Raw genomic sequence first — 71,779 nt, forward strand, 5'->3', positions numbered from 1 at the left:
AATTAATTGTATGAACATTTTAATCTAAAAAATTTAAATTCCGATAAATATTGGGTAGAGTCCACTTCGATTTCTGGGCTAAATTTTGGAGGAAATTTGGCATTGGTTTAGCATTTAGCATTTAACACAAAATTTCCTCTTGGGTTGGAGTGGGTTTGGGGGGTAATTTTAGAAGGTAATTTGGTTTTTAGCCCACCATTGAAGTTGGTCTAATGGGATTTAACCATACTCGTCCAAATAATATGGAAGAAAAAGAGAAGACTAAGAGAGGATGAAAAAAAATGAACAAGAGAGCATTGACTTGGCTTAATAACCTTTGAATTCCTATATACCCCTACTTTATTACCCTCTCTCTCTCTCTCTCTCTCTCTCTCTCTCTCTCCAGCTTTCCCTTTAAATAGGTTATCATAAACCCACGCTCACATTCACCCAACGGCAAAAGAAGAGGAGAAAGAAAGAAATCACGTTTAGCAACCCTTTGAGTTTTTGAGGTCAAAATCTCTCCTCTTCTGCTTCTTCAAAGCTCAGAACTTTCACACTCAATGGATCAAGTAAACCTGGTCTTTAATACCCTTTTGGAGTTTGATCTTGAAGATGATAAATTTCTTTTTTCTGATTTGGTTGTGTGGGTTTTGTGTAAAAACAGGATTTTAGGATGATGAGGAGCCAAGTTCCAGCGTTTGGAAGCTGGGATTGGAACCAAGACCTTCCATTTACTCAGTGTTTTGAGTCGGCAGGGCAGGCAGGGCTTCTGCGCTACACTACTTACTCTGATGAACACGATGAGGATCGTGATCTGTATGTTGCTGATGATTTGTACGAGAATCATGTTGTCACACCTACCATGATTGTTGTTCCTCGCAGAAGGGTAACTTATAAACTCTATCCATTCTTTTTATGTACAGCTTGTTTAATTTCTAAGTCCCAATTTTGCTTCAAATTCCACATTGATCATTCATGACCCTTACGATTTAATACTAACTATAAAATCGTATTTTATCGAAAAAAAGTTAGGGAAATACAGACACAAATAGAACCGGTCATAAACGTCGTAAAAATATAAACAAACATAGAATTGTAGGGACACTAAACAGATTATAAGCCGTTTACAAACCACAATTTAGCGCACTGTATTGACGTCTTACTGACTCGTGTTTTATTTTTTATTAACTTTTCTCTTAACATGTTTGCTGTGTGTATAATTTCCAAAACCAAAATAATTACATTGTTTCATGGATGGATGATGAATGATTGATTGTTTTTCTATTGGTGGCAAATTCTGCAGAACAAAATGCGGCAGTCGCATGTGAAAGAAGCAAAGGAGCAAAGTTGGGTGGTGAGTGATGTGAAGGAGCCACCAAGCCCTCCACCAAGCCGCAGGCCTATACCAAAGCCAGTGGATGAAGACTTGTACAAAATCTCACCATACCTCTTTGCAAAATCCAAAAAGGTAAAAGGCAGTTCTCCAAAGTCTCTCCTTCTCCGTTTGATAAATTATTATTATCATTATTGCTTGTCTAAATAAATTTGCACCTGCAAATACCTCTTCCTTTTAACCTCTTTGTTGACCTTAATGCATAAAGTCCTTATAATAATTTTGGTTTTCAATTTTTGTGAACTTTTTGGTTGCAGAAGAGAGGATTTGGGTTCTTTTCAAGCTGCTTGCTGCCAACTTGTATTGCTTGATGCAGTAAAGAGGAGAATTTGGGCTCGTTGAAAAACTCTTTTTAAGACTGAAAGTGTTTTGTGAGAAAATATTTTTGAATTCAAAAGTAATTTAACGGAAGCCTGCAAGAAATATTTTTAGGCTTCTGGTAGGAAATACTTCGAGTGTTTTCTCAAAGTTTTATTTGTATTTTAATGAGTATTAATTTTAAAAATATTTTTATCAAAATCACTTTCAGTCATTATAAAAATACTTTCAATCGAGCCCATATAAGAGTTAGTTAGTAAATATATGGGAAAATTAAAGAGCAAAGTGGTTTAGTGTTTTTATTTAGTGTTCCACTTTAATATTATGAACATATTCAGCGACTGAAGGATTATTTTGTCTTTCTAGGCAGAGAGGATTTGGGGAGTTTGTAACTTTGTTTTTACTGAAACTTTATATATATTTATTTCATTGTTGGATAATATTGTTGGAACTTGGAATTTTAATTTTATAAGATATTGTAAAAGGAAAAGAAGGGCTTTCTTTTTGTGGGGTTTATTTTTTGTCAGATTAAGATATGTGGGGTTTAATATTTGAATATTCCAATGCCTCGTGAAAACAGGGGAATAGGGTTGTTTGGATGAAAAGATTTTACCAAGGAAAAATGAGTAATGTTATTTATACTATATTTTTATATCATATTAAGTGACGTTTGATGTGAACAGCCACATTATTTGAAAAATTTACATAACCCAAAGAAAGAAAGAAAAAAGACTTCTTGTATACTACAATTATCATTTAATTAACTAATTTTTCTTAATTATTAATTTATTAAATAAAGAACTAAATTTAAAATTTTAATTAATTCAAAAGATGCAATCGTTCACATCAAATACTACTTAAGATAATATGAAAATATGGTACAAAAATATGGTATGATTGATTTTATGGCATCACATGTGGAGGTATTGGGATATTTCCTTTTCATGATAAAAGGAAAAGAAAAGGGATAGGGACACACACTGTATATAACACCCACTCAGAACAGTGATTGATACAAAAGGCAGTCAACACACGTAAATTATGGAGTAGGATTCTTTCCTCTCTTAATTTTTCCCTCCTTCTCTCATCTTCTATTTGAACCGTCACAGTTAAGCCACGTCATCTTATGTTAATATTTTTTTTTTTATAGAAAGAGAAAAACAAAATAGAGCATGGGAGAGGAGGAGATGGAAAGAGGAGATGAGAGAATAAATTATAACTTCAAGTTTTGGGAAATTGAACAAATATTAAAATTATAATTTAATTTGGACTAATGTTTTTTCCAGGGAGCATCAGTTAGGTGTTTGCAATAAGCATTTTAAGTGTTTTTCAATATTCACTAGCATTTCTCTTAAAGACTGGTACAAAAAACAAGTTCACTAAAAATGTTATCAGTCATTTTAATAACACTTTTAAGCAAATTATATATTTATTCAGTTTTTCATATTCTTTGTAATAAACATTTTCTCTTGTATTTTCGTCGTTGTTTCGTTTGAATTGAATTTTTCATCTATTTTTTTTTTTTTTTTTTAAAAAGTTTTATCATTTGAAAAATTTAACTTGAAAGAAATTTTGGTGTATTTGCCGGATGGATGGCGCTAACAAAACAAATTTCAAAGAAAAAAAATGCAATAAACCACAAACGCGAAAGTGAATATCAAAATTATATGATGAGGAGATTATAGATGTGTTGTTTTGTATGGTCAATGGAAATCGACAGATTAGATAGGCATCATGATATCTTTCTCATTATGGTTGCTTTATAATTCTCCACTTTCTCTCTTTCTTTCTGAAGTAGGATGCAGGTGGGGTTAGGGAACTAAAGGGGATTTGAGGTGTTCAAATTCTAAAAGCATCCATCCCTTGTACTCAAATATATGACTTCAAAATACAGAAAAAAAAAATTAGGTAACATATGTAAAGGCTTGTTTGGAAGTGTTTTTAAAATAGTTAGAAATATTTTTTGTAAAAATATTTTTGTAACCAATCTTTAGTAAAAATACAAGTAAATCTTGAAAAAATACTTAAAATGCTTCATTCCTAGAAGAAGCACATAACTGATATTTCTTGTATGAAGTACTTCAAGAATTTTTGAAATCCAAAAATATTTTTTTTAAAAAAAATTTCGATCATTTTACAAGCACTTCTAAATAAGTTCCAATATATTCACCAGTCACTCAACATAATACAGGTTTCATTTCCCTGTCATCAAAAAGCAAAATTTTTGGGAGGTGGATTGTCTGTCCTTCCATTTCCATACTCTCTCTATGCCCTCATGTGATGTGTGGTCATTGTTAAGCTACGTCAACACGTTATATTAATTTTTTATAGAAATAATAAAACAAAAAGTAATAAGAATATAAAATGTTGACGTGGCTTAACCGTGACCACACAAACAGGAATGTATAAGGAGAGTATGAAAATGGAAAGGCAGACAATCTACCTCCAAATTTTTGTTCGGTTACGTTTGAACACCCTTTAACTTTTTAGAAAATAGTCTTATTTGCTCAAACCTGTAGTAAACTAACCACTTGGTATAAATTTAGCACTCCATTTGTGGAAAAACTAATCATTCTTTAGCAACCTCTTTATTTAGACTTTCTCCTTCTAATTTTTTTTACTCTCTTTTAATCTTGTACCGTTACTTGATATCCCAAATATCTACTTTTAGGTTACTCTTAATCATTTAAAAAAAAAAATTAAACTAAATTAAAAACTGTTTAGTCATGGAGCGGTTGTTTGCAGGCTGCATTTATACATTTCATGACGTGGAAAAACTCAAAAATTGTAAAAGTTCATAAAGAAATGCTTAAAGGTTCATCTCAAGACTAATATTTCACGTTCCATGCATCTAGGAGCTAGCGATCTATTAGTTTTATAGAGAGGATTGACTTAGATTAAAAGTAGAGAACTTTAACGAAAAACTTCTAATACTGTTCATTTTAACGAAAAATCATATTTTTACATTAAAAAGTCAATTTTGGTGCTATTCACTTTATTCTTTATTTTATCTTTATCGTTAAAACTCAAAATTTTAAAACCATTTTTATTAGTTTTCCTTTAAAAGTATGGTTGTCTCCTTTAATCCTACTATTTTTATGAGGATTAGTAGGTATATCTTTTCTTCATAAGCAACCTTCAACTTGAGCAAAATAAAGAATTTATCATCCATTTTTTTCGTTAAAATATCTTCAATATGATGAATAGTCTTATCCAAATCAATTCTTTCTATCAAACGTGTGATATTTGTGAGATCCTACATCGTCCAGGGGTGAGGATCCTGCAAGCCTTATATGTATATTTTCATCTCTACTTAGAATGAGGTCTTTTGGAAGCTTACTGGCTTCGGGTTCCGTAGGAACTCTGAAGTTAAGCGTGTTCACGTGAGAGCAATCCCAGTATGGGTGACCTATTGGGAAGTTCTCATGCGAGTTCCCAGAAACAACTGTGAGGGCGTGGTCGGGGGCCTAAAGTGGACAATATCGTGCTACGGTGGAGTTGAGCCTGGGATGTGGTGGGGGCCCGGGTCGGAATGTGACAATTTGAATTTGGTATCAGAGCCAATCCCTGGCCGGAAGTGTGCCGACGAGGACGTCAGGCCCCTAAGGGGGGTGGATTGTGAGATCCCACATTGCCCAGGGGTGAGGATCCTGGAAGCCTTATATGTATATTCCAATCTCTAGCTAGCATGAGGCCTTTTGGGAGCTCACTGGCTTCGGGTTCCTTAGGAACTCCGAAGTTAAGCGAGTTCGCGCAAGAGCAATCTCAAGATGGGTGACCCATTGGGAAGTTTTCGTGTGAGTTCCCAAAAATAAAACCGTGAGGGCGTGGTCGGGACGCAAAACGGACAATATTGTGCTATAGTGGAGTCGAGCCCGAAATGCAGTAGGGGCACGGGCTAGGATGTGACAATATCAATCTTGTTAACTACTTTTTATTTACAGTAACCTAGCTATGAAGTTTAAGTTTTAAGCATATATATGTATATGTATGTGTATATATATATATGTGTGTGTGTGTGTGTGTGTAAACAAATATGTGACACCACTTTTTATACACATATTCAGCATGCGAGTCAGGCAGCCAGAGGGAATGAAGATTGGGGTTTGCGAGAAATATAATGGAGCGAACAAAACGGAGAAGGAATGGAACAGAGTGGGTTCAGTCCAGCAATGATGACATCGCTCATTGGTCGGATGTCACACAACACAACTTGTGGCGCAACTAGTGGTCGGACAACGCCCTGCATAACTGGCAGCGCGGCCGGTAGTTCTAGCGCTGGGTTATGCACACAGCATAGCGGTTTTTCTAATTTTTTTTTTCTAAACCTAGGTCTGGTGCTAAGAAGAGAATGCTTGAAAGATATATATATATATTCTTCTCAATGAGAAACATTTATATGTATACAACCCTAACGTAAATAGAGAGAAAAAACTAATTACACGGGATTACGTGTGATTCCATGGAATTGATATCAATTAAGGATCCTACCTAAAATACAAAGTCAACAATTTCTTATGCCTTCTAAATTATTAAGAGCAAAAAGCGAAATAGTCTCAATTATGCTTTTAAAATAAAAAAAACTGTTGTAGAACAGTGGATGTCCACTCAAATAATTAAATAATAGGCCCTTCCATTGTTTGCCGAAGCTTGCCTCATACGACTCCTATTTTCTATATAAATACAAACTCCACACAACATCAAAGTGATAAGTTCACGGAAGAGGAAGAGGAGATGAGATAATAGAGAGTTATTAGAGGAGATAATAGAAAGAGTTATTTTTGTGCTTCTATTATTCTAAATTATAATGAAGGCACTACTACTGTTCCGATGACGTACTCTAGTCACACTGACTGTAGAGGAGCCTCATAAATTTTATGTCTTGTTTTACTTATTCCACTACGCACACCGTCGATTTTACAACAAAAACAAATCTTTTTTAAATATCAAGATACCCTCTTCCCGTTAGAAGGAAAAAAATAATACAAATGAATAATTATAAGACGAAAGCCGAAGTAACACCAAAGAGTTGTATGCTGCTAGACAACTAATAACTTAGTTGTTTGTGACTGATTATCAAATTATAATAACAATAAATACTTAGTTAAAAGAAGAAGAAAACAAATAAACAGACAAATAAAGGAGAAAGAAGTACCTCCGCGCAAGTGTCCATTTGTGCTCATGAACTGTTTCTTACAAGGCAGCAAAGAACTTGCCTGTTTCTACATTATGCATATTCTGTAGATCTGATCTTGGAATGTCGTCAGAAGAAGTGACATTAGCCCCAAAACCAGCTCTGCAATTTCATGTAATTATAAATATTCATACGCGCGCATTCACATACAGATATAGAAATTTCTGGACGTCCGTGTATATTTCTTGTTATCGACAATTTTGTTGACGTTAAATCGATAATTATTATGATGTTGACAATCTGTCTTTCTGATACATTAGACTAGTTGTTGAGCATTTTCAACAGAAATTTTAAATTTTTGTTAAACTAGAAAGTGAAAAGTGTCGAAAAACTATTTTAGTTACTCAATTTAACTTGTCATCTCTAACAATACTTTTCATTTTAATGAACTTTGAATATTTTATTATTAGTAATTCAAACTCAACCCACTCATTTATCTCTACACTAATTAAGAAAGTTTCAAATATTCAATCTACTGCATCAGGAGTGGAGGGAGGACCTTCTTTGGTCTTCTGCAAGGCCTTAAGCACAGGTCTCTTGGTCTTTTTCTCAAGATACTGCAACAATAAAATTGAAATATCATAAGAATGGCATCATATGAATCACGATGATAACACAAATTTGTAGATCAATCACTACCAACTAGTTCTTGATCTAATTATAATTCGTTTTGAGATTTTTCATCATTGATAACGAACTAGTGATATCAACTTGGCATCAATAAAGTATTGATAACTTATTGACATGTTATCGATACAGTATCAGTGTATGTGATATGGTAGATGAGAATTCACATATACGTGGATATGCGTACCTTATCAGTGTAGAAAAGGATCCTCTCAACGGTTGGAGATATGAGAACTATGACAGTACAAACCATAGCCACCACCCATCTTCTGCCATGAGAATAAATCATCTGTGTGCGTGTTCCAAGTTCTAGTCATATTGTTAACTGGTTTCTTGGTCACTATACACACACACACACACACACTCCATCCACTGCGGAGACTCCTAAAAATAAACTGATATTTTAATATAGAAAACAACATTGCTCATTTCGTGGGCATTTCTTTCAATGCTATGATATAAAATACTTATGTTACAATTAAGAGATTGATACAAGTGAGGATGAGATAAATACAAAGGAATCGATTATAATAAAATGATTAACTCGTTCATTGACTACAAAATGATTAACGCGTATTATATATCATGAAAGGACTAGATAAAGATTATTGATATGGTTTGTCTACACTCTTCGACACAGGGAACAATGCGACGAGAGAGATATAGAAATCGAGTGTGATATATATATATATATATATATATATATATATATATATATATATATATATATATATAAGTAAAACCTTTTAAAATTGTAAACACGAGAGCTCATACACCACATCAACATACCATAAATTAAACCTAGAAAAGATTAAGTGGCAAAGTAAAACGTGGTTGGTCTTTCTATTTTCAATTTTTGTGTGCATCAGTTTGGCTTTTCCCATTTTTACCATTTTCATTAGTTTATTTTATTTCCAAGTGACAAAGTAAGGCTGATTTTTTTAATATGGCTTTTGTTTTATCGAACACTTTCATTTTCAGTTTTTACCTTTATCTGTTAGGCATAATTAAAAAATACATTGGAGAAATGAGAAATATAGAAGACCAGTAGATGTGGTTTGAATTGCCCTCAACTCAAAGAAATCATTTCCACCGGTCCAATATCATTGAGGAAATTAGAGCAAGGGCAGCAGCCCATTGGGCTGCCGTGCCAATTCAAGCCTGGCCTTGCGCCTGGAAGCAGTGGTCTACATCACAGCTGACGTTAGGCAGCAGACAGAGCGGGTCCATCCACGTGCAATCCACCGGGCCAAAAGCCTCGCCCTCAGCTGTTGGATTTTTAAAGAACAAACTTACTAAGTACACATTTTACGAGGCATACAAATTAAAAAAAAAATTAATAATATATATTTGTGAATAATATTACCCTTACCCTTTCTCTTCTCAAACGGGTACATTTGCACAAAGACAATTATTATTTGGAGTGAATAGTAAGGGCAACTTCATTACCCTTGCCCTTGTCTTGCCATTGCCCTCCTAAAGTGAGTGAACTCACTCTAATGGGTGCAGTGTCTTGGTAGGTCCTATCCCATAATCAAGGATAAACGTCTAGCAATCAATGCACCATCCTAATAGCATCACTTATTCAGTAAACGTTTGTCACGTTTTTAGAAAGTGAACTAGTTCATCACTTGCTACGTGATAAAATTAATCTCTTAACTTTTCTAGTAGCTGTCATAGAATTAAGATATCCCCAATAGAAACTCGGTTGAGTTCACGAATCCAGTATCCCACTAGAGAGTTACTGATTTTTCCATCTTTCATATTAAAAATAGTCATCTTTATCTTGAGTCCATTATTCCGATCATGAGATAGGTACGGAAAAGAGTTATGCAATTAGCCTTGCATCCAGAGCAGAGGGATCCCTTAATAGAGAATAGACTATATATAATCACGCAAAAATAGTGTCCTATTCCCCAAGTTCTTTATCTCCGAGTTTAACTGCCAATTGCCCTCACTCATTGACGCCTTGAAAACCCTAAACGTAGTTGTTTTAACATCGGAGTCTAACAACCAATTACCCTCACTTAATGACGCCTTGAAATCCTTAAACCAAGAGAGTGGTTGGTATCTTTCTTGGCAAGTAAAAACTAAAAACCCCTAACAAGTCCCTTATTGATTCCACCATAGTTCACAACACAATATCGCCCATTAATTGCAATAAGCTATATCCTCTAGATCTTTCTCTAAAACTATCCTTGTCCAATATTCGTCATCACTTGGTGTGCAAGGACGTGACGGTAAGACAACTACTCTATCAAATGACGTTTTGCAAGATATGAATGCTCTTTATTAGCAATATAAGCTTTGTAAATTTATATAGAGTAGGGGTGGGCACAGGCCGGGCCAGGCCGGGGATTATATTTTCTAATATAGGAACCGGACCTTACCAGGCCCGGTTGAAACAGGCCAGTTCGGGCCGGGTCCACGGGTCCCTTTTTTTTTGTTTGTTTGTTTGAAAAAAAAAAATAATAATAAAATTTTCACAGATTGCAAACTGATTACAAAATGCAACTGCACAGAGTCACAAACTGCATTTATGCAGATTTTGCACAAATTCACCATTATATCCAAGTTAATAGATTAATAATACATCCAAAATAACAATATTACATTGTCCAACATCTAAAAATCAAATCAACATACAAAATATTCGAAAGTCCAAGACATCCAAATTCCAAAGTCCAAAAATCAAATAATCCAAAACAACATAAACATGACATCCGTAATAAATTCCAAATTAACATCCAAAACCATATCCAACGCCCAAGTTCCAACAACAATCTTCATTGAATCTGTAAGCAAAAATAGAATATAAACATGACATTTTTAACGTCCAACATCATATTATCCTCATTGAAATTGAATCATTGAAATTTAAAGTTTGTTCATTTGAGTTTAAAATATTACCGCAATTCCCCTTCCTTTATTCGTTCAAGTTGTTTGAGGAGCTTCAATTTCAGGAACACTTGGTGAGATACCTTCTTCACACTCTTGATAAAATTCAAGCTCCGCCGGACTTGCTTCATACTCAATGTTGCTAATTGGTTTACTTCTTAACCAGTTTTGGAGGCATATCAATGACTCCACTGTTTGAGGAAGGAGAGATGATCTAAAAGGGTCAATTACTCTATTTCCTCCACTAAATTCACTCTCACTAGCAACTGTTAACACTTGAATTGGCAAGACATCTTTCGCTATCAAAGCAAGTGTGGGATATGTGCTCCTCCCTTTCAACTTCCACCATTTCAAAACGTCAAATTATGAACCATGTTGTGCTTTCTCTACAGTGTCAAGGAGATACCTATCCACCTCATGTGCAAGTGCAATATCATTGGTGTCTTCTAGTTCCTTCTCCCAATCATCCATGATTTGACCAAATATCGTTGGATTTTCTGTTGGCACACTAGAAGATGATTGTTTTACCCTTGAACAAGAAGTGTCAAGAACTAAATCTTCTCTACCCTTTTGTTGTGTTTGTGAACCGAAAGCTTGGTAAGCATATTCATCACACATCGCATTCAACAATGTCTTCATTTCGTTACTTTTCTGTTGAATCTCTTCTTCAGGAAGTTGTAATTGCTTTTTACACAAGTGCATGTAGTGCCTCAATTTGAACCTTGGGTCTAAGACAAAGGCAACTACAAATATTTGATTAAGGGATTCAATTGAATCAAAATACTTTCGATATTTGACTTTCATGTTAAATGCCATATCATGTAGCACCAACTCTACAATTCTTCCAGTTTGCATATATTCAGGCAAAAAAAGCTTTTCAATCTCGTTTTCCACAGCAATGACATCATGAATAGCTGTATTAGTTGCGGGATACTTACTTGCACTAACTTTCAAGGTTATAAGATAGAAGACCTTCAAATTTTCCACAAACACTTCTGCACCATCCCAATCTTCCTCCTTAGGTGGTCCAACCCTCCTTTTACTCGCCACTTCTTCTCCTTCATCATTAAGCACATTTTCACTGAAATAGGTGGAGTATATATTGGCTTCATCATCTTCGGACATCCTTTCAAATGCTTTTTTAAACTTCAAGCAAGATTCTAGCATCATGTATGTGCTATTCCACCTAGTAGGCACATCCATAACAACTAGACCCCTACTATCCAACTTCTTATTCTCCACACATTTCTTGAAATAACTAAACATTCGGGGACTTGATCTCACAAACCGCACGACATTTCAAAGAGCATCCACACTTGTATCTAATCCTTTCAACCCATCTTTCACTACCAAGTTGATAATATGAGGTAAGCACCTCACATGCATAAAGTTGTCATTCATAATCATTTGACTATTAGGCCATTTTTGCATTTTACGAACAACATACTCAATTGCCACCTTATTAGCTGATGCATTGTCAACTGAGATACACATCACCTTTTCAATTTCCCACTCAACCAAACATTGCTCAATCAGCTTCCCTATTTCTTTGCCTTCATGACTTGAAATCACACAAAAGTTTAGAAACCTTTTGTGCATATTCCATTCATCATCCACAAAATGAACAGTTAGCACCATGTAGTTCAAATTTTGCACACTTGTCCATGTATCAGTTGTCAAGCTCAATCTATGCTTGTATATCTCATTTTTTAACTGATCTTTCATGGTATCATACATAGTGAATAAATTCCTCACAATAGTTCTCTAAGATAGAACATGCATGTTTAGGCTGAACTTTGCACATCATCCGCCTAAACCCCTCACTCTCTACACAACTAAAAGCTACCTCGTCGATCACAATATACTCAACAATACCTTCCACTGCCTCTTCTTGGCTCCACCCTTTTAGCAACAAACATGTTTTTAACGTCCCCAGAAGGTCCAGAACTGCCTAGAACCTTTTGCAATTCATCAATTGGTTTATATGACTTGCAATGTTTGTTGATATGTTTAATGTAAGTACTAGTTCCACCCCCACTAGTATCACATGCAAAAAGGGCGTTACAATGGTTACACTTAGCCTTCAATACTTGTACCTCTTCCATCTCTTTCTTTCCATCCTTTTCTACTTCTTGTATTTCCGAGATGGTACATTTAGTGACATGATCCCAAACCCAAGATCTCTCAGAAAAAGTTCTCTCTAGTGAAGCTAATATAGTTGGTTGTTTTGTCTTTGGAATATGTGGTGTTTTTCTTTTTTTGGAGGAGGAGGGTTTTGGGGGAGGCATTGATTATTTTGACTGTGTGGGTTGTGCTTGTGTTGGTGGTTGAGAAGGACATGGTGATGTGGCCATAGATGATGCTACATTAGTACTAGGGGCACTTTGACTTTGAGACATAATGTAGAAAGAAATCTGTAAAAATTAAATAATGGAAGTATATTCATTAATCAAATAAAGAAAGAAAAATAGATGACATATATCATGTTATTTAACACTTCTTTTTACCACCATAATGATACATACATATATAGTTCTATTTATAATTCAGTGCCACACTTTACTTGCAGATATTTCAAAAAATAGGGAGAGCACAGATTCAAAACTGCATCATTTTAGTCCACAACTTATTTAGGATATAATATTTGTACATATTTTAAAGCTAACCTATGACGAAAGCACTTCATACGCTAATGACAAAGGAATTAAGCATAATTAAAGACTTGTAGTTTTGAAAACAAACAAGTCAGCTGCAACCAACATTTTATATTATTTGCATGATGTTACTTAATGCAGAAACTAAAATACAAAAAAAATTAATGCAGAGGCAGAATGATGAGCAAGTAGGTATAGAATACTAGTTGTGGGAAGCAATGGATTTGATTAGAGATACCACAAACAAAGAATTGCATCACTCTTGCTCCATATAATTTTAATATTTTACTCTAAAATTAATCTCATAAGAAATGGCAATGCTAATACCACTTAGGAGTTTGTCTTACATGCTTGGTAATGGTATCACTCTGAAGGAAGTCCACCAAGGACTCTTCCATTGAGAGAATAAGATGCTTGCAAGTAAGATTGTCTTTGACAAGAGAAGCTAATTTGGCAATTCCTCAACCCGCATTTTGGTAGCATTCTAGTATGAAATATCGAGATTCAAACATGAACTCCCGCACTCAAAGCATATCATATGTATACAAATGACAGATACAATTAACTCTAAGGCTAGGGAATACATACCCAATGGTTGTTATGAAACTAGTTGTGAAGGAACTATCTAAGAAACGCAAAAGAAGGCAACTCTTACCAACACCTGCAAAGATAAATAGAAATTATTAAGACATATATCCAATTTAGCATTGGCTATCTACCAAGTACATTATTTGTAATATCAAACATTCCTATACCAATTGAAGCATTCAAATGCTACCGATCGTGTCAAGTAAGAACTAGAGTCTCCAATTTATTGACAGATACTACTTAGTTAGGTATTTGCTAATCTAAACATATTGCAGCAAAAGCTCCATAATATAAGTTACTACTCACGTATATGAGCAAATACACGTGACTAAACTAGCAAGACATTGAAATCATATAAATCAATCAACAGTCAAACAAAAAAAAAGTAGCTCTGAATGCAAACTACTATAGGTCCAATCCAACACAATTTTCAAAATCCCTTAAAAAATAACACTGTAATGATCCATTATATGTATGAAAAAAAATTACAAAATTCATACAGAATGAGATTTACTTTTGTCTGACGGTACTCAAATCTAGTTCGTAACATTTTGGTTTTCTGTATCTCTAAGCTTCTTCACTTCCAAATTAGAGGTTCACTTCTATAAAATAAAAACAAACAAAAAAATATATTCGTTCACTTTTTGGTTCATGAGTTCTTGAAACTTGTAAAGTTAAGTCATCCTCCAACAAATTAAGGAACAAATATTTGCTCTAGTTAAGAAAGCTTCATTTTCGCACAAACTAGAAAATCATAAACATGAATGCACAACTACATTTGATCAAAAAACTAAATCAGAAGCTCAAATAACTGTTCAGAAATCCGCCTACACTATAATCAAATGCTCATATTCTTTAACACCCAAGAAAAGGGCAGTAAGGAGAAGTTGCTTAGACCGAATGAACAATCTGATTGAGTGTGTTTGTTCTACCCAAATCTGAAAAACGCATGCAGTTCTCTAATCAATCCTATTATTCATACTACTGATCCGCCGTATCAACAAAAATAAAATTCGGAGAAGTAGACAATAGACTTACAATAGTCGGCGAAGTAACGGATGTCGTCGAGGTCAAAGGATGACTGGATGGGTGGTGGTGGTGCTGTTGTGTTGGTCGTAGTGGCGGTGATGGCCGTTCTCTGGGATGTCATCGGAGTCAAGGGAGTGACGGTGGAGAGGTGGGCGTGGGAGTGAGACTAAAACTAAAACTGATTTGGAAACCTAGGTTACAAATTAACGGTTCAGATTGGATGATAGATTATCATTCAATCTCGACTGTTGATATAATTAGAAACGGGTCGGACCGGGGCCTCCTTTTTCTTAGGTTTAGAAACCGACCCGTCCCGTAAATAACCATGACTCGGTTCGGCCCGCCCCGTTTGTTCCCAAAAAAAATAGGACCTGGCCCGTACCCGCCCCAAACCGTGGTTCCTTTACCATTTGCCCACCCCTAATATAGAGACAACTTGTTTGATGAAATTCCTGATCTTTTTTCCTGTCTGTCGATCTCCATGATATCTCTTCTACACCTCCTAATTCATCTTCTGGATGATGAACAATTGTCATAACAAATTTGAAAATAATATTAACAATTTTCATAACAAAGTCGAAACTAAAATTGAGAGGAGAACAGAATAATGAAAACTATAATTGTTCTTCCATTCAGAGATTGTCGACCAAAATTACAACTTTTTCTGATGGAATTCTTTGAGATTAGTCCATTCAGTTAAACCAAAATTACTACTTTTTCTGATGGATGCCTTTAAGATTATTCGTTTCAGTTCAAACTCTGTTTACTAATCATAAGAAGAAGAAAATAACAAGCATGAAAGACTATTTGCAAAACGTTTCCAAAACTTTTGTCATCTACAAAGTACCACTAAAGGATAAAAAAACTACATCACTAATTAATTGACTTGCTCATCCATTGTGAAAGATGTTAATGTTTGAGCTACTTTTGAGCTAAATTTCTCCATGTATTTGTAATCAATTCAACAAGTAATTAAAATGTATTCAAGGATTGAATATCAGAGATGAACTTTTAGGGAAGAAGAGTATGTTGCTTCTCAAATCTACGTTGGATTCGATCCATGAAACTCGGCTACAAACCAGCTAAATAGTCGTTGCCAACCCACCAAAGCATCGTAACTATGTTCATGTGCAACTCACATGGATTTACTTAACATATAACAAACTGGACATGTGTCAAGTTATACACCGTTGAGATGATATAATTTTAACCGTTTATTACACATATATAAACTTAGCTAAGAACAACACTTAGTCATTTTCGAGCTTCTTCTTCTTTCATATTGCAGCAACCTTGAATGCTTGATCTAGCTGCCATGCTTATGCTCCAACACTCCATTTTAAGCTGGTAGCTGGTTTAACTCTAAGCTTCTCTCTGAGTATGTAGAATCGATCTTTTGGTAGAGCCTTGGTGAAAATGTTTGCAAGCTAATCTTCAGACTTGCAATAGATTAGCTTGATGATATTTGACTGCAATGCTTATTGAATGTAATGATATCTTCTTCCGATGTTTCTTTTTCTTTGATGGAACACATGATTTCTTGTCATAGCAATGACAGATGTATTGCCATAGTAGATAGAAGTAGCTTCAGTTTGTTTTTCACCAAAATCTGAAAGCACAAACCTCAACCACACAGCTTGAGTGGTTGCTTCAGTTGCACTTATGTACTCAGCTTCAGTTGTTGATAGAGCAACACTATGTTGTTTAACTGAGGCCCACGAGAAAACCCCACTTCCAGAAGAGAAAGCATATCCAGATGTGTTTTTCATATCAGTTTCATCCCTACTCCAATCACTGTCACAATCGCTTGTGAATTGATTCTTTGCATTTCTCATACTCAATCCCATAGTCTAATATGCCTTGTGTATTGCAGTTAAGTACAATACACCCCCAACCAATTGCCTATATACATTCTCATATGTTTTCTCACATTCATCCTCTTTCTTAAGCTTGTCACTCACCACCAATAGAGTGCTAACAAGTTTGCAGTCCTTTAATCCAAATTTCTACAACAAACTAACTGCATATTTTCTTTAATTAATGAAGATCCCATATTCAGATTGTAATATTCTCATGCTAAGAAAATGATATAACAGACCCAAATTTATCATTTCATATATGTTCATCATGTCAAACTTAAACTCTTCTAACAACTTAGTGCTACTACATACGTAGATAATGTCATCTACATAGATAGAGACAATGATGCTTTCACTTTCTCCCATTGACTTTATATATAAGGTTGCCTCACTTGGACTTCTGGTGAATCCACAATTGTGCAAATGAGTATCAATTCCTTCATACCATGCACTTGAGGCTTGTTTTAACCCATACAAGGCATTCTTCAGTTTATAGACTTTGTCTTCTGCACCCTGCACTATAGATCCCTTAAGTCGATCAATGTAAACTTCCTCTTGCAACACTCTATTAAGAAAAACTGATTTCACATCAAATTGAAATAGCTTCCACTTCTTTTGAGCTGTTAAGGCAATGAGAGTCATAATGGTATCCAATCTTGCAACATGAGCAAATGTTTCATTGAAATCAATACCAGGCTTCTATGTATAACCCTTGGCAACAAGTCTTGCCTTGTGCTTCTGAATTGTCCCATCCAGATTCAATTTGGTCTTGTATATCCACTTCACTACAACAATAGGTTTGCCTGATGGTTTATCAACCAATTCCCAAGTCTTGTTTTTCTCTATTATCTCAATTTCAGAATCCATTGCTTTCTTCCAAGCTACATTAATGGCAGCATCAGTGAAATTCTCTGGTTCAATTATGCTTACTTTGCATCTAGCATAAATTTCACTCAGTGATCTCTCTTTAACTGGTGTAGCTTTAGCAGTACTAGACACACCACTCTCAGTTTGAGAATTAGTGAATTCATGTGATACATACTTGCTCCATTCTAGCTGAATGTTCTGATCAATCTCAGGTAGATTGAGATGATAACTGATCACAATTTTCTGCATTCCAACACCAAGCACCCTTCTCATTAAATACAACACTCATTGACAGAAAAATCTTCTTGGTACTCAAGTTGTAGATCCTGTATCCTTTCTCCATATTCCCATATCCAACAAAGATACATTTCATAGAGGATTCATCAAGTTTCTGTCTTAAATACACCCATATCCAACAAAACACTCATTAAATACACCCAAACCCCTTTAAATGTTGAATACCTAGCTTCCTGCCACTGAAAGCTTCAAACGGAGTTTTGTGTTCCACAACCTTGGTTGGACACCTATTAAGTAAATACACAGCTGTGTTAACAGCTTCTCTCCAGAACTCATAGGGTAAATGCTTGTCATGAAGCATACTTTTAGCCATTTCAACAATGGTTCTGTATACATTTCATAGAGGATTCATCAAGTTTCTGCCTTAATTGTCTAAGTATATGACCATAACAGATACACCCAAACCCCTTTAAATGTTGAATACCTAGCTTCCTGCCACTGAAAGCTTCAAATGGAGTTTTGTGTTCCATAGCCTTGGTTGGACACCTATTAAGTAAATACACAGTTGTGTTAACAGCTTCTCTCCAGAACTCATAAGGTAAATGCTTGTCATGAAGCATACTTTTAGCCATTTCAACAATGGTTCTGTTCTTCCTCTCAACAACATCATTTTGTTATAGGGAATAAGCCACTGTCAACTATTTCTTAAGCCCTAAATCTTCACATGATTGAGTAAACTCATGAGTGTTGTACTCTCTACCTCTGTCACTTCTTAACTTTAGAATTTTGTAGCCATTCTGCAATTTAATCATGGCTTTGAATTTCTTGAACACTTTGAACACTTCTGATTTGTGATTCAGAAGATATACCTAACACATTATGGTTGCATCATCAATAAAAGTAAAGAAGTGTATGTTTCCTCCAAATATTGTGACTTGCATTGGTTCACAAACATATGAATGAATTAATTCCAGAGGCTTGCTTGCTTTCCAATTCAGATCTTTACTGAAAACATCTATATGTTGCTTTCCTGCAATGCACCATTTTCTTTTGTGCCATTCCCAAGCATCACCCTCAGACTTCACTGTTCAAAAAATTTGCTTAGGTGCTGGGAGGTGGAGCCCTGCCCTGATTTTGGGCAAGGCATTCAAAAAAATCGACTAGAAGCTAGGCAGCTAAACAGTTTTTTTTATTTTTTTTATTTTTAAATTCTAATTTAAAGTTTAAATAAACTAACTTAAAGGTTCTTGTGTCCAATCCCCTATTAACCTAATTAAAACATTTGAAGTTTCTTCAGTTCTGCATCTATCTCGTGTTGTCAGCCATCTCGAATCATTTGCTAGGCATCATCTCTTGACTTCTTTACTGGGAAAATCATCTCGCCTCTCCAGATTTCCATGGTCCACCTCTTGCAGTTGCAGTTTAGCATTTCCAATATTTTATTCGAAACTCTAATTGATGCCAATTGCAATGATTTGCTGCTCTGCATTGATAATTTGATATATAATATTGAGTCTCTACAAGGAATCGAGATGCCGAAATGAATTTGGGAGATTGGTTTTTCGTATTTTTTATGCAAGATTATGTAATCTGGGAGATTGGTTTTTCATATTTGTTTTGGTAGTGCAACAAGTCTTCTATATTTTTTTCATTACACTATGAGTCCATGTGATTGAATTATGGGGTTGAATGAAGCATATATGTTAGTATACCACCAGCAATAAGGCTAATTGTTATGAAAAAGAATTTACAAAAACTGAGATAGGAATGTGTAGAAACGAAACAAATCTTATTACCAATGTATTTCACATGATGGGGTTGAACCGTTGAAGCATTCATTTGGGATTTAGAAATAATGACCATATTGATTTCAATGCTAATATATTCTCTATGTCTGAATGGTTATGTACAAGTGTATGGAACTAAATTTACTTAATCCAAAGTAAAGGTTTGTGGGGTTCTGAGTTTTACAGGAAAAGGGGTTAATTTACCAATTTAGGACCTTTGTGCTTAACTATGAATGACCTATATACAACAGAAGAGGAAATAATGGTATCTATTGGATTAGATTTACTGGTCTTAGGTGCAGACTTGCAGTTTCTTTTGACTTGCATAACATACAAGTTCATGAATTGATATGCAATAATGCAAATGGTATGATTTTTATAGGTAGTGCTCAAGTCAGTACTGAATAGAAGTATGTCATAAATCATATCTATGCATTTGAAATTTTGATAATGGAATGTTTGAACTATTGAATTTGAAGTATTTGTGTAGTTGATGAACTAATGAAGTATCTGTACATTTGTCGTTTGATAATCTTGTTCAGTTGTTTGTGACTTTGTAGTGAATTTGATAATAGAATTTTATTTTTAAATGGCGGACACTGTATTATCTGGAGCATCTAATCCAATGTCGTCCACCCAATCAAATAATCCATTAAAGCATGCTTTAGATGATGTGGGATGGGAATATGGGGTGTTGGCGGATCCTTCAAACTCGGATAAGGTGTAATGTAAGTTGTGTAAAAGAATACTCAGTGGTGGCATTTATAGAATGAAACAACACATAGCCCATGTCAAGGGCAATGTAGCTGGATACACAAAGTCTTCAAATAAAGATAAAGCAAAATGTAAAGCCACATTAGAAAAAGCAAAAAAGAAGAAGAAAGAAAGAAACAAGCACTATGAGGAAGTGAGGGAAGAGGTTCAACTTCCACATATTGAAGAAGATGAAGATATTGAAGTTGTTGGGTCAAGGGAAATGTCGCAAACTCTTGGGCCTATTGATAGGTTTGCATCCTCCGTCAATCCTAGTTCTTCAAAATCAAATGATGGAAGCAAGAGTAAGTGACAACAAAATCTCCATGATACAATTTGGAAGGATATAACACATCAGGTTGATCAAGAGTTGGCTCAATGGGTCTATAAAGCTGGTATTCCTTCTCATGCCATTGATAATGATAGCTTTAAACGCTTTGTGGAAGGGGTTGGTCAATTTGGCCTGGGATACCAACCTCCAAGTTAATATGATTTGAGATAGCCTTTATTTAAAGAAGAGTTGAAGAGGGTAAAATAGTCTCTTAAGAAGCATGAAGAAGAATGGGCTTTGAATGGTTGCTCAATTATGACTGATGCTTGGAGCAACCAAAAAATAAAAAGAAGTATAATGAATTTGTGTGTGAATTGCAAAGAAGGCATAATATTTCTTTCTTCCAAGGAATGCTCTAGTGAAGCACACTAGGGAATAAATCTTTGAATATGTTGACAAGTGTATCAAAGAAGTTGGTCCACAAAATATTGTTCAAGTGGTAACTGACAATGCTAATAATATGGAGGTAACAACCAAGATGATGGAAAAGAGGCCACACATGTTATGGACATCTTGTGCCACTCACACATTGAACCTTATGCTTTAGGAATTGGTAACCTACCTAGGTTCAAAGGAGTGATTGAAAAGTCAAAGGATTTTACTATCTTCATTTATGCTCATCATAAAACATTAGCATTGATGAGAAAGTATACAAAGAAAAGAGACATAGTGAGGCCCGGAGTCACAAGATTTGCAACTTCTTTCCAAACTTTGCAAAGCTTGGTTGATAAGAAAAAGACTTGAGGATTATGGTTGCTAGTGATGAATGAGAACAATGCAAACATTTCAAGAGTACAAAGGGGAAAGCGGCATATGCTACAATGGTGAGTACACATTTTTGGAATGGGGTCGCACTTTGCTTGAGAATGTTTGAACCGTTGTTTAAGGTTGTTCGACTTGTGGATGGGGATAAAAAGCCATCAATGGGGTTTTTGTACGGGGAGCTACAAAAAGCGAGGAATGAGATCAAAGAGGCATTGAAAAATAATGAGACCCATTATAGACCAATCATACAAATTATTAATGGAAAAACTCATGATCGGCTTGATGGTCCATCACATTTGACGGCCTACTTCTTGAATCCTTATTACTTCTTCAAAGATCAAAGCATTTAACATGATTTATTTGTCATTGACGCCATGTTTACTTGTGCTGAGAAGTTCTTCCTCGATGACTTTAAAGTCCAAAACCGAGTTATTAATATAGAGATGCCGAAGTACAAGAAAAAAAAGGGTGGATTTGGAAGACATTTGGCAAAGATTGGATGCGTTGAGAATGATGACAACTATGATCCGGGTATGATTCTAATTGAGTAATTCTAATTGTTTTTCTTTACTAGTCTAATTCTAATTGCTTTTTCTTTACTGGTCTAATTCAAATTGTGTACTTTGTACTTTTTTAGCTTCATGGTGGTCTACTTATGGTAATGGTGTGCCTAATTTTCAAAGAATTGCTATCAAAATTCTCTCATTGACTACAAGTTCATCCGGGTGTGAGAGAAATTGGAGCACTTTTGAGGGGATACATACAAAGAAAAGGAATATAATAGATACTACAAGGTTGAATAATTTGGTCTATGTCCAATTCAATGCGAGGATCATGAACAAGAAGAAAAGAGAGAAAAAGAAGAAAGTGGATATACTACTTGCTAGTGAAGTTAGTATGACGCAAGGATGGATTGTGGAGGGTGTTGATGCAGAAATTGAGCTTAGTTCGGGAATGGATGGAAATCAATTAGAGGTGGATAGTTCCCTAGAGCCTAGGAGGAGTTCTAGGAGTAAGAGAGCTTCATGAAGAAGATTTTGTTTCGGATGAGGACATGGAAGAAGAGATGATGAAGAAGAAATTGAGTTTGAGTCCGACACGAAGAGGGTCTTGGAAGGATATGGAGAAGAAAAGATTGAGGCCTAGCTTTAAAACTTTGCAAGTATCTTATATCCTTATCCCTTCCATTTTGCATTTTATGTGTGTTTAAACTTTAAATTGTGAACTTGTTGGATACATGTATTATCCAAGAACACTCATTTTGATTATATGCTTGTGCTTTTAATTTGTAAGTTTGTTGAATACTTGTTGGATACATGTATTATCCAAGAACTCTTATTTTGATTATATGCTTAATGACAATGATTATATGCTCAATGACAATGTGCTTTTAAATTAGAAGCTTGTTGGATGCTTATTGCATACAGGTATTATCCAAGAACATTCATTTTGATTGTAAGCTTGATGGATACTTGTTGCCTTGTTAGATAGATGTGTTTTCCAAAAACACTCAGATTGATTACATGGTTAATGTGTTTTCAAATTGTAAGCTTGTTGGATACATGTACTTTATGTAATCTCTACTTAATTACTTGATATACAATAAATTTACCTAAATCCGCCTAGACCCCTACCTAGGCGCTACGCCTTTGCCCGCCACCCAACTAGCGCCTAGCGCTTTTTAGAACCTTTCCCTCATTACTTACTTTTAGTGCAGAACCTTCCCCTTGAATTTGCATTTACCATAGTGTATATTCCCACAGATTTTACATGCCTCTTTTGTGTTCTCCTTATTAAACCAGGGTTCGGCAGCATATTGAGGCCTATCATTAGCCTTAAAATCACCCTTCTTTATCACTCACTTCCTCATCTTCAGTATGCCTTTTCAACCTCTGCTCAAATCCTTTCAAAGTTGCAACAACCTCATTTGGATCAATCTCATCCAATTTCTTAGTTCACTCAATGACAAAAACAATATTATCATATGCAGGAGTTAGACTAATTAACATTTTCTCAACTAGTCTCTTGTTTGGCAAGGTTTCACCAAACATCTTCATCTTATTCACAAGACTATATAATCTAGCTAGATAATCAGAGAGATATTCATTATTTCTCATCCTAGCATATTCAAAATTACAGCGAATACCTTGTAATTTCACAGCCATAACCTGAGCATCACCCTTGAATTCTTGCTTAAGAACATCCCAAGCATCCTTTGCAGTCTCTTGATTTGTGATTTTAGGAAATATCTCATCACTCATAGCTCTTTGTATCAATCCAAACGCCTTTGCATCTCTAGAGATGAGATCCTGATCAATAAGAATTTGCTTCTCATCCGTCTCCTTCCATTTCTTCGATAATGTGAAGCCATCTTCAACAAAGCTCCACAGATTGTGAGACTTGAATATTGTTTTCATTCTGATACACCAAAATTCATAATTGACTCCCGTGAATACTGGTGTACGAAGATCGGTGCTAGATCCAACCATTTTTATGCTTCTAAGTTCTTCGTTGAAAACCCAGATGAACACTTACAATTCACTCCCAGATTCAAATCCAACCCGGCTCTGAGGCCATGTTAGTGTTTGAGCTACTTTTGAGCTAAATTTCTCTATGTATTTGTAATCAATTCAACAAGTAATTGAAATGTATTCAAAGACTGAATATCAGAGATGAACTTTTGGGGAATAAGGTGTATGTTGCTCCTCGAATCTACGTTGGATTCGATCCATGAGACTCAGCTACAAACCAACTAAATAGCCGTTGCCAACCCACCAAAGCATCGTGACTATGATTACGTGCAACTCATATAGATTCACTTAACATATAACAAACTGGACAGGTGTCAAGTTATACACCATTGAGATGATATAATCTTGACTGTTCATTACACATATATAAACTTAGCTAAGAACAACACTTAGATAATTTCGAGCTTTTTCTTCTTTCATATTGCAGCAAACTTGAATGCTTGATCCAGCTGCCATGCTTATGCTCCAACAAAAGAAAGGTTTCCATGGCAAGTTCTTGCAGAGGCAGCCCTGCCGAATCTTGATAGCCTTGCGTGTTTTTCAACCACATCATGATAACCATTCTTAGCATTCAAGTTTGACTTGTTTGTATTTTGTGCTACCAAGCTTGTTCGATGGAGGTGGCACCTAAACGAGCCCTCGTGATTTGTTGGAGCGCATATGCAAGTATTCTTGGAACTACTGGCATTTTTAGTTGGTTTGCTTTCGGTCGTATTCTTCCTTCCAATGTTCTTTTGTATAGCCTTGGCTAATTCATCTTCTCGACGAGGTAGAGTACCCTTCACTTTATCAAGCCTGGTAATAGTAAACCATACACAGGGGGATTAGGAGTATCCATTACAAGGACAAGAAGCATATACGTTACTCTTAGACTGTTGCACAGCTTTGTAGTATTAATCAACATGTAGTAGAAGCAAAGAAACCCGAATATGAAGTTTTTTCATCGGGAAAAAAACAATGTGTCCCAAGTTGATGCATGCATTCTCAAAGTAAGGATGCTTGGGATACAAACATTATCGAACAAATTAACTAAAAAGATAGAAACAAAGCAATACACGTGGTTGAAAGGGCTTGATCAATAGACAAACTGCATTAGCAAAACAGGTTAATTGAAAATTACAATTGGGATCCTAAAGAGGAAATAATCCAATCTCTGATGAAATCATGAACCATCTAAAAGTTCTTGTTTTACCAAATTAGTGCTATAACCTGATTCAAGCTTATATATACCAGTCTCTAAATTCTTGAAAGTTTTTGCCTAAACCCATAACAATCAGTCAGACTGAAAACACCTCAGCACCTTATATTTCTTCGAATTCAGTAAGTCCAGAAGGCCAGAAGTTAATATAGTAGCTAAGGGAATCCTTACAAATTGGGTAATAACACCCAACTTGAAAATTTATTTATGGCTTCCAATTTGACAAAGTTGCAACTTCGAAAAAGTGACACAAGATATAGCAGTTGAATTGAGATAGATGAGAATTCCCATCAAAATATATTACAGAACAAAAAATAATAATAATAACATACCAAAGAGGGATGGGTTTGGGCTCCTTATTCTCATCAGCCGACATTGTTATTGCATCAATAGAACTGGATGTCGAAAGATCAAGATTGTTCTTGAAACCCCAAGAAAGAATAATTCAAGGACAGATCTTAAGAAAAAGGCTCAAAAGTAAAAGATTTGAAGAATGTGGGCACACAAACTCTGAAATAATATGGCTATGGCTTGGACTTCTCATAAAGAAGGGATGTCTGGATTGTATTTAGATGATTTGGATTGGTTTTCTAGAGAGAGAGAGAGAGAGAGAGAGTGAGAAAGTGAGTGATGAAATCAGGCCAATCAAGAAGCAACACGTTCATGCATGCAATGCACATAGACGTAACACTTGTTTGCGTTACAAAGACTCGTACTTGGCACATAGTGAAAGATCAGAGTGGCATCAGTATTGGCATGGTCCAATAACAACTCTAGTATAATCAGTGCTCTCTCCGGGTCTCGGCTCTTATCCTCACCGAGTCTCGGCTCTTATCATCTCCGAGTTTGGCTGCGTGAAGAGTGTCAATAATTTCACTATGTCTTGGCTCAAATTTTACTTTTCAAAAATTTAAGAAGACAATATCGAATGGTATTCAAACAATTCAGAAGACACTGAAAAATTAATGTACGTAACTACATAGCTACAATGTAACAAAGTAAGGAGAGGGTCACTTTCTCTCGACCCAACAGCAAAGGGAAACTTTCTTTTCCTTTCTCTCTACTGAGAGCCTTCTTACCGTCTCGTGTGAGTGTTTGCAATTTCGTCATTTTTCGTTGTTGCCGATCCTAGCTCCGGCTAGGGTCGGTGGCAGTCTGTTCTATGTTCAATCTGTTTTTCCTTTGTGATTTTCTGCTGCGTTTTCCCTTTCCTACCAATCCCTTTCTAGTCAGTTCTCCACAATTCTTTGGCATCCCTTTTTCTGGGCCATTTCCAATTTCATATGTAGCCACTTTTCATCGCGATTCGTCAACTAAATTGAAACAAAATATAATTGAAATGCTTTAACAAAAAAAGAGAAATGATTTGAATTTAACTAAAAACTAAATAAAGCTTGAAAATAAAATGCATGAATATAATAAATTGAAAGCATAAGAAAGCAAGACCTAGGGCATCCGAATTCACTGTAATCAATTCTACTTAATTCCCTTAATATGTTATACTTAAGTAATTCCCCAATATTGATGATCGATTTTCCCTAAATTATTCAATAGCCATGACATCTGGTTGCATCAAAAGTATCCTTACATGTTAACCTTTTATGACATCTAGATAGATTAAAACAAGTAAGGACCCATTAAGCTATATGGAAATCGTTAGAAAATCACACAAACCCTAATTGCATGACATCTACAAATAGGTGTTTATGGTATCAATTGCAAGAAGCTAAACCCAAATTAAGTATGACATCTACTCTAACTTGCATCAAATCAACTTAATCTAAACCTAGACGGCGATCAAGTAACAACAACAACAACAAAGCCTTTTCCCACTAAGTGGGGTCGGCTATATGAATCCTAGAACGATATTATGCTCAGTTCTGTGTCATGTCCTCTGTTAGATCCAAGTACTCTAAGTCTTTTCTTAGAGTCTCTTCCAAAGTCTTCCTAGGTCTTCCTCTACCCCTTTGGCCCTGGAACTCTGTCCCGTAGTCGCATCTTTTAATCAGAGCGTCAGTAGACCTTCGTTGCACATGTCTAAACCACCATAACCGATTTTCTTTCATCCTTTCTTTAATTTCGGCTACTCCTACTTTACCTCGGATATCATCATTCCTAATCTTATCATTTCTCGTGTGCCCACACACCCAACGAAGCATCCTCATCTCCGCTGCACCCATTTTATGTACGAGTTGATGCTTTACCGCCCAACATTTCGTGCCATACAGCATCGCCGACCTTATTGTCATCCTATAAAATTTTTCCTTGAGCTTTAGTGGCATATGACGGTCACACAACACGCCATATGCACTCTTCCACTTCATCCATCCAACTTGTATTCTATGGTTGAGGTCTCTATCTAATTCTCCGTTCTTTTGCAAAATAGATCCTAGGTAACGAAAACGGTCGCTCTTTAGTACTTCCCGATCTTCGATCATCATCCCTAACTCATTTGGGCCTCCATTTGCCCTGAACTTGCACTCAATATATTATGTCTTTGATCGACTTAGGCAAAGACCTTTAGATTCCAACACTTTTCTCCAAAGGTTAAGCTTCGCATTTACCCTCTTCCTGAGTTTCATCTATCAACACTATATCGTCTGCGAAAAGTATACACCAAGAAATATCATCTTGAATATGTCTCGTTAACTCATCCATTACCAATGCAAAAAGGTAAAGACTTAAAGATGAGCCTTGATGTAACCCTACAGTTATGGAGAAGCTTTCAGTTTGTCCTTCATGAGTTCTTATGGCAGTCTTTGCTCCATCGTACATATCCTTTATAGCTTGGATATATGCTACTCATACTCATTTCTTCTCTAAAATCCTCTAAAGAATGTCTCTTGGGACCCTATCATGTCGTTTTTCCAAATCTATAAGGACCATGTGTAAATCCTTTTTCATATTTCTATATCTTTCCATCAATCTTCGTAAGAGATAAATTGCCTCCATGGTTGAGCGCCCTGGCATGAACCCGAATTGCTTGTCTGAGACCCGTGTCTCTTGCCTTAATTTATGCTTAACAACTCTCTCCCAGAGCTTCATTGTATGACTCATTAGCTTAATACCCTTATAGTTCATGCAATTTTGTATGTCGCCCTTATTCTTGTAGATAGGCACCAAAGTGCTCTTTCACCACTCATTTGGCATCTTTTTCATTTTCAAAATCCTATTGAAAAGGTATGTGAGCCATGCTATACTCGTCTCTCCCAAGACTTTCCATACTTCGATCGGTATAGCATTTGGGCCTACTGTTTTTCTATGCTTTATCTTTTTCAAAGCTACAACCACTTCTTCCTTCCTAATGCACTGGTAAAAAGAGTAGTTTCTACACTCTTTTGAGTTACTCAACTCTCCCAAAGAAGCACTAATTTCATATCCTTCATTGAAAAGATTATGAAAATAACCTCTCCATCTGTCTTTGACCGAGTTCTCTGTAGCAAGAACATTTCCATTCTCATCCTTGATGCACCTCACTTGGTTTAGTTCCCTTGTCTTCTTTTCCCTTACTCCAGCAAGTTTGTAGATATCCAACTCTCATTCTTTGGTATTTAGTTGCTTATACATATCATCATAAGCCGCTAGCTTAGCTTCTCTCATAGCTTTCTTAGCCTCCTGCTTCGCTATTCTATACATTTCACCATTTTCATTGGTCCTATCCTTGTATAAGGCTTTACAACAATCCTTATTAGCCTTAACCTTTGTTTGTACCTCCTCATTCCACCATACAAATTCTTTTTGGTGTGGAGCAAAGCCCTTGGACTCTCTTAATTCCTCTTTTGCTACTTTTCGAATACAACTAGCCATGGAATCCCACATTTGGCTAGCTTCCCCCTCTCTATCCCACATGCATTAGGTGATTACTTTCTCTTTGAAAATGGCTTGTTTTTCTCCTGTTAAATTCCACCATCTAGTCCTTGGGCACTTCAAGGTCTTGTTCTTTTTTCTCTCATGTACATCCATCACCAACAAATGATGTTGATTAGCCAAGCTCTCTCTTGGTATAACTTTGCAATCCTTACAAGTTATACGATTCCCCTTCCTATTAGAAGAAAATCTATTTCTGTTTTTGACGACCCACTCTTGTAGGTGATTACATGTTCTTCTCTCTTCTTAAAGAAGGTGTTGGCTAAGAAGAGATCATATGCCATTGCAAAATCCAAGATGGCTTCCCCATCCTTGTTTCTCTCCCCAAAACCATGGCCACCATGAAAACCTTCATAGTTGCCTGTCTCCTTGCCCACGTGTCCATTTAAATCTCCTCCTATAAATACCTTGTCTGTCTGAGCAATTCCTTACACCAAGTCTCCAAGATCTTCCCAAAATTTCTCCTTCAAACTCATATCCAACCCTACTTGAGGTGCGTACGCACTAATCACATTGATGAGTTCTTGTCCTATTACAATCTTGATTGCCATAATTATATCTCCTACCTTCTTGACATCTACAACATCTTATGTCAAGGTCTTGTCCACGATGATGCCAAGACCATTTCTCATTCTATTTGTGCCCGAATACCAAAGTTTAAAACCTGAGTTTTCTAGATCCTTTGCCTTAAGACTAACCCACTTAGTTTCTTGTAGGCACATAATACTTATCCTTCTCCTCACCATAACTTCTACTACTTCCATAAATTTTCCCGTTAAGGTTCCTATATTCCACGTTCCTAAACGCATTCTACTCTCTTGTACTTTACCCTCTTGTCCTAGCTTCTTCACCCTCCCCCATCTAATAAGATCAAAGTACTTCTTTTGTGTGTCCTATGTAAAGTTGATAAGAGCATATGCTTCCAAACAACTTTGAGTGGAGTCGTTCAAAAATAAGTTTCTATGGCCCCTTTACTCATTTAACACTGCATCCAGGCGTCGATGGAGATATAGCGACCCTTACTCACTTATCACTGTGCTCGGACCACACAGTGCGCCACTTACGGGTGACGCCTTAGCTTTAGTGCGATTTCGTTCTGCTTTCATTTTCATAAAAGCAGTTCCAGCTTAGGAACCCCTCTCAGGCAATACACTATGATATCCACCCAGTGAATAGTAACTGCCCTTGATGAACAGTAATCGCTTTTTGCATCTCCACCGTTGCACTTCAATAGCCCTAACAATAGACAATAAAATATTAGTATTTTTTTTATTTATAAAATAATACAAAATAATTTTATTTGTAATTTCGGGTAAGATTTTTAATCGTTCTCATTGCGCCACGTGTCATTATCCGAAAAGTTATAAAATAATACAAAATAATTTTATTTGTAATTTCAGATAAGATTTTTAATCGTTCTCGTTACGCCACTTGTCATAAAATCCGAAAAGACAATTATTGGTGATGGATTTCTGATAAGATTTTTAATCGTACTCGTCGCGCCACGTGTCATTATCCTAAAATACAATTATTGGTGATGGATTTCTGATAAGATTATTAACCAATCACGTCGCGCCATGTGTCATAATCTGTTTACAATATTTAAGGATAGATTTCCATCAGATTTTTAACAAATGACGGCATGCCACGTGGCATTATCTACAACCTAATCCTTTCTTAATCCTCCATATAATCCACCATCCATCCTCACAAATCTCACACCAATTTTCTCAAGATCTCTATCATTATTCATAGTTTCTACTTCCTTCTTCACCAAAATCTCTATCATTATTCATAGTTTCTGCTTCTTTCTTACAATGTTTTCTTCTTCCTCAAGAATGATGTGGAAATCGATCAACAAGAGGAAGAATTGTTTAACCAATCAGAGGAATGTTCAATCTCCAGGTGGCCCAAAATGAGAGGGAAGAGGATGAGGAGCGTAGAAGGAGAGATGACGAAGCAAGAATGGCAAAAGCCTCACATTCTCGTCGAGTCATCCAAGCTATGGGTTAGATCTGCAGGCCCAGCCATTCTAGAAACCTTGATAAAAGTAGGCAACGACAAGGTACGGAACTCTTGGATGATTATTTTGTCCGTAATAATGCATTCCCTGATAAGTACTTTAGATGTCATTTTGGAATGGAACGACATTGTTCAACAAAATCATTATTGCTGTTTGCATCCATGATTCTTACTTTGTGCAAAAGAATGATGCTTTTGGTGATATAGGTCTCATTCCACAGTAAATAATACTGCTGCCTTGCGGATGCTTGCATATGAAGCATTTGCAGACCAAGTGGATGAGATAACGAGGATGGGGAAATCAACCATTCTTGAGTCCCTGATGAGGTTTTGCGGAGCAATCAAATCTATGTACACCGTAAAGTACCTCCGGAAACCTACTGACATGGACTTGCAAAGGCTTTTGAAGAAGGGCGAGATGCGAGGTTTTCCTAGGATGATTGGAAGCATCAATTGTACGTACTAGACGTGGAAAAATTGTCCAAGTGCATGGTAAGGTGCTTATGGGGACAGAAATGAGCAAAAAGTATCATTTTGGAGGAGGTGGCATCTTTTGATACTTGGATTTGGCATGCCTTTTTTGGGGTTCTGAGAGCTCAAAGTGACCTCAACGTCCTTGTCCAATCCCCAGTGTTCAACGATGTCCTACAAGGAAAGGCACCAAAAGTCACGTACTGCGTCAACAGACGTATGTACAACGGGCCATACTACCTAGTAGACGGCATTTACCCAAGGTGGTCAACATTTGTCAAAACAGTGCCACGTCCGCGAAGTGCAAAGGAAAAATACTTTGCAAGCTGTCAAGAGGGGTGCATGAAGGATGTGAAGCGTTGTTTTGGTATCCTCTAAGCCCGTTGGGCGATCGTCAAGGGTGCTGCAAGATTGTTTGATGTAGAGTCACTTCGATCCATCATTATGACGTGCATCATTCTTCACAACATGATTGTGGAAGATGAGTACAATTATGATGCCGTTGATGAATATGAGCCAAGCACGATGAACAATTCAAGAACACATATATATTGTGCTCATGACGCCACCGAAGAACCCGTGCAACATGAGCCATTAGAAAGGGATGGAGTTACAATGAATTGATCATTCAACGACATACTGCACTTCAAAGGCCATATATGCACAATGCCCAGCAAATTGATTTGATAAAGCACCAGTGGGAATTGAAACAAACTTAAGATACTTAAGTTCATTTAGTGTGTTTTTTTTTTTTTTTTTTGGGTGTGTTTATTTAATTTTTTTTTTTTTGGTGTGTTTCTTTTAGTTCATTTAGTGAGTTTTTTGTTATTTGGTATGTTTATATAATTTTATTTGGTGTGTTTAAATGTCTTTTGAATAAAGATTCTCTTAGTATAAATAAATTACCACATTAAATAAAGTACTAAAATCAATAAATTGGAAACAATATAAAGTACTCTATTCAATAAATAAGAAATTACAACCCAAAGTGATTGGAAAATTATGGGCTCCGATTACAAAAAGTACTCTATTCATCATCACTTAACCAATTTGTGGTGCTAGGATGATCCTTCTCTTGTCGTGCTAGGACCATCTCCTCTTGCTCTCGTTTCTCTTGCATGCCTCATTCACACCAGTTCCGCTTTCTCCGACTTTCAAAAATATTTAGAATTTGGAGACTTCCCTTCGAAAGGCGTGTTCATAATGTCACGATCTCGTTGAGCCATTCTTTTTTTTCTCTAACTTGTTCCCTTTCTTGCCTAAGTAGCTATATTTCTCTCTCCTTAGCTTGAAATGCTCTCTCAACAGCTGCAACATTTGCCTCATCTCTATCCTTATCAGCCTCAAATTTCACCATTTCCTGCGCCAAAGTCAATTCACCTTGGCGAGCAAGTTGTTCCATATACTTTGCATAATCATTCTTCGAAGCACTCCCTTTTCTCTTTGAAGCCTCCTTACCTTAAGGCCTAATTGGATAACGGGTCGATCCCGACGCTTATTCAGGGGGGCGTTTCGAGCACTTCTTTTGCTTCATCTTTATGAACATGCGTGTCATGATCAGGTGTAAAGTGTAGAGAGGTGTTGTTCATGAAAACTTCTGGACCAACATGCACAACTTTGAATTTAGGAAAATCTTTGACAATATTCCAACATTCCCACCGGTTGAATGATTTATTTTTGGTTTTGGTTTTCACACCATACCAAGCTTGTGCTTGAAGTTGCTACACAATGCGGGATAAGAAATAATTATAATGAAAGTAGGTAACAAATAAATAATACAAACAAATAATTATAATGTAAATTTGGGTATAGTACAAACAAATAAATAATATATTGTTATCTGATCTGCGTAATTTTCCCCACTTCGAATATTATTACTGGCTTGTGCCAAGGCGTCTCTCCATGTACTAAACGATTGGCTAAGTAATTTCCAATGACTGGACATCGATTCTTTGGTTCTTTTCCCACCCATTTTCTCAAGATAATTGGTATGAATAAGACTCCATATTTCTCGCAACTGCATCTCATTACCCATAAGCAAACTATGAGTAACTTCAACCTAGTTAGTACACAACGCAATATCTTTAAGAAGCGTCCAATTCGTACCTGCATCAGTAGTCATTTTGTTGAAAAAAAATTGGATTGAAACTTTGAGAGAAATATAGGAATGTGGTTGAAAGTAGTTGAGAAAATATGAAATTGTGGTGTAAGTAGATGATAATGAGAAGGTATTTATAAAAAAGTAAAAACAATTTTTTTTAAAAAATTTCAAATTTTTTTCCGGATTTTTATTCATTTTTTACAATTTGTTAAATTTTTTTATTCAACTAATTAATCTCTGCCGTTGGAATTAAAAAAAAAATTGAATTCCAACACTCCAGATTGTGCCACGTGGCAGAACGGTAACATTTCTGAATTTTAAAACTATTTTTTCTTTTTTTTTATTTATAAAGGAGAATAATATCAACTGTTGATCTCAGATCCAACGGTTGATATTAAATAAGATTTTTTTTACCGATGCAAATTGGACGGTCCACATTATATAGCCATTAAGATCCAACAGACCATGGGAAGCCATGTGGCTTCCCAACAGTAACTTTTTGAAATTGCCCCGCGGGCTCCAGGCGCTGAAACCGTGTCGGGTGACGCATCCCCAAACGTGGGTGAGGTGCACCTGACAGAAAAAAATAAAAAATTAGGCTAACGCCTAGATGACATCAGCCTTGCGTCAAATCCACTTCGGGCTCGTGGGCTAGCAATTCCTCACAGGCCTGGTGCTTAGGCCTCCACTGTCCATCGAGCTCCCTACGCTGGAGCAACCTTGCTTGGCTCTCGGGCCTTTTTCCTGGCCTGTCCCCCGAGCAAACTCCCACGGTGGAGTTGCTCTAAGGATTCGACGTAACCTAGGAGTGCCGGCTATCGACTACCTAACGCCCACCCCCTCCTCCTTTATTTGAGCTTGGGATCGGCAATATAAGATAAACTTATACAAGCAGAGTTTAGATGGTGATCAAGCATCTAAATTAAAATTAAGCACATTACAAATAGCAAAATACTCAATAAATATGAAAAACATGATAATAACCATGCCACAAAAAAACTAAATATTCATGATCACGCTCCATCTTAATCCTAGCAAGAAAACACCCCAAAGCCCCTCTCCTTTTTCACTTCTTACCGGAGCCTTATGTTTGGTGGCTGATCTCCTAATCAAATGTAGAATGAATCTCCCAAATATAACACTCACGGCAATAAACATAAATCCTACGAAATTCTAATAAACAACCCACTAACATTCTAACTAATGGACTTTAGGTTGTTATTAAATAAAAGGAAAATAAACGGAAATAATAAAACTAGTAATTAAGTTCTCTCCTAAAGTCTATTGAATAGTATTTTCATGTCTTTGATCTCCAAAATCATTGTTGTCGCATCTTCATACTATGCCTGTCTTTGTGCGGTTAGTTAGCCTCTTACTCCACTAGAATTACTCTAGACACCCAAAATTGTCATTTTCTTCTCATTTTTCATGTTGTTCCGTTATCAAATGCCTAAATATCAAAACAATATAATTAGTGCATTTAACCCATTCATATATACAAAATTCAAAGAAAATATTGATAAAATATATGAAAATATGCACACATCACATAGTTTTATTGACAAGAATCAAAAGTTCGTAAATGTGGAGTTTAAACACGATCCACAGTAAAGACATGCCATAATCTTCATTTGCATTTTGACGTGGTTCATAAAATTCGTTATCAACAGTTGTTAGATTTCTATGCAGTTTGGCATGCATATTTCTTGATCACATTCGCTCCTCTCGTTGTAAGTTTAATCTCTACATCTCTAGTTATAATTCAGTGATTATTTTGTCTTTTTATAAAACACCTTTGGATATTATAACAAGGGGTTGTGCTATCCACACACCCCTTGTTAATTTCTGTCATTTGATATTGTTTAATTCATCTAATTCAACGGCCAAAAATTAAAAGGATGTGTAAAAAGTAAAAAAAGGTATTTCAATAGCACACCCTATGACTACGTGATTTCTTTTCTACAGCTTTTACTTGCTGTCGGGAATAAGTTGGAGTACGTAATTACTCAAATGGCTAAAGAGGTTGCTGAGAGATACACTGCAAGGGTGGGTGATGCGATTGTTAAACCTTCAGACGATCACACAAGCCCCGAACTACTTCTCTTTCTTACTCATATCAAATTGTTCCAGAATTCTTTTCAACTAGCGTTTTTCTTCTGGATATGGGTAAGAGTGACCTAAAATTTAGCACAACTAGTACACTTCATCTAGATCAAGATGGTTCCAGTACTCTTTTGATAATTCGTTCTTCGATATCTTGCAGTATCAATATGGTTTTGATTCCTGCATGATGGGGGACGTTGGTTATGTTATTCCGAGACTCGCTATCGCGTAAAACCTTGTTCTGACAAGCTCGGTTACAAGAGTGTGAGTGCATGTGTACTCTATTCTACTTTCATTTTCTGATCTTGTTCTGAATGCTAATATCTATTCTCAGAGCATTCATTCAATTACTCTGCAGTTACAGCATCTTCCCATTGTATGCAATTGTCATACAGGTGAGGTGCAAAGTTATAAACTGCTGCACTGTATGTAAACTTTATGTGGTTATATAATTAAAACACAAACAAGAAGTTGACTGACCTGATCGTGAAGCAATAGCCATTGAATACCAAGCGGAGATGATGTAGGATGCAACAACACCAAAGTCCTCTACAAATCACCTAGCCGGATACAACTACTCTATGAGAAGCGTTTGTTGTGTATCTAGGGTTTGCAGGGACCTTAGTATTTATACTGGCTAAGGCATTAAAGTTCCGTCCATAAAGGAATCCCAAATCCCACTTTTTAGCCTATCAGTTAGGTATCGTAATCACATAAAATCAAGGACTTCATCCATCTTACTTGTATTTACAAGACACCTAATATAAGATTGCTATCTTTAGGAAATCAAATCACAATATCTGCATTAATCTCCAATATTACATTCCTACTATATGTTGTAGACCATTTAAGGTTGATTTACATAGGAATAAATCCAACATTCTCTCACTAGTCTACACGTATAATATTTATGTTTTTACTTGAAATTGAAAATTAATGTCACTTTAATGGGCATGTAGTTGTGATAACATCCTATCCTTGATACAAGTTTATGTCAAATAAGTCTTTCAACATGGAACTAACAAGGTTGTAAGGTTGACACAACCCAAAACCTTCATAATCACACATGCTAAAATCCTCATTCACATGAAACACCGTCAAATTATGATTGCATAGATGAACTTTAATTACCTGAATGTGTCTCAACTTTTATCATCTCAAGTCCTCTTTAATGCAAACTTCTACTGCAATTGCAAACAAAACTTCATAAAACATAATTAATTCAACACCTACGAGCAAGATGAATTAACATGTTTTTGACACTGGTTCATATACCATATCAGTTACTTTAATGAGAAAATTTTCAACACTTATGAGCAAGATGAAAAAACCCTCACAACTAATACAACATATAAATCATGTCATGCCATTTTAAGTTGAACCAAAAGAATTAATCCACACTTACGAGCAAGAAGATTAACCATTCCCTTATGATTTAAAATGCAATTTGCTTAACTGGATATCAGATATATCGTTATCTGATAATTGACCAACACATAAACATGTGACTCAATGAATACAACTGGAGATTAAACTGAATACATGGATTAAAAAAAAAAAAACCATACATACCTTATAGGACATCTGCAAATGTAAGGCATTACTAACATGAAACTCAAGCTCCCACGGATCTGCAACATCGTCACTTAATTTGTAGATCCATACTTATATCATACCTTTTGAAATATGCTTGTGGGAACACCCTTACTTAGTCAATGAATGCATATCACTACAAAATTGTCTTTCTTTAACCTTTCCTTAACACCTTAAATAGCATAATCTCAATGAAAGGTAAAACTAAGACATTCACCGCTGTTTATACAAAATCAAGCATCCCACAACCATCTTATTTGCATTAATAATTCCATATTTTTGCTACCCATGAGCCTCAAAATTCTTTCTAAAGATGAACAGGTAATCAATCAAGACATCCAAATGATTGCAAGTAAAAATATACACATACACCAAGTACTCATTTTGCAACTTAAATATATTATTGTCATTCGAGTCATGGCATAATTCTAATTTCACCAACCAAAAAACATATTTATGGAAGATAGAATAACAATTTAATAGATTTATGCAAGTCCACCTAATGCTCAAAACTTTAGAACAACTCCCACTAAACTTTTAGAGTTTATACACTTATTGCAAATAAGTTAATGAGTGTGAAACCCAATTTTCTTTCACTAATTCTCCCACTTGGGCAAACACTCATTCATAATTCTTTCAAGGATGTACCTAAACAAAATTGCTTCATATTTTAGACATAATTAAATAGACATGACAACTAACATAAAGTTATCAAACAAAATTTCAGCAATGAGTCACGCTTACTTTAGAATTTATCATAATTAATTTATAAGCTCAATTGCTACCAAAATTTTACTGATCAAAATAGACATACTAATCTTCATAAAATAAAAATATAGAGTTGTTTTAGGTCAAAATAATTGTCTAAAGTGACGTCTCAAAAGACATAAAAACAATCTATCAGCAAAACTGTCTGTACGAGATAAAACTAATTTTAGGATTGGTCATAATCACTACTACAAAAGAGGCTAACACTAGCGGTGCAAAAACAGACAATAAATCCTAATTAATGTCGAATTTTTGGTAAAAATTCAACATCAAATCATGCAATGTCAAATAGGGGAACCGACATCAATGCTACTGTCACGAAAAGGCTTTTGATGTCAGTTAATCCCCTTAATCCGCCACGAAGAAAAAAACAATATAAAATAAAAAATGATAGTAACGTTGGTTAAAAGTGACATCAAGACTGATAAAGGCTGTTGATAGAGCAGACTGGTGTCAGTCATAACTGACACCACATACCATATGATAACCAATATAATGTCGCCCATAAGCGACACCACAATTTTTAATAATAAAAATATAAATAAAAAAATTTGTCTCAGTTAATAATAATAATTAGCCAAAGTAAAAACTATATATAAGCGGAAAATGTTTAGATCTGAAAAATGTGGATTGGGAAATTACTTTGGCGGCGAGGTAAATGGGAGTGTCGGTACTAGTACGTTAGGCGTAGCGTCCCTTTTCGAGGAAACGAGTGATACGGCCGACGAGGAATTGGAGGCCGGCTTTAACTAACTTGGACACCGACTTCTTCCTCTCTCCGCCTTTTCTTCCGCCGAGGCCCTTGGTGGCTTTTGCGGCTTCCATTCTCTCTGAGTTTTTGGGGAAATGAAAACGATTCGTTTAGGAGGGAAAACAAATTGTTATTCCCTCAAAATTCAAAACGTCACATCTGTTTTCCTACATTTTCCAATCTAAGCACAGAGATCTCCAAATCACACTAATTTTCTCATCTTCTTTGCATCGAGCACATCGAAATGAACAAAACCCACATTCAATTTTTCAACCACAGAGTGGGTTCTAAAATTATATGCAAGCTCGAAACCAAGCTAGAAAAACGGAAACTGAAATGAGAGGGAGTAGTATGGAGGCTTACCAAGTCGAGAGCTTGAGAACTAGTTGGGGTACGCGATGAACAGTGGTGGAACCCATTATGCAAAACTAGGCTTGGCTTGGTGTCCTTAGCAAATCAGGAAGCTTTGTGCGTGGAAACGGAGAAGTGCATTTGTGGGATAGAGGGAGACGTGTAGTGGAGAGATAGAAGAAGGGATAAAACCTGGCAGGTTGTAGGCTAAAGGGAGATATGTTGTGGAGAATAAAGGGAGATGATTGCAATGTTTTAATTTTTGGTTTTTCAAAAGAGAGAAGATGGAGGGATGGGAAATGGAGAAGTCGAGGAAAAAGAGAGAGAATAGGAAAGATAGAAAGGGATGAAAGAAGGTTGATTGGGTGGGTACAGAGAGAGACGTGATAGAGAATTGATGGAGACGAAAAAGAGAGGGGGTGAAGAAGAACCAGTTAAAAAAAGAAGAAGAAAGAAAGTGAGAAAAATGAGGCATATGTGTTAGAGAGAGAGAAAGAAACCCATGTGAGGGAACTAGCCAAAGAGAAGGAAAGAAAAAAATGATGTGATACACTGATGTGTGTGTAAGAGAGAAAGAAACCCATGTGAGGGAACTAGCCAAAGAGAAGGAAAGAAAAAATTGATGTGATACACTGATGTGTGTGTAAGAGAGAAAGAAACCCATGTGAGGGAACTAGCCAAAGAGAAGGAAAGAAAAAATTGATGTGATACACTGATGTGTGTGTAAGAGAGAGAGAGAGAGAGAGAGAGAGAGAGAGAGAGAGTCACGTGAAGTAATGGGAACTGGAACAGACATCAGGTTTACAATATTTAAAAATTATTATTAGTGTCGGGTAGAAGTGACACGATTCTTCATGTCGACACGATTTTCTTTTTAAACGACACCATCATTTAACAAGATTAAAAGCTATGTCGGTTACAAGCGACATTAACGGTCTATGTCAGTTATACCCGACAGTAATTCCGAAATTATGTAAAGAGGGTGTCGGAAATGTCTTATCCGCCAGTATATTATATAAAATCAACACCAGCCACCGACACAATAAGCCACTTTTGTAGTAATGAATTAAAATACATGGCAAAAAATTACTAAAATTTGTAGACACATATTAGACATCTATATGTTGAACATATCAAAAATTCAGGTCATTTGGTGACCATTAGATGTGTCATTCACCCGATTTAAATCAAGACACGAAATCTGCCAGAAACAATTATGTGCATCTATCATGAATTTATACATCCATAACAAATTCAATTGCATATCATTTCAATTTTGATATCCAAAGGAAACTCTAGTAGTCAAATTTCATCCTCTAAACCGACATCATATTCAAATTGAAAAGATTTACAAGCATAAGACTTAAACAATGTGTACCTTAGCAATCCTTGATTAACCTTCATGGGTCCAGTACTTTGCATCAACAAATCTCATGAAGAGACAACAAAATACGTCATGATGCAAGCGATTTTCATGCCTTAAAACCACAACCTATTATGGGGCTCGTAGTGGGATTTTGTAACCGATGGCATGGAACTTTATCCCCTATAAACTTCATGAAACTAGATTAATTTACACCTACGGGCAAGCAAATTAGTTAGTTTCTAGTACTGGATTATATGTCACGAGAGTTACCTTCATAAAAAAAAAAAAAAAAAAACTTCAACACCTACGGGCAAGATGAAGCTTTCACAAACTATGTCATCTTAATTAAAACAAAGGAAACAATCCACACCTACGGGCAAGAAGATTATCCCTTTTATTCTAATTAAGATGCAATGTTGATCGAAGTAACTTAAAACCACAGTCCCCACATCAACTAAGCCGATACGGCTTGCTTAGTTGACAAGACATTGATCATCTCCAACCTTAATTTAATAATCTCCTTCATGACTCCCTTCGATATTCAATTAATCTCAAGAAACCTGACAACATACTTGAAAGAGATTAATCACATATAGAACAAGTTGTATAAGAATTGTAATATCAATCTTCCACCAGAAGGATGTCAATACGTATGAGAGAACATGATGGAGCTAATAGATTCAAAACAGAAACACTTTAAACAATACAATCGCTTTAATTCAAGAGCCAAATTGTGATATCACCTAAATGCTTTCTTAAGTCAAACGGGTTCCTTTCCTTTTGTGCCTTTCTTTCTATAGTACAAGACTCCATATATTAGCCTTGAATAATTTCTTTTCTTCTCCCCTTACGGCACAAAACAATTGACTGATCAAAACATTGTTTAAATTCTTTAGGCATAGGAAAAACTAACAAACTATATACAAGTTTGAAAAATTATGCTTATCAATTTAGTCATATGCTTTAAATAAAATACATACCTCATGCCTTCATATGTTCACCACTTCTTTATAAACATATATATAATCACATGACCAACCACAATTCTCATATAAATAGACAAAATACAAATGAGAATTGTCACATAATTACTACAAACCTCATTCATTTGTATAATGTTCTTGTTCTTGCCACCAGATGCTTTCTGTCACTCTCAGTCAATCCACAAGTTATGCATCAATTTCATAGTTAACTAGTCATGTACAATTAAATGACTATACTGAGATATGAAAGTAAAATTGTAGACAAAACTAATTTTGGTTAGTCATGCAGATTCCTTAAGGAGTTAATATGACTTTAAACACTACTTTAATTAATCTCATGTCATACTCAAGTACGAGTACATAGTGTATATATTCTGGACATAACAATAATTTTACCACATTATTAGTGCTAATCTGCTAGATTTATCATATATTTGTGTCTTTGCATAGGATCATCTCAAGCAATATAGGACAATCCAATCCCCCTAAAAAGCAATATGCCATATGTCATTTTACTACATGTTTGCAAAACTTAAAATTTTAATCCATATTGATTATTTCCAACAACAACCAATGACATGGCTATTACATTCGGTCTATATATATTTCCTACACATTATCATGTAACACAACTCATTGAAAATATTTCCATGAATTTATATTACCCATGAAAAAACAGAGCAATAGACTTACTCATGTACTAGTTCCGAAACACCCAGACTATTTTGACAGAATAGTTTCAAAACAAGTAAAATAATTTATGCATATTAACATATGCTTCTCGGTATGCCTTTCATATGCATATAAGAATTTATCATGTTTAAAGCATATATTTTCTCTTTGTTATAATTATCAAGTTCAAAACTTAATAATCAAAACTAACCATATGTATGATTGACTAATTCGTACTTGACATATATAATGATCAACACCGTTCGCTTTGATAGAGGACTTTACCGAGCTTTTGCTGAGTTGAGACGCTTCATCAGTATTCCTTGGCAAGGCCAGAACAAAAGTATATATTTGCATATGCTTATAAAATTAACAACGACATTAGCCGAAAGTGGTTGTATCTGTCATTAAATTTATTCAACCAAAACCATGAGCATGAAAGTCGAAATAGAAAACTTAAAGCATACCATATTCTTTCAGTCACGATTAATTTAGTAAAGACGAACAAACTGTTCCAATCTTTCTTTATGAAAACTGAATACAAGAAAGAAAGCTTGAAGTGCTTGAAAACCTACCATTCAACAATTATTAGTTTACCAATTTAAGAGTGATATATCTGATAGCAGAATATGTGATCCCAAGGAGATGTGATTCTCCGCAAGGCTACACATGCCTTGGGAGGTGACGTCCATGATCTGTCTTCCATTGGACGATGGTGTCTTTATGCCTCGGCACGGTTCGTTGGCTTTATCCACTCTTTAATCGACCTCCATCTTATTCTGTTTTCTTTTATATTTAACTAACCCTTTCTAATCATAAGATGAAAAGGAAAAAAAATACAGGATCTCATATGCCGATGCATATATGAACCTCCTCATTGGGCTCACTGATCATCTCAAAAATTCTCTAGTGCAAAGTTAGAACACATGACTATTTCAATTGAACCAAAACATTAACATTGAAATAAGAAGCCTAAAGCACCAGCCTTCCAATACAAACTAATTCAATAAAATAATGAACTAACTATTTCAATCTTTCTTTATTATAGTTAATTCAGTATCATCATTAAGCGCTTCAATTAAAATAAAGGCCCACGTTTGGGTTTGAAGGGTGGTGACGGTGGAAGTAAAACTTGAACTCAAGAGACACCACTCACAAAAACAGATTATCCAATTATGTAATCGTTTTATTTAACTGATAATTTCGGTCTCTAAGACCAAATAGGAACTGATGCAAATCATATTAATATGCCAAATATATGCAATTATATGCGGAAACGTACTGATCCCGTTTTCAAGGAGGTCCGGCATGGTGGTGTTGCCAAGCATATGCAACCACAACTTGGATTAAACACACGCAGTTCATGAGAATATTATGTAATCCAATATTAAACCTAATAGGTTTTAATTATATAACCAGAGGCTCTAATACCACATGTAAACTTTATGTGGTTGTATAATTAAAACACAAACAAGGAGTTGACTGACCTGATCGTGAAGCAATAGCCATTGAATACCAAGCGGAGATGATGTGGGATGCGGCAACACCAAAGTCTTCTACAAAGCACCTAGCCAGATACAACTACTTTATGGGAAGTGTTTGTTGTGTATCTAGGGTTTGCAGGGACCTTAGTATTTATACTGGTTAAGGCATTAAGGTTCCGTCCATAAAGGAATCCCAAATCCCACTTTTTAGCCTATCAGTTAGGTATCATAATCACATAAAATCAAGGACTCCATCGATCTTACTTGTATTACAAGACACCTAATATAAGATTAATATCTTTAGGAAATCAAGTCACAATATCTACATTAATCTCCAATATTACATTCCTATTATATGTTGTAGACCATTTAAGGTTGATTTACATCGGAATAAATCCAACAATGTATTCTCTGTAGACTAAATCCTTTTGAACATTTGTCATTGACATATATATGTTTATGTATGATTGGTAACGAAGATGGGAACTTCTATGAAGCCGGCCATATTTGAAGCGTTTGATACTGCAAGGAGCATTGCTCGCTGGCATCAGGCTGTAAAAAGGAGCCGGGCATTGAGAAAAGCTGCTAGCAGTGATATACTGCAAGGAGCATTGCTCGCTGGCATCAGGCTGTAAAAAGGCGCCGGGCATTGAGAAAAGCTGCTACCAGTATTGAGTCTAGCCAAGAAGATGCCGATCAGGCTTCTGTCGTAGTTCAGTTGTTAGAAGTAAAAATTCATGAGTCTTCGCTAAACAATGGCACCAACGTAAGAAATTGAGTCTTAAACAGGAAGATGGCACTAAAGAAGAATCTAAGCCCAAGGAGATTACAGAAGACAGTACAACACAATTCAAATTTCTAAAACCATAGTGACATACAATACTAAAACATGAGAAGCGTAATGATGTAGAAAATAATCAAAACAATCAAAACATGACAAGCGTAATGATGTAGAAGATAATCAAAACATGAGAGAAAATAATGAAAACACCATCACATTTCATAAAATTGAACTTACGGATTTGAGTACACATAGCCAGTAGGACCATACTCACAGAGGCAGAAACAACGCACTCTCTTTCAGAATCGGATAAGTATCTCTGGGCATCAAATGACTGTCTCCGGGAGTTCATAACGCGGAAGTTAGAAGGAGCTTCTCCAGACACGACCTTGCCTACTTCCCAAACCATTGTCTTGTCCTGCAACAAATTAAAGTCAGTCGAGTGTATCATAACACTTCAATAACCGTCGTACCGAAGTAAACAATCAGGGAGGATGACAAGGAATCTAGAGAACCATGACAAGATCAAGTACGAGAGTTTATAGGCAACTAGCCGATGGATCAAATAAACGAACTGGCTTATCAAAATTTGATGAAATATTCTACTTATCAAAATTTGATGAAATATTCTACTTACTTCGGTTATAACTACAGGTGGTGTGTTTGATTTCCTTGTTAAAAGTGTGCTTGGTTTAATGAAGAGGTAATGGAAACCAACCTAATCGAGAAGACGACAAAGACGAAGCTAACAGATGAGTTCATTTTCTGTTACTACGGGATCATTTCATGAGTTCATGGCCAAGAATTTAGTACGTTTCTGGAGGGGGATTTATACTTGCATCGTTCATTCCTCTGTCAATTTGTGATGGTGGTGGTCTGCAATCCTATGACAGTGAATTTTTAGGATTTGTTTGATATAGATTTGGGCAATTGGTCTTACTAGCCCTTTTACAAATACACCAACTAAAATTAACCCTATGCTCAAAATGCAATCTCTACTACTAGCCCTTTTTTATGAAAATACCCTCAATATTGTGTCAATAATCTACCAATATAGCGTCAAGAATGTATTAGTATTGTGTCGATGATAAAAGTGTTTTGTCAAAAATGATTAGTAAAGATTGCATTTGAAAGGAGAGCGATTTTTTGTGAATGGGCTACTAAGCCCAATTTCCCCATCGCTTTTATTTTTTGTTTCATAACCAAGAATTCAGTAGTTTCGATTATAATTTCTAAACAAAAAAATGATGCATAAGCCTTTTCATGTTACTGAAAAATGCCAATCCTTCGAAATTATATTTTTCATTTTCCTTCAGTCTAAAAGTTATTTAACGCTTTTAAGTCATTTTATATGGTGTGGCGAGTTTCAATTATTTTTTCCACCAAGAATATTGAATGAAAAGTAACACTGAAGTTTACTATCTTCGGAGCTTCTTCCTGGCCTCTTGGGAAAATAAGTGAAACTGATTTTCTTACTGGTACAACGAGATAAAAGGTGCGCCGTTGACGTTTGAACAAACAACACGAAATAAATTTCCTGAAAACAAACTCACATTCACTAAGATTGAACTTATGGATTTGAGTACAGAGATCATTGGCACCATCCATGGCTTTGTTAAATACAATAATTCAGCTCAACATCCATCTCCCTCTCTCAATCTCTCTCTCTCTCTCACACACACGCACACACAGGCAGGGACAATCTTTGCAAGCGTTATGAAACCTGCAAAGCTCTGACGCGTGCAGTTAGCTCTCGAACTTGACTCCTCAGACGATCAGGATTACAGAAAAACTCGACAAATACACCTCGTTGAAGCCCAATTTCCTTGGCATGATGTTTAACAATCTGCAAGCCATGCATATTGCGAATATTAATAACACGATTAAGGTCCAGAAAATATTTAACTAAACCAATATATGCACCAGAGAGTAGTTACCTCATTTTTCTTACGATGCTCCAGTGTCACCTCTTCAACTGCAGCAGAGAGTTTTGCATTTATTTTTTCCATTTCATCAAGCTCTTTCATCAATGGCTGGAAAACAAAGACAAAGATATATTAATTTTGTACAGGAACAGAGGCGAGAAAATACTAAAGAATTACCACAACAAGCTGCAATAACAACATGATGACATGATGTTCAAATGGCCAATAGCAGATCAGAAAATGTAGAAGAAAAAGAAAAGTAACATGTCTAACATGAAATTATGATTTCAACGCTACGATACATAAGGACAACTGAAGGTTTTTTCATTCTTTAGTACTCATATAACCATCGTCTTAAAAGGAAACATAACATGTTAACCACGGTGAGTTATTGCTATATTATGAACACTACTTGTATTCTGTCTTTCAACCAAATTTAGATATCAAACATATCGCACACGAAAACCATCAATTTTAAAGCAAGTTAAAGTATAGAACTCTTCAACGTTGAAACAAGATCTCAACAAGACACAATTCTCCATGGTCAGATCTTCTACTTTGTGCGACTTAAAGAGCACATGAAGCATAGAATACCATAAGAGGGAAAAATCAATACCAGTAAAAATGGAAACAAGTGAAGTAATAAGAAATGAAGGTGTAATAGTGATGTCATACCCGTGGTGTCAATATAGGTTGCGCAGTTGTTGAAGATGCAAATAGCAATTGCTGCAAACTTTGAATTAGAGTGCACCTGATACAATTAACAAGTTAGAAGTTTTCCCACAAAACGAAAAGGTGGAGAAATACACATTCATGGTAGATACTTTTGAAGAGATGACCAAATCAGTGTTACTGAGGAGGCATGTTTATTCATGTTAAAGATAGGGAAGACATGCTAGACCACTACCATAAAGTCTACCAAATGCCAGACATGCCCGTGATGCCAAATTACATCAAATTCTACCATCAACCATGCATATTTTCATTTCTCACTAAAAATACAGGAACAGATGCCAAAGATTAGATAACTTGTTTGTTTCATTGAGGTTCTGAATGTTATATTGTATAGAATTGCTTGTCATATCAGGCTATCAGCGTTCCAGCAAGACTGCTTTGCCAAAGCATTTAGTGTACCATGGATGTGGATTCATTCAGCTATCGAATTTTCAAAGTTAATGAGCAAAAAAGATATCAAAGAGCAGGAAAAAAGCCTTATGACCACGTGACGTTGTTGTCCATATGGATGCAAAAAAGAATACCATACAGAGCAAGGCTTGTATAGGTTAGCACCTCATCAATAGTATATATGAAATAAGCAATGTATATTCTTTAATTTTGGGGTGTAATTTCATTAACTAGAGTCGTGTAGACATCCTACCAGTTGCAGTGAGTAGGAAAAGAAATTAAGAGTACTAACTTACATGGTTGCAATAACCAACGTGCACAAGGTATACTACTTAATTTGCACACAGCTATTTAAGGGCCAAAATGAAAAATTGTTATACTAATACTCTCAATGGTTAAGGAAAAGCGGGGTAACTCACAACTCATTAACACATCTATTTCTGTCCTCTGGAAGTGAGTTCTCAAGATCAGACTGAAGGGTCATCAAGTCTGAATGAAGACTAGATATCTGCTGCACAATACCCGGAGCTGATACATATGTTGATAGCCCAACTTGAGCATCTAATACAAGAACACATAAATTTAATAATTGAGAAAAAAGAGAGGAAATAATCGTATTAATATAAAATCTTAACAACTTTGTGTTTATTGAAGAAGAATGCACTGTCATTACTTGAATGGATACTTAAAAGATCTCTAACACCATGCAAAAAGTGATCCTGATCATCCACTCCTCCTTGTTCTTGAACATCAGATGCTGCTTGAATTAATGCCAGGCAACGACCCTATAATGATTAGAAAGGAGCATAAACACGCCATGATAGTGGAAAAAGGAAAAGAGGATGAAGGGTTTAAGCATGCAACTGTAAGCAAGGTTTCCCAAATAATCTGGAGCATAATACTTACCAGTTCTGAGCATAATAGTATTACAATGAGATGTGTTATGACTTAAGTTTTGAATACATGTAGAATCATCTAACAGTAAGAGAGAATATTTGATAGAGGTGAAGGAGGAGAAATGAATAAGAAGTCTAAAGAGGGAGAGAGAGATACCACACGGCCTTTTGTTGCTGACAGGTAGGCTTGCACCTCTGATTCAATAACCTTAAGCAAGGAGTATGCTCCGAGCATGTTTTTCTTTTCCAACTGACAAGCCATTTTTAAGAACTGATGCCTTGCAAGCTGATTAACAAGATGATTTATAAACTGCCAAGGAAAAATTGAATAAGAAAATGTTAGACCAGAAGATCAGGAATCTTTGTGATATAAACTCAATGCTTAATTGATTGATGATAAGACAATTAGTAGCTGACAATACCGCTTTCTGCCGGTTAATGTAATATTCTTGTCGCATGACCTTTAAGTCATAATCACCTACAAATTGATAATTCAGATCACATTAGCTATGAAGAACTTTTTGAGCCATGCAAGGCAAATAATTTGATGTTGTTTCATCTTACAGTTCTAGATTGGTTTAGTTACTAATAATACCTTGCAATATGTACGTGTCTTGGAGTTGAGCCAGCTCCCAACAAAGACCTGGAATAGTCTGAGAAAGGAATACACAATACCTCAAACTAAATCAATCAATGATATGAATGTGTTTTGAAGGCAGAAATAAGCATACACAAGAATATTGTAAGAGTATCAGAATAGGTGCCACCCCCAAGAATAACAACTTCAAGAGAAAACCCCACAAGATAAATGAAAGTATAAATACAGGCAACGTGATTAGCAGGTAGCATGTCCATGATCCTTTCCTCATGGGGGTTCTCTCTATGACTACAATTAGAATTCAACTTTTTTTCTCAGAAGATTTTGGAAATTTGGATATAACAGGTAAACGTAGGAAACTTAAAAACCAAGAACAATACAAACCTCAGATAATAATTTCTCTTCCTTGTGATAAGAATTTGATAGTTCTCCAACAAGTTCTGCATGCTTTCTCCTGTATACACATTAGATACTCCTTAGTCAAAAGATATTGTGAAATGTAGCAGATAAGAAACAATTGAAGTCTACCACTACACAAAGTGTAATGAATTGACTTGTTAAAATGCATTGTACCTGAGGGAATGAAGATCAAGATGGATGTGAGCTTCATCCGATGATACTTGAGATTTAAGTGCCATTAGAATTGCTTGCTGCTTAGCATTCTCAACTTGGGCTTCCACCCATTGTCTTTCACTTGTCCCAAAACTGCATAATATTTAGCAGTAACAGAGTGAGCAGGGATTCCAAATTTACCAACAACAAAAAAATGCCAGCATGAAAGTTGACAAGAAAAAGGTTAACCAGCCACAGATATAGAAATACCACATCTATTCAAGTACCAGAAATAGATAAACCATCCAAACAACAAAAGTAAGGTTGAATTATCAAAATACCACATCATTTCAAAGAACGTGTTTGTATGTCATAGACTGATAGTGATACACATTCATGCGTGTAGAGAGGTAGATACAGAATACAAACGAATAAAAAAGAAATTTTTTCTGTGCCTCTCAGGTGTCAGAGAAGTAAAATAATTTACTACTAGAATATACCTTCTCACTCTGATTACACAAACGGAATACATCCTCTAATTTTCATCATACTGGAATCAAAATGTAACATTTTTGTATCTTCTTTGTAGATTTTCTTAAAAGAAATAAAACAATCGAAGTAATAATAACAGCAATTGTTCTAGTTTCTTAAAGTGGATGTGGGGATCTGAAATCAGACAAAATAAGTAGGTATTTCTTTCATTATATAAAAGTTAAAACTTTGTGAATAGGGGAAAAAGTTACATACATAGAACGAAGTCGTTGCAACTCAGAGACACGCTGATGATGGGATTTTTCTAAATCTGCTGCAATCAAAAGGCCGAGTAAAAGGAGTCAATATTTGCTACTTTATAAAAATTAAAACAGCTTAAGATATCCGAATACCTAGGCAACTCTAGATTATGCAAATAATCAACATTTGCATCAAAGTGATAATGATGTGATTACATATGGATGTCAGGTATTTTCTGAATTCAGAAAAGCAAAAAAATAACATTACAAATAAAAACATATTCCTATTTTTCATTTTTTCAAGGAAGTATGTGCAGAAAAACAAGAAGAAAATGATTTGTGGCATACATATTAAGTTTCTCTACATGACTAAAGCTGTGTACATCACTCCACTCATTGGTTTGTGTAATTGTTTTTTCTTTAAGAGAAGGTTAAAGTGATTTTATGACTCAAAAAAGTAAATTTTCATATCAAAAATAGCCTCTGGTACCAGTTGAAGCATCAAATATAAAAAAATCTTCTCAAAGTTATAAGCGTCCAGCAAGCACATGTAATCTCTACTCCATTGGAAAAGAAAAAGAATCTGGAGCTATTAATCTTCAATACTTAATGCGGAGAGAGAAAGGAAATTAGAAGAGTGAAAAATAAGCAAAAGCCATAGGACGGATTACCTCTTACTATGATATTTGAGATGTCTTCAAGACTCACCCATGAACACTTAGATTTTCCCTCTTCAACAACTAAACGAAAAGGACCCTGTTCATATCACTTAGTAAGGCCTTCATTTTCCTTTTAATAATATGAAGTATACAATAGAAAAACCGGCAAGACACAAAAAAGATACAGCATAATTGATAGGGCCATAAGAAATATACAAGAGATGAGGGGAAAAAACATGATTTCAAGAACTTATTGAGAAGATTTTCAATACTAACAAGATAGAATTCCATGAGATGAACTTCTGTCAAATATGAATAGTGGAAATCTGAATTTTTCTTAGTTTTCTTTTGATAAATAGTGATCTTGAAATTATTCCCCAAAAAAAAAAATATTCAACTGGGACAGAGTGTTACAATTTACTTTCAATGCAGAGGATCTAGAAATAAAAGCTGGCAGACTGGCACAAAGTAATGATGGATATCTGAAAAATAAGTTGCAGCAATACTGGCTAAATTTCCATCCTAAGTGAAAGCAACACTGACACACTGATGCGCGACCAATTAGATTAGCAATAATTAAAGCTGGAAAAGAAAAGGATACTCATTCATACACAATCAGTAATTAACAATGCTTAGAGAGGGGAAGGGGGGGAATTATCTACACACCGTGTCCAACTGCTTGGCAAACCACTGATTTAGCTCCTTGATACAAGATGAATCTCCAATTAAGTATGGATGAAAGTCTGCGTAAGCTAAATAGATGCCATCCCCTGCAAATTAAGTAGGGCTAAAAGTTCATAAATATGAAAAGGCAGAAATAGTGAGCTTGAACGTGGAATTCCTAAGCAGAAAAGTGAACATGCATTCCTCCTTCAGTTGTGCACAAATCACATAATTATTCTCAATTTCTCATATTAAAATGCAAAACATATACTGGGCATTAAACAACAAAGGTTATAGTGAAATGTTTAGAAAATCAACGCAAGTACTGAAAGGTAAAAGAATACAATACCATCCCCAGAATGATAATGGGCCAACTCTTGTGCTGTAGAAGCCATCCTTCCAAGAACTGCATTCATCTAGAGTAGAGTGAAAGAATTACAAATCTTATGAAATTTGAAGTAGCAATAAACTTCTTAAAGTACTTTTCTCATTAAAAAATCAATCAAAACCCAATACACATGGTTCTCTGCATACACAAAGGCAGGTTGAACTGCACACGTTTGTTTGCAGATAAGTCACTGAGCATTCGAATGCTCATTCACATGTTTGCAGACAACATAGTATACATAATATATGGAAAACCATGCTCAATCAAACAATATCAAAAAGGCTAAATGGATCAAACTTATCATAATTGCTGTCCTCAATTTATCACACCACCAGTGTCTAATAAATTGCTTTTACAACTTAGTCAAGAAAATGACGAAATCCATTTCAAAATGGGTCACTAATGCGCAGAATATACTTCAGTGATTGTAGCTATTCTAGTAAGGGAGCCTTCTTTTTACTAATATACCTGCAAATTTCTTGCAGAAAGGCTATCGTCTATAGTTGTAAGATGTCCACTGACAGTAGATGTTGCAGCAACTCGAGCCCGTCTCCCTTGGATCAAAGCCGAAGCCTGATCAGTAAGCATGTCGAACTGAGAATGCAGTTGTCTAAGCTGTCTCTGCAACTGTAAAGCTTCAGCTTTATAGGCCAAAGTTGCATCCCTAAGGAAGAAAACAAGTCCATTAGTACTGGGAGCAGGGCATCACTAGCCAAAAAAAGATACATCTTAAAAGAGATACCAAGTTGCTAGAATATGCAATGACCAAGCATACTTTATGTTATACAAATTACTGAGAATTTACTGGCATACTAGTTCGCCGCCTATTTTCTGTACATTATCCTTTCGTTTAATGTCCTCCTTTCTCGCCATGATTTACCCGCAAGAAAAATGAAATAAACAAATCAAGTAAACGATACCCACACCAAAAAATGTGCTGCGAAAATCTCTTCTCAGTCCTCATGTACAGGCCAGAACTAATGCATCACTAGAGGAAAAATAACAAAATGAGTATAAATGAATGTAAAAAGTATGCAGTACAAGTATGGTACCGGATATCTTTGAGTCCCTCCTCAGCTGCGAAAACCGCCTCCTGGTTGTCTGGCCTGGAAGCAAAGGCTGAAATGCTGTCGTACGCAAAGTCCAAATCTTCCCCCTGCAAAACCAACATTTATATCAAAGTATCAATACACATATACTATGAAGTTCGAACACAGCATATAAAAACTCAACAATTTTGATTACAAACAACAGAAACGAGAATTTTACCTCTAATAGCTTCCCCTCCTGCACAAATTGATCATATCTAAAACAAAAAATTGAAAGAAAAAAAAAATCAGAAATTATATATTATTACAAATTTTCAAAATTCAACCAAATGACAATGAATGAGGGGAGAGAGAGTAACTGAGAGAGTTCGGGGAGAGAGAGGACGTTGGAGGGGCGGAGGCTGGAGCAGATCCAGTCGAGGATGGGTCGAGCGTCGTCGTATTGGAAGGGCCATTCGAAGCTGTCAGGGTCCAATGCGTCCGCCCCTTCGTACCCTAATTCACCCAACAGAGCGCACAGCGTCGCCCCGCTCATTTTCCGGTCGTATTCTTATCTCTTCTCTTGCTCCGTCGTGAACGGCGGTGCCTCGGGATCAGATCTTGCGATTTCAAATGTTTGCCAGCGACTGAGGGGACGAGTGAATTTTTTGGGCCGTTTGGCGCCGGCCTCTGAAGTATGACGTCGTTTCATTTGTGTTTTTTGTGTAATTTCCAACAAAACAAAAAACAAAAAAAAAAAAATTAAAAAATCGTCGTGAACAATTTTGTCCTTTTCTCTTCCGGACAGATGATCTTAGGAAGGAGGAAACTTGTCCGACGCTTTGCTTGCCATTCAATTTTGCGGAGTGGCATTAATCCAATCAAAACTTACCACATGATAAGTCTTAAATATTATCTTTTATCATTCTTTTATATTTAAAATTCTCATAATTATTTTTCCTACTAATTACTATAAATCATGAGATTAATTTGATGTATATTTTTCTTCTCCCCCTCCTTTTTTTTCTTCCCTCTCTTTTGGTACTTTTATGTTTTGCCGTAGAAGTCTTCAGTTTCTTCTCTCTCCCACTTCTACCATAATGTTAAAGATGGATAATCAACCAAAATAGTTGTACTTCAACCAAAATAAAGTGAAGGATAATCAATAAATTGTGAAAAGATCAACTCGATAATATGGAGTGAGTCTGCAAGATTGTATTTAGAGTTTGCTACAAAATATTCTAATCATTTATAGGAGAAACATATATTCTTATGCAGAAAGGAAATAAAGAGGGGGAAGAAGACTGCACACGGCAGAGAAAACTGCGGAAGACAAATAAGAGAGAATGAGAAGAGGAAAAAAGAAAAAAAAGGAACAGACAAATTTTGTTAAACATCAAGCCTGTGTTAGAATATATATATATATATACACACACACACACACACATATCACAGTTTTATTTCATTATAGATGGAGAAGATGGTTTAATTTTTTTTCCCATTATTTTTATGAAGGAAGGAAATGCACAGGGTGGGGAAGAAGCCGGCACTGGCAGAGAGAAAATTTGAGAAGAAAAAGGGAAGACAGAGGAGATCAGAGGAAAATTGAAATCTTAAATTAATCTTATATCAATTAATAGGAAATATAATTATGAAAGTTTTAAATATTAAAGAAAAATAATAAAAGAAAATATTTAAAACTTGCCACGTGGCGAGCTTTGATTGGATTGTAGTGTTACTCAACAAAATCCAGTGGCAAGTAAAGCCCTACACAAGTTTTTCTCCTTAGGAAGATGTCAAAAAGTCCACATAAGTAATAATAGTTAGAAAAGACAGTACTAGTATTTTTCAACGGAAATGTCAATTTCTATATGGCATGACATGGAATGCACCAGATAAAGTTGTTGTCAAATTTGACAGCAGCTTCAAATCTATTTTCAGTAAATCATAAATATTTCTTTATAATTTTTGTTATTACCTTTTGTTTTAAAATTACTAATTACAATTATAAAAAGTTAATAAAGCAATTAATAATAGTTTCAATTTGACATAGCAGATGGAGAACCAAACTTACAAAAAAGATCAATGTGCCACATAAGAGCATCTCTAAAGGATATGTCAAATTTTAAAATATCAAAATAATAGTTGATAGCTTATGTGACAATTTGACATTTTATACAATATTTTGCTTCACCCGATATGTTAAATAATAATGTTATTTAATAAACTTTTTATCTTTTTATGGAGTCCAATGATTAAGGTAACCAATCAAATATTTAAAAAACATAATAACATTTATTATATATTATAGTAATCTATTAAAATATCATTTAATAAATTCGACATCTGCTATCAAATTTGACAGCAAAAGGCTTTGCCTTCAAATGACTCAACGCCACCTAAGAAATTGAAGGCTCAGTTGGAGAGAGTTTGATGCCATTCTTTATTGTTGTATGTCTACGTGGCAATTTTGACATCTCCTTTGGAGATGCTCTAAGTCTTTAAATTTAAATTGTGTTTAAAATTTGAATGAGGATCCTGGATCTATATGATCCTTAAATCATGTTCGTTCATCATAAATTGTATGATATACAATGCACGAACACGATTAAAAGATTCTCGTGGAATCCTCTAATCTCCATATGCTTACCACCATTAACCAACTTAAACCCCCAAAAGCTGCCACGTGTAATTTATTCTGCTCTGTTTTTTTCTTTTTTCTTCTGAAGTATTCTGCTCTGCTTATTAGGAGGGTAAAATCCTCTTTTAAATCGTTGACTTCCAAATTTGCCCTGATATAAAGTGTATCCACTCTTTTTCGAAGCTCATCAGCATACATAATGCAGTTTGGTGGTGATCAGTTTAAGCCAAATCAATTGCAAAGTTCAATGATAGAAACAATGGGGGTGAGCCCTTGCCGCCACGGTCGCCTTCCACGGCTAAGAGTCGCCATTGTCTTCCTCCAACAAGGATCCCGGTCGTGTTCCTCGGATAAGGGCTTTTTCATTGTTTCGTGGTCAGAGTGGTTTCATGGGTTGAGTTGGGCTTTTTCATTTTCTTTGGAGTTTTCATTGTTTCGCCATCGTCTTCCTCGGACTAGATTCTCTTGAAGCACTTTCAGTTTCAGACATTTAGAACCGCTTTCCAAATGAGACCTAAGTCATACTTTGGCTCATATATACAATATGCAATTAAACAAAAAACGACTAGACAAAATTGTATGACTAAATAAAAACAGTATAATCCTCGAATAACATGTCTATTAGTACCTAGACACCATTTCTCATCTCTGATGGGATTAAAATCTCAAAACTCCTATGCATTTCGAAGAACAATATCAATCGATTCCAATCTGCCAACCGTCACAAGAATAAGCTGCCTGTTGTAGGTAGTCGTGCAGATATCAGTAGCCGTCACAGTGACAGTCGAGGAAGAGATGAAATGGACATGGTGACCATTCCAAGCCTCTTGTCGTTTACATATATAAGTACATAGATCATTAGTAGTTCTTCATTCTGTTTCAGAATCCGAGAAGTATTTCTGGGCGTCAAATGGCTGTCTCCGGGAGTTCATATCATGGACATTTGGCTGTCTCCGGGAGTTCATATCATGGAAGTTAGGCTGTCTCGGGGAATTCATATCATGGAAGTTAGAAGGAGCTTCTCCAGACATCGGAGCAAATGCTGCAGCTCAAATACATAAAACTAATGAGAAATGCACACTTAAGGCAATTTTTCAACGGAAAATAATTTAACAGAAAGAGAAAATTTGCCAGTACAGGATAAAAATATAACTTAACTAGCGCGTATGTGAATGTCACTTTCAAAGAAGACCATCCTAATATACAGTTTGCTTAATAAACTGTTCTTAGATGTTTTTGCCATGTAGGTGCAAGTTTGTTCGTCTAATGATCTTTTCAGTTTTCAAGAAAGATATTTCAGAGTCACTCAGGGATTTGTAATACGAGGTCAGCACTCTATCGGCCACAGTAACAGGATGAGTCAAAAGTCAATCTATGGGAACTGTAGCGCACTCAATCATCAATCCACAAAATTTTGTAAGTTCTATAGCCCATCAAATCTAGGAATCTACAAAAGAAGTGAGCAACAACGTTGGACTACCGCAACAAAAAAAACTAATGAACACCAAATAAACAGAACAATGCTCAATCTACAATCAGAGATATTGGTAGAAGAACATTCTTCAGCTAATTGTGTACAAAGGCCAATTAATTCGCAAACCAAATCACAAAAACGGAAGTTCACAACATAAAACTTGTTAAAATACATTCAACTAACCTTTCTCTCTCATTCTCCTTTCTCTGTCATACTCAAATTTATCCCGAATCTGGTTGACCTTTTCCCAGGTATCACCTTGCCTACTTGCAAAACCATTGTCCTGCAACAAAATAAAGTCAGTTGAGTGTATCATCACACATCCATAACCATGTGACCAAAGTAGTCAAAAGCAAAAGATAGCACAAGCATCCCTCTAGTATAGCGGGGTCCTATGAATACAGAGGTATCACATCTTACACTAAAAACAATCAGGGTGTCATAAATCATGGTTTGGTGACAAAATCCTATTTACTTCGGTTATAAAGCTTGATTCCGATGGCTTCATTTACCAATGAAGATAGCAAGAAATAATTGCATTCACAATAACACAAAGGACCCGCTTTGAAGATTAAACAACATGTTATTAAGTGTGGAGTTTCAAGTCGATGATAATGGACAACTATGTGAAATGCTGGGCTGTCTACTCATGATTCCTAACATGTAATTAGCGAGGTGTAGGTGCCGAGAGAACACATGTTATATACATCAGCAAAGCTCACATATTCCACTAGGTCCAATAAACCGCATCAAATTCCTACCTTAAATGGCTCAGGATGAAACCGCTTGTTCCTGAAACACAAGCAACCGAGCAAAATTAGCATCTGAATATCACTAGACGCCAATGGGCAGTGAGCCAGTGAGATTTTACACTACTAGAACAAACCGAGTAATAATTACATTCGTATACATTAACAAGCGCAGATTTTTTCAAAAATTTCCATCTTTTATATAACCATGTTACATGAAATTAAAATCTACAAATGTCAATTCTTTGCAATACTGAAAAACCATTTGCAGAAATTAATCAACATGGCACACCTGTACGGAGAGAAATCGTGATCATCGTCCTCGGCGGATTCATAATTCGCATGATCCTGAGCAATTTTTTTGGAATAACCCTCGTCCCAATACAGCCTTTCCCAATTTTCCCTCAGCTCCTGGTAAAGCTCCATGTATCTTTTGCACCAAGGCTCGTGTTCCTGTCAACAAATTAAAGTAAAACTTCATTAATACAAACCCTAATTAATCCAAAACCACACAAGTAATCACAAAGGAGCAAAGACGAACCGTTTCCTTGAGGACGAGGCGAGTGCGGCGCATGAACTGGTCTCGGAGCTGCTTGCGGCGCTTGTTGGGGATGTTGTCCCTGGGAATGACGAACCGCTCACGTGGAGGCACGTGATCGCCGATCTCGTGGATTTCGCCGTCAACGACCCACCACTCGGATTTCTCCTCCTGCTTCCGCATGGCCAGGGCGGGTGACTTGTGGCGGCGCCGAGATGGGCCAGACTCGGTCCGGGCCCATCGCAGTTGGGTGGCGGCGGCCGCAGTCTGGAAGCATGACGGTGAGTTCTTGAGTCGTTTTGCTAGGGAGAGCATTTGGGAAGCAGTGTTTCTGAGTTTGGTGCAGTAGAGTGTTACAGTCGAGTCTGTTGCGGGGATTTTGGTCCTTGCAAGGAGACCCGCTAAGTTTATCCGAAGGCTTAACCGGTTCGAACCGCTTGCATTACGTTTTTTTTTTCTTTTCTTTTTACTCCTCGTATCTCAAGAAAATATCAAAATGTCAAAATAAGTAATAATGGTGAAACAAACAGTAGTTATATTTTTCAATGGACAAACCAAATTTGACAGCTGCTTCAAATTTTTTAATTAATTATTAAATACTTTTTATTTATTTTTTTTATTGCTTGAAGGCCTTACCTTTTAATTTCTTGTCATACCAATGTCATTTTTAAGTACTTTTATACATTTTAATTCATTTTCTTTCAGGTATCGTTTGGTATGCAGATGGGACGGGACGGAACGGAATGGGACGGGACAGAACGGAACAGAATGGAGCGGGAGCAAAGATGTCCTCGGATGGAAACAAGGAGGAAAAAGAAGGAGACAGAGAGGTTATAATTTTGTGTTCCACGGATGTGGAACGACTCGTTCCAGGGGGTGAGGTGGAACGAAAATTCACCTAAAACTCGTCCTGTGGAACAGCTCGTTCCACCCGTTTTAGGCGCACCAAACGTGGGACGGAACGTCTTGTCCCACTCTGTTCCGTCCCGTCCCACGTACCAAACGGTACCCAACGCAAAAAAAGTAAATGTAAATTTTTATATTTAAAATTTGACATATCAAGTAGAGAGAAAAACTTTAAAAAATACCAAAGTATCTCATAAGTTGTCAAATTTAAATTTTATGTTTAAAATTTGATATCTCTCTTTCGGATAGTCTCATTAAACCGGAGAGTTAAACCTTGCCCGAACCGGCTGGAAGGACAGGCATGCCAAGCCCAAGCCCAAGCCCAGTCGAACTAAAATGTTTCAGAAATGGCGATTTTCTGGTACACGTGTCTTGAGAAGGGTGTTGACATCTGGAAATCGGGGAAACTGCCACGATGGGAGGAACTCGAATTCAAACCATTTGAAATCCAACGGTCACCAATAGTGCGATACTGAAAGAAAGTCCCACCGCATTCGCTGGCTTCCCGCCCTTTGTTCAGTTGATTCGAGTCTTTCGATCGAGATGTGTGGAAGGGCTCGCTGTACTGACAACGTCATTAGGGCTTACCACCGCGCCCATGCCCCTGTCCGTACCATTACACATGGACCGGTGAGCAAACCACATAATTCAAAACTCTTTCCCCTCTTTTGATTTCTCTTTTGGTTGTAATTTTCTCTCATTTTCCTAGCAACCAAACAGGTCTTAAATTGCGTGTTAATGCTCTCTTTAATCAATTGCTTTGCTCATACTGATTGAAACGAATTTTCGGTTTATGCTTAGGTATCGGCCGTCGTACAACGTGTTGCCGGCGGGATCGAATGTGCCTGTTGTTCGCAGAGAAGACGGGGCGGATGGCTACGGCGTCGTTCTTAACTGAATGAAATGGCGGCGGATTCCTAGTTTCACCAAGAAAACCGAAAAGCCCGATTTCTACAGGACGGTAATAACGTTAGCATTAGCATTGGCAGTCAGCCACTGTCTTGATTAATAGATTGTTTACATAAATTGAATGGGCTTTGCAGTGATGTTGTGAATTGTGTTAAAGTTTGCAGTTTAATGCTCGGTCTGAGTCCAATTGTGAAAAGGCTTCCTTCCGTCGTTTGGCTCGTAAAAGCCTCTGCCTCGTTGCGGTTGAAGGGTACGTATTATTGATTTTGCTACGTTTATTATCATTCGGGACATGTTTTTTTAAATTGTGGTTGTATTGGAGGGACTCCGTGCGTCTTTCCCTTTCATTGCTGCTGTTTGATTAGTATCATAAAGCAGTTTCTTATTTCATGATTTAATTTGCATTCTCCAGTTTTTATGAAAGGAAAAAAGATGGTTCGAAAAAGCACCCTCACTACGTCTATTTCAAGGACGGCAGACCTCTCCTGTTTGCAGATCGTTATGATTCATGGGAGAACTCTGAAGGTAGTTAATGACAACTATGTTGTTCGAAAAAGCCGCTCCCCGTGACCTCCGCTTTTATTAATTTGTTATGCTATTATGTCTGTTTGTTTTGGTCTTGGCGATGATAATTTGTTTTCAAAACCGACTTTATCTGAAATTCTTCGTAAGTAAATTTCAAGTTTGAGATAAGTTTGTTCTAGGCGCTGATATATCCACTGTACATTATCAAGCACGCGGGAAACTTTACACCTTCAGTATCATAACAACTTCAGCATCAGCTTTAGACCATCTCCAACCGAAGGATCCAGAAGGTCAGAGAGCCGAAAATAACCCGAATATCGTCTCCAACTGAGGGTTAGGCCAAAGAGCTCATGGGCCTCACTGGACAAAAAATAGCCGAAGGGCCAACCAACTAACCCAAACCAGCCAACCAGCCAGCCCCGGGCTAGGCTAGAATTTCATCATTCTTGTTGGTTATAGCCAACAACATTGTACTTATTCCGGTCGGTTATATCTGACAAGAATTGTAAGCCAAAATTTGAAATACAATGGCTAGCTGACGTCAGTTACCATTGAATACATTTTTTTTTTTTTTAGTTGGGCCAATTTTCTTTTGTATGAATTTAAAAAATTCCTTTTTTTTTAATTTTTTTTTTTATAAGTACCTAAATCATTCCTACACCATTTCTCACATAATTTTTATCATTCCATACTATTTCACTTCGTTTTATTTCAATTCTTCACATTATATTTTCTTACATCTTCCAATAATCTTTCCTTCAATTTTTTCAATAATTTTCAAATGACCTCATCTGTAATGAAAGATAGGGCTTGGACTCGAAAAGAAGATGAAGCTCTTTGCAAGGCTTATAGATGGGTGTCGGAAGATAGTGTGAGGGGGAGTTCTCAAACAAGTGAAGGTGCTTGGACTCGTGTGTCCAAAAAATACTTAAAGTTCTACAAAGGCACCACTCCACCGAATATCCGAAACCACGAGAGTTGTTCTTCAAGATAGAAGAAACATCTTCAGCCAAGTTTGAACAAATGGCATCAAGCACTGTTAGCAGTCGCAAGTCGACATGAAGGCGGCGCTAACTACTACGACGAAGTAAGTGTTTTCACAATTTATTTTAAATATTTAATTATATTACATTTAATTTCATGAATTACTTTCCTTTAATTTTTGTAAATATATTTAATTATATTACATTTAATTTCATAAATTAATTTCCTGTAATTTTTGTAATTATATTTTCTAGGTATACCAAGCGAAGGAATTGTATATGAAAGGCAGCTCGAAACCCTTTTAGTTTCACGGTTGTTAGGAAATTTGTAAAGGGTGGATGTTATTTGAAGATCCACCTCAACATAGAGTAGGTCTTACGCCGGTGTTCGGAACTATATCCTCAGCTATAAATATGGATGAAAATGGATCTCCTACCATTCAGCAAATAAGGGTAGAAAATTCGTCTTCAGGTGAAGGTTTCATACCTAAGGCTATGGGACAAAACAAGGCCTGAAGGTTGAAGGAAAAGGGCAAAGCAAATGATGATTACACCACTCAACAGGAAGTGGCGGCCTCATTGCGATTAATGGCAAAGCAAAATGCTATTGACGCGGAAGAAAGGAATACAAGAACAGGCCAAACAAATACAAGAAGCGATAGATGATAAGAATATAGAAAGGAACACTTCAAATTACACTCCAATGAGTAAGGTCTATTTTGATAGGAAAAAAAAATGATATTATGACCCTGCGGCAATTGTTTACCTCTGACTATACTTCTACAATGACGGATGATGAAGATGATGTTGATTATGGATATTAAATTTAAGTTGTTGTAGTTTTTAAATTTAAGTTAATGTTGTTTTTAAATTTAATTTGTAGTTTTTAAATTTAATTTGTAGCTTTTAAATTTAAGTTGTAGTTCTTAAATATAAGTTGTAGTTTTTAAATTTAAGTTGTTTTTAAATTTAAATAATAAATTATGTTTGGCCCTTTGGGCTTCGATTGGAGATGATTTTTTGTAACATGACTAAAACGAGCTCTATGACCCTTTGGTTCTCGGTTGGAGATGGAGGCAAATATAGTCATGTACTGTTTATTAAAATATTAATATATTGGAGGACCAGATGGTCAAAACGAGCCCTCTGAACTAACCTTCGGTTGGAAATGGCTTTAGGATGGCTGCATGGTGAGCCCTACTTATGTTTGTTGATTTTTACAATTTTACTACAATTTGAATACCGTAATGTCTGGATGGTACTAGAAGCCTATAAGTTATGAATTAGTGCGTGAATATCTAGTTTATGTTGATGAGAGTAACTTGGAGGTGATTCTATGTGTATACATAAGGAATCCTTTAACAAGAGGGATCCTCATTTTTCTAAAAAAAATAGGGAGACCCTCTTGACCGTTGAATTTAACTTTAATGAAATTGTGTAATTGAGATTGTGTGGCCTGTGATTTAATCTCAACCACACAATTTCATTAAAGCCAATTTAACAGTCAAGAAAGTGTCGCTATTTTTTTAATAAAATGAGGATCGCTCTTGTTAAAGGGCCTATGTATACATATATATGTGCGTGTATATATAAAAAGATATTTGTATAGATATAGTTTGTGATTTCTAGTTTAAGTTTCTTGTCTGAGCTATGAATTTAGTCCTTCTTGTGTGAAGCATCTTCCTTTGCGCATTCTTGCTGTGGCCCTCTTTGACAAACTTGAGTAGCATTTCTCTAATATTTTGGTTAATTTATCATTATAGACAGGATGCCTGTTATATTGGATGATCCGGGTATGAAACGTTGGAAGTACATTTTATTGACTGCTAAAAAATTTATTCACCAGGTATGGTACCCGGTGACACGGCACTGGGTAAGGTGCCTTTTGATGGTCCAGGGTGCATCGACGAGGTGAGGCGGTTTCATGTTTTCTCTTATGTCCATGATGCTTATGTTTTAAAATTATGGAGGGGGACTTAAACGCAATAATCTTTACCCCGATCTCTACGACACTGCGAAATTGGAAATTTTGGCCGCCAGCTTGAATCAAACAAAATGATTCTTGCACTTGTATAATCATTTAGCTGGTGTTCCAATAGAAGGTAAACTTTATAGAAGTGACAAGATAAAGGTGTTAAGGTGGTGGTCTCATGGAAAATTTGCCGAACAAGAGAATCATGCTGTATTCGTTGTCTGCTAGGTTTCCCCTTTTCTACTTTGGCTAGGCAATATAGTCATCCTTTCTGTTTTGTATCTGTACTACTTGTATTTTAACTTCTGGTATACTGAAATCAAAGATTTAGGATGTTTGTCAAAACATGTTCGTCTCTCCACAGTTGGTTTTGCACAAGTTTCTTGTGAACTTAAAGATTTCTAGGTAATATTTGGTTTAACACTTGTGTGGATTATAAACAGAGAACTTGATTTCAATCAAGAGGTTTTGTTGCAACCCTCCTTACATATTTCAACAAGAAATGAAAAACAAGCGAAAAGAAGTTGCAGAACTAACAAAGAGGAAACATTTGGGGACGTAAAATTGGCAGAGACCAATTGTAAGCTTCTATCCACCTTTCACTAGGCACCATCTCCATGAACATCTTCTTTATCATCCGAATGGAGCCGGACACCGCCCCCCATTGTAACACCGGCCGCGACCCTAGGCTGAACCCTCGCCGCTTGTTCCCTAGCCACACGGTGATGCCTCTCCGTCTTTTCAGCCGCCTCCGTGGCCGGCACCAGCCAACCAACACGGTGGAGTTTGACAGAATAGATATGGTGACACCACCTCTCCTCAACATCTCTATTGTTGTTGTTATGCAATTTTATGCATAGTGATTTTGTGATGCTCATTCATTCCTAATTACTTATATAGTGTGGATTAAAGATGAATTGCCGGTGTTAACAATGATGATCAATGATAATGGCAGCAATTATGACAATCATGATTTTTTATCCCCTGATGCCAGTGTGGAATAAAGCAATGTACCCCAGGATGGATTTTATTCATTTTACATTGCTAGGGTTGTGGTAGTCATGATTAGAGTAACACTTTATGATCAAAAGACAATTACCTTAGTGAACTTGTAGGTGAGATGTGTCCATCACGGGCTTTTAGCACAATTGTTTATATCTCCCGCATCATGTGACTTATAATAAGAATATACACTCGTTATTGAGTAATTTTCTCTCGTCGAGATGGGAATCACAAATCTTCCCTTTTTATAAAGCAACTTTAATGACTTGACTATTGAAGTAGAAGATGCTTAAACTTTTGTTCTGTCCGCCGCTTCGACATGTGGCGTGAAAATGAAGTTCTTAAATCTCTTCATCAGAAAAGAAGTTGGTAAATTGATGGTTTAGATCAATGATTCGATTTGAATACAAGTAGTTTTAATTAGTTTTATGCTGCATGCGTCTGAGAGGGATCGGCATATTTTTTTTTTTCTCTTTTCTTTTGACGCAAGGATGTTCTACTCTAAATTCTAAAAGACAGATTCTCAATAGTACAACGATTGGGGTATTTTCTTTAACTTGACTTCATGCTTATGTTGGTTTTTAGCCCAACTAAACGATCTTAGTCTCAAATAATTTATACATACATGATTCGTACAGTGTGATTTATAATATGAACGGTTTCGATCATAAGCATGAAATTCTATAAATAATCCATGAAGTATTTTGAGGAGAAACTTCTCGATCTTAAGGAGCCAATCTCTTTTATAACATATCAGAATTAACTTGGCTTCTCAATAGATGAGAAGAAGTTCCTTCTCAAGATGATTTATTATCGATTCACAAAACTTCATGCTTATGAGAGAAATTACTATATAAAGATATCCCTTAAGAAAATCATTGTAATGTCAACTTAAGAATTCATTGCAATATCAGACATCTGTCCCCTTGTCCATCAATTTGTATGTTAAGTTGTTAACTGCCGACGTGGCAAGCACATATCCCACTCCCTCAGTCAACTGAATTGAGAAATTAATTAATTTTAATAAATCAAGGATTTTTTTTGCTTGAACAAAATTAAAGGTAATGAAAAAAAAAATATTTCCCTTCACTGTGTCAACCCTTGATGCAGGAATGTCAGTGTTAGACCAAGTCCCACTTCAGTTGCTGTTACAACGGTTTCAAGTAGTTGTGATCAATCTCAATACTTATCCACGAAGAAGTAGGCTAGGTTTATAACTATTTTAAATTATTGGTTATACGGTTTTGCTGTACATGTTGAATTAGCTTCTGCTGTATCTTTTTGAATTTCAAACTTTCCTTGTAAATAAGGATTTCAACAGCCTAGATGTAATCTGAAAGTGTTATAAATATATGTAACCCATTGTCGAAATGGGTATGCAATTGAAGTGAAAACCTCCGGTGTTTAAGTTTTACATGGTTTCTAGAGCCTTTAAAGTTTAAAGACAAAAATCCTTGTTTTTTTTTTTTTTTTCCCAATTTGAGTACTTCTACATGATAGACCTTCACAAAAAACTGAAGAGTAACGACAGCTAGTGATTGAGTTCACTAGATAATCATGTAAAATTGTTGACTCTAGAGATATAGTAATATGAAGAACACAAAATTGTTTCAAGCACCTACAGAACCAGAAGCACCCGTTGTTTCAAAGAGAGGAGGACGGGTTATTCACATTTCATTTGATGGTTAGAGGCGAATTGAAAGCTAAGCAGTGGTAATTCTAAGGATTCCCACCCCCCCCCCCCCAAGGGAAAATAAAGATGTCTCCTACGTTACCCGGTCTTGCCCACCATTGTGTTCAATTGCTGAAAACAACACTACCGCCACTACCAACAACACCACTCCCTCCCCAGCCATGCTTCATGTGAACCCATTCTCAGGGCCGTCTCTGAGATTTCGAGGGCCATATACGAAATTTATATAAAGGTCCCTTTTTAAGATGTATTTTTATTAAAGTATGACAATATATTGGTACTAGAAAATAATAACTTAAATCAAAACAACATTTAGGACTCACTGATTGTAAGTTTACAAGTGTTATTAAATAAGTAAAAAGAGTTACAAACATAACATTCACTAAATAATAAAAAAACAATTCAATCTTAAGCAATCAAATAAAGAAAAAAAAAAGGCTTCAAAAACTCTAACTTTAGAGTTTCACTTGAATATATAGCATTATTATATAATATTGAAAAGAAAATTGTTTTTTAAGGTGTTGTTATTAGTACTCCTAATATCTCATTGTGCATTCCAAATTTTTATATTTAGAAAGAGAAAAAAAAATTACACTTATAAAAGTGCACTATAAGATTTTAAAGTGCTAATAAAAATATTTTTTTAATATATAACATTATTACATATAAATATAAGATACCAAAAATTTTTGGGGGCCTTTCAAATTTGGGGATCCTATGCGATTGCACATTTCGCTCCCCCTCAATGCCGCCTCTACCCATTCTTGTCTTCAATGACGACTGTTGTCAATATTAAACTGGACAAGACTAACAACAATCCTTTATGGTTGGCCAAAATCCTGCCCATCCCCCTCCCCCCCCCCCCCCCTAAAAAAAAAGAACTTGCTTGGAACTTTTGTCTCTTGTTTGTGGTTGCTAGCAAATGCACTGCTCGGGCTACTTACGAAGTTCTTGAGCAAACGTGTGCCTCTACATCCCAAAGTCGGATTTTGTTTTGAGAAATGAATTCTTATAGACAAGGAAAGGTGACCTCTCTGTGGCGGATTACCTGGATCGCATGAATACTATTGCTGACAGTCTTGCGTTAGCTAGACAACCTGTGAGTGATGATGAATTAGTTCTGATCATCCTGAACAATCTTGGACCTGCATTCAAGATGACAATGAGTGCGACTCAAGCACTTGATACTCCAATCACGTATCCTACCCTCGAAGCTCTCTTATTGGCTACGAAAACAAATAATGGCAGAACAAGATGCTCCTCTTGTGGAGGCGGCTCCTGTGAATGCTTTCATGGATGCAAGAGGTCGTGGAGGACGATCTCGTGGTACTGCACGTGGTGGTTCTCTGTTCGCTCGTGGTGGAGCCAACCAGCGTGGTTTCATTCCCCACAACAACAACAATTTCAATAATCCACGCAATGCTGCATGCCAAGGTGAGAGGTTTAATCATGCAGGAGAAAGGATTACCTGCCAAATATGTGGGAAACTAGGGCATCTTGCCCTTAATTGTTATCAAAGGATGAATGCAGCCTATGAAGGTAGAATTCCAGCAAACACCTACCTGCAATGACGTCTTCTCTAATCACACTCAATAGGTAGAATAATGGACAATGGCTCTTGGACAATGGTGCTAATGCACATGTTACTCCAGATATACAAAAACTTGGTGAATGTAAAAAAAATACATCAGTAATGAGAATGCTGGTGGAATAGGTAATGATATTGGTCTTTCAATCTCTTATTGTGGTTCAAATAAAATTCATATTAAATCTTACTCATATGAATTAAACAATATCCTAAGATGTCCTATTGCTTCCACAAATATTACATATGCCTATAGGTTTACCCTAGACAATAAATGTTACTTACCGATTTTTCCTTAAGATTCGGAAGACGCTTTTCTGCGAGAGATGTGAGAATGGTTTGTACCCATTTCTAGGTGACATTGGACAATTCAAATTACCTTATTCCAGCGTGGGTAGGCATTCGAGTTTCCGCCCAAAAGTGGTACTCTCGGCTTGATCATCCTGCGTCATCAATAATCAAGTTTTTAATTTTCAATGAACGAGTACCAATTCATGGTGTTTTAGATGTAACATTTTGTCATTCATGTCCACTAGGAAAAAGTACTAAGTTATCGTTTAGTTCTTCAGAGTCTGTTTCTTGATTTTCATTGCAAATTTTACATCCAGATGTTTGGTGTTCTCCAGTTATGCTAATGAGGGTTTTCGTTATTATTTATTGTTTGTAGATGATTATTCTCATTTCTCGATATTGTTGGATTTTTCCTAAGAAAAAATAAATCTGAAGTTTTTGAAATATTTATTAAAGGGTTTTTATTACAAATGAATCCTGAAATTGACCCACTCAATCAATATAGTCTCTGATATTGAAAATCGATCAATATAGTCTTTGAAAATGGGTGGTGCAAATCAATATCGTCCTTCCGTTTGAATTCTGTTAAAAATCTGTTTGTATGCTGACGTGTCATGTTAGGACCTCACCCTTACGAAATTTTTAAAAATTAAATTTTTTTTTGCAAAAAAAAAAAAAGATTATTGTGAGCCTCACCTTTACCAACCCATCAGTCCTCACCCTTCTTACCTGCTCCGTCCGTCTCACCCTCTTCCCTCTTGCTTCCCAATCTGAGAGTGGCGGAAGAGTACAAGGCTTGGAAAAACACATCAACCCATTACAAAAATGATGATTTTTAAGATTGGGGATGCTTAAAAAGTTTGGGTCTCTAATAATTTGGCCATAGCCTCAGAGGGAAATGAAACAAACTAGTGAATCGGACAACCATGGATCTCATCATCGTCAATCAAATCCAAAGATGCAAGACTTTCACTGATATCTAATTCCATTCTTCAATGGAAGCAAGAAACTAGGGGTGGGCAAACGGGCCCTGGGCCCGCGAGTAGGGGCGGGTAATGGCGATTTGGGGCGAGTCCATATTGTTTTATATACAAAACAGGGCAGGGCGGGTCGGGTCGAGTCCAAGTAAATAGCAAGGTGGGGCGGATCCAGTATTCTAAAAACACGGGCCCTTGACTCAAACCGTATCCAATAAACAGGCCCAGCCCAGTGCCGTGCCACTCTAATCACACACACACACACTCAAATCTGACCGTCACTTTCTCAAAAACTCTCCCAGACTCTCCTCAGTCCTCCCTCTCGATCTCTCTTTTATAGTCCTTCATCTTAATCGAACTATTATCCCTCTTGATTCTCAGTCTCTCAGTCTCTCTCTTTGTCCAACTCAAGGGGACGAACAACGAAGTCGAACAACTCGAAACGACGAATCAGTCATCTCCTCCGCCTAACTCAAATTTGCATGGAAGCCAAGATCTGCTGACAATCGCACATCAAAGATGATCAAGAAGGACGAGAACAACACTACATTCCTCGACGGCCTCACGAAGAAGGAGATCGGCATCTTCCATTGGTGCTATCTCTCTGGTTTGTTTCTTGATTTCAAATTGTTTGTGGAAGATTCTAAGTAATTAAAAAAAGGGATCCAGATAAGGAATTGGTTATTTTTTCTGATGCATGCAATCACTGCTTGGAGCTAAAGCTGTGGTAAATTGTTAAATTTTGGATTTTGATCAATTGGGTTATATTGTAATGCAATCTTAGGAAATTAGTCATCTAGGATTCTGGGTTGTCTAAAATTCAATTTTTTTTTTTTAATTAAAGTTTGTTGCTTTGAAGGTTTGAAGGTTTTTCCTGAGGAGATCAACTAGGTGTGTAAACCATGATTGAATTTTGAGATTTTTGGTGAATGGTTGTACTGGGAAATTTGATAGGGAATGAATTGGAAATGTACCCGTGAGGCCCCGAGGAATCGGCCCATTTCAAACGGGCCAGATTAGGTCCAGCTGCCTTGCCCCGCCTTGTTGTATTTTCAAGCGGGTCCGATCTGGTCCCTCCAATTTTGGGCTCGGCCCGGCCCGTGCCCACCCTTACAAGAAACCCCCCATAAAATTTTGGAAACCCAAAATTTAAAATCCAGAAAAAATTCAGATTTGGGTAACCCAGCGCAGCGCGACTCCTGTGTCTCGTTGGCCGCCAAGGTGGAAGAGACCCATGTGCTCCTTTTACTAGATTTGTAAGTATGTGTAAATTTCCAGTGACCCCAAACCCAAAAATCGTTGTTCTCTGAACCCTAAACCCAGAAACCGCTGTTGCCTAACTTCGTGGTTAGGTCCCCGGAGAAGAAGGTGGGTGGAGCCGATTTTTTTTTTAAATTGATTTTTAATATGGGAAGTGTTATTGACACTCCAAAAATCTTATTCTACACTCTTCATAAGTGTGTGTATATTTTTCTTTCCTAATAGAGAAAGTTTAGAGTGTACAATGAGATTTTTAGAGTGCTAATAACAATTCTCTTTAATATTTAACTATTTTTATTTGCCACATCATCAAATATGTAGGTCCCACAATGCCATGTTTCTGCATTGTCATCATCTAATGGCGTGCCACGTCAGCACACTTACAGATTTTTAACGGAATTCAAACGGAAGAACAACATTGATTTGCACTATCCATTTTTATGGACAACATTGATTAATTTTCAATTTAAAAAACCGTCTTGATTGGCTGGGTCAATTTCTAAGAATTTAAAGCCACGAAAGGGATTCAACCCACGCTGTCATTAATTTTAATTTTGTTTAGAATAAAAAAAAATTCTTAATTTTTTAATATTTCATTTCACAGCCAAGGAACGGATGTCTAACAAATAGATCGTAAACTGTTGTATGCAAGATTCAAAACACGATGTATGAGTTTGTTACCCATAAAATAATTGAAAAGATATGGACTAAAGTGAAACTTAAAGTAAATTAGCGGGACAAAAACTAAACTGAATTCCACCACTTCCCATTTTTAAACCCCCCAACCTTTCCCTTTCTCGTAAACAAGGTGAAGAACCCTCGCTTCCGTCGACTCTGAATTCAGCCTTTCAAGGGGAACATCTTCTTCCACGTTAGTTTCTCTTACATACCCATCTCTCAGTTTTGTAATTCTTCGATTTTTTCTTTCTTTCTTGGTATTGATTTTTTATGATGACCCCAACAGTGTTGGATTCCTGCTGGATCAAATCAAATCCCCAAATCCAACCCCACTTCGAAAACTTTGTGAATTTTTATTGGTTTTAGATTGGTTTGTTTCCTCTGAAATACCCATATCTCAAATTGTGATTTTGTGTGATTTTTGATGGGTTTGGAAGCTGAATTTTTTAACAAGAGTATGAATGGTGGTGTGCTACTACAGTTTTCTTAGGGAATAATGTTCTAATGAAAATTCATGTGGTGGTGGGTGTTAGGTATAAATGTACAAACTGTAGAAGAGATGGCACTTCAATGTTTAGCTAAAATGTGATTTTCGATCCTCAAGTCATAGATTATTCAGTTTTGATGTTTAGTCTGTGGTTAAATAGCCTAGATGTTGTGAAGCACTCTATATTTTTGTGCCTAAAATATAAATGGGTAGGTTCCGC

General features: G+C 36.2%; 5 protein-coding genes, 2 long non-coding RNA genes and 1 pseudogene across 17 annotated transcripts in view; 3 read left to right on the top strand and 5 right to left on the bottom strand.

Annotated features, from left to right (window-relative positions):
- The first annotated feature begins 267 nt into the window (after positions 1–267).
- LOC137730187 (uncharacterized) lies at positions 268–2,133 on the top strand. Of its 2 annotated transcripts, none has more exons than XM_068469246.2 (4): positions 268–551; positions 647–868; positions 1,286–1,450; positions 1,633–2,133. In XM_068469246.2, the coding sequence occupies exons 1-4, from the start codon at positions 543–545 to the stop codon at positions 1,684–1,686; spliced, it is 450 nt and encodes a 149-aa protein (XP_068325347.2). In that variant the 5' UTR covers positions 268–542; the 3' UTR covers positions 1,687–2,133. The 2 variants fall into 2 exon arrangements, with proteins under 2 accessions (XP_068325347.2, XP_088533512.1); XM_088677386.1 differs by having other exon boundaries at positions 386–491.
- Positions 2,134–10,078: 7,945 nt separating this feature from the next.
- LOC137730002 (uncharacterized) lies at positions 10,079–14,905 on the bottom strand. 3 transcript variants are annotated; one of them, XR_011068074.2, is made up of 5 exons: positions 14,693–14,905; positions 13,655–13,727; positions 13,414–13,550; positions 10,425–12,826; positions 10,079–10,309 (listed from the first exon to the last, which is right to left on the bottom strand). It is a non-coding gene; the product is annotated as an uncharacterized LOC137730002 (long non-coding RNA). The 3 variants fall into 3 exon arrangements; XR_011068073.2 differs by having other exon boundaries at positions 13,394–13,550; positions 14,693–14,871; XR_015951801.1 differs by having other exon boundaries at positions 10,425–13,550; positions 14,693–14,871.
- Positions 14,906–21,292: 6,387 nt separating this feature from the next.
- Positions 21,293–22,428, top strand: LOC148693685 (uncharacterized; annotated as a pseudogene).
- Positions 22,429–23,948: 1,520 nt separating this feature from the next.
- LOC148693686 (uncharacterized) lies at positions 23,949–39,602 on the bottom strand. Of its 6 annotated transcripts, XR_015952621.1 has the most exons (5): positions 38,579–39,594; positions 37,148–37,206; positions 36,707–36,759; positions 25,344–26,324; positions 23,949–24,608 (listed from the first exon to the last, which is right to left on the bottom strand). It is a non-coding gene; the product is annotated as an uncharacterized LOC148693686 (long non-coding RNA). The 6 variants fall into 6 exon arrangements; XR_015952620.1 differs by having other exon boundaries at positions 36,707–38,766; positions 39,051–39,602; XR_015952619.1 differs by having other exon boundaries at positions 36,707–37,206; positions 38,579–39,597.
- A 6,255-nt stretch (positions 39,603–45,857) lies between these two features.
- Positions 45,858–53,626, bottom strand: AUG3 (HAUS augmin-like complex subunit). Of its 2 annotated transcripts, none has more exons than XM_068467758.2 (18): positions 53,270–53,626; positions 53,131–53,167; positions 52,914–53,017; positions 52,330–52,525; positions 51,823–51,889; positions 51,477–51,580; positions 50,823–50,907; positions 50,168–50,222; positions 49,442–49,573; positions 49,253–49,322; positions 48,866–48,923; positions 48,693–48,748; positions 48,428–48,580; positions 48,048–48,159; positions 47,794–47,935; positions 46,925–47,000; positions 46,262–46,357; positions 45,858–46,170 (listed from the first exon to the last, which is right to left on the bottom strand). In XM_068467758.2, the coding sequence occupies exons 1-18, from the start codon at positions 53,443–53,445 to the stop codon at positions 46,039–46,041; spliced, it is 1,851 nt and encodes a 616-aa protein (XP_068323859.2). In that variant the 5' UTR covers positions 53,446–53,626; the 3' UTR covers positions 45,858–46,038. The 2 variants fall into 2 exon arrangements, with proteins under 2 accessions (XP_068323859.2, XP_068323858.2); XM_068467757.2 differs by having other exon boundaries at positions 50,168–50,225; positions 53,270–53,613.
- A 2,404-nt stretch (positions 53,627–56,030) lies between these two features.
- Positions 56,031–58,680, bottom strand: LOC137729687 (uncharacterized). Its single transcript, XM_068468692.2, has 5 exons — positions 58,295–58,680; positions 58,046–58,206; positions 57,766–57,796; positions 57,188–57,287; positions 56,031–56,572 (listed from the first exon to the last, which is right to left on the bottom strand). The coding sequence occupies exons 1-5, from the start codon at positions 58,604–58,606 to the stop codon at positions 56,400–56,402; spliced, it is 777 nt and encodes a 258-aa protein (XP_068324793.1). The 5' UTR covers positions 58,607–58,680; the 3' UTR covers positions 56,031–56,399.
- Positions 58,681–64,019: 5,339 nt separating this feature from the next.
- LOC148693687 (uncharacterized) lies at positions 64,020–64,493 on the bottom strand. The gene has a single exon (XM_088678720.1). It carries the CDS (start codon positions 64,410–64,412, stop codon positions 64,119–64,121), a length of 294 nt encoding a protein of 97 aa, XP_088534846.1. The 5' UTR covers positions 64,413–64,493; the 3' UTR covers positions 64,020–64,118.
- A 6,614-nt stretch (positions 64,494–71,107) lies between these two features.
- The window catches only part of LOC137729893 (uncharacterized), a 2,110-nt gene continuing 1,438 nt past the window's right edge, over positions 71,108–71,779 (top strand). Inside the window, exon 1 of one of the 2 annotated variants that reach the window (XM_068468942.2) lies at positions 71,108–71,265. The gene's annotated coding sequence lies outside the window, so the exon portion shown is untranslated. Of the gene's footprint in view, positions 71,266–71,299; positions 71,443–71,779 lie in introns of those variants that run through there. The other variant, XM_088677301.1, reaches the window with a different exon arrangement.

The sequence above is a fragment of the Pyrus communis genome, chromosome 10 (assembly GCF_041283825.1).
Source record: "Pyrus communis isolate YQ-2024b chromosome 10, ASM4128382v1, whole genome shotgun sequence".
In the NCBI taxonomy this organism is placed as follows: domain Eukaryota; kingdom Viridiplantae; phylum Streptophyta; class Magnoliopsida; order Rosales; family Rosaceae; genus Pyrus; species Pyrus communis.

What these genes read in the sequence shown, in the direction of transcription:
- LOC137730187 (XM_068469246.2), top strand. An exon ending in TTGTTGTTCCTCGCAGAAGG is followed by an intron (nt 869 to 1,285) that starts GTAACTTATAAA and finishes CAAATTCTGCAG; the next exon opens with AACAAAATGCGGCAGTCGCA. An exon ending in TCTTTGCAAAATCCAAAAAG is followed by an intron (nt 1,451 to 1,632) that starts GTAAAAGGCAGT and finishes TTTTGGTTGCAG; the next exon opens with AAGAGAGGATTTGGGTTCTT.
- AUG3 (XM_068467757.2), bottom strand. Translation starts at nt 53,445, where the DNA reads ATGAGCGGGGCGACGCTGTGCGCTCTGTTGGGTGAATTAGGGTACGAA. An exon ending in TTGCAACGACTTCGTTCTAT is followed by an intron (nt 49,574 to 50,167) that starts GTATGTAACTTT and finishes AATATTATGCAG; the next exon opens with TTTTGGGACAAGTGAAAGAC. An exon ending in CTTGATCTTCATTCCCTCAG is followed by an intron (nt 49,323 to 49,441) that starts GTACAATGCATT and finishes ATGTGTATACAG; the next exon opens with GAGAAAGCATGCAGAACTTG.
- LOC137729687 (XM_068468692.2), bottom strand. Translation starts at nt 58,606, where the DNA reads ATGCTCTCCCTAGCAAAACGACTCAAGAACTCACCGTCATGCTTCCAG. An exon ending in CACGATTTCTCTCCGTACAG is followed by an intron (nt 57,797 to 58,045) that starts GTGTGCCATGTT and finishes CTTGTGTTTCAG; the next exon opens with GAACAAGCGGTTTCATCCTG. An exon ending in AAGGAGAATGAGAGAGAAAG is followed by an intron (nt 56,573 to 57,187) that starts GTTAGTTGAATG and finishes TTTGAGCTGCAG; the next exon opens with CATTTGCTCCGATGTCTGGA.
- LOC148693687 (XM_088678720.1), bottom strand. Translation starts at nt 64,412, where the DNA reads ATGTTGAGGAGAGGTGGTGTCACCATATCTATTCTGTCAAACTCCACC.